Source organism: Papio anubis, chromosome 14 (assembly GCF_008728515.1).
Source record: "Papio anubis isolate 15944 chromosome 14, Panubis1.0, whole genome shotgun sequence".
In the NCBI taxonomy this organism is placed as follows: Eukaryota; Metazoa; Chordata; class Mammalia; order Primates; family Cercopithecidae; genus Papio; species Papio anubis.
In genome coordinates, this window is record NC_044989.1 from 31,460,903 (window position 1) to 31,532,991 (window position 72,089).

The 72,089-nt window shown below is 38.6% G+C and overlaps 1 long non-coding RNA gene across 2 annotated transcripts; it reads right to left on the bottom strand.

Annotated features, from left to right (window-relative positions):
• Positions 1-18,938: 18,938 nt before the first annotated feature.
• On the bottom strand, positions 18,939-43,299 carry LOC103876836. 2 transcript variants are annotated; one of them, XR_636241.4, is made up of 4 exons: positions 43,275-43,299; positions 31,535-31,628; positions 27,892-28,043; positions 18,939-19,668 (listed from the first exon to the last, which is right to left on the bottom strand). It is a non-coding gene; the product is annotated as an uncharacterized LOC103876836 (long non-coding RNA). The 2 variants fall into 2 exon arrangements; XR_001893970.3 differs by lacking the exon at positions 18,939-19,668 and having other exon boundaries at positions 27,565-28,043.
• Positions 43,300-72,089: the final 28,790 nt, after the last annotated feature.

Here is a 72,089-nt window from a genome sequence, read left to right on the forward strand (position 1 = left end):
GGTGTTGTTGACATTGCAAGTTGTCTCCAGTGCTTTACAACCCATTTTGAACTCGAATAAGAAAACCACTCGAGTTTGCTTTTTGTCTAACATCATTTCCATGCTCTAAGATAAATATAAAATAAACAGCAAGTAATAAGTCATTTGCAAAAAAAAAAAATAAAGCAAGAAATGTGCATTAAAATGATATATAACATAACCCATTTACTTAGGAATGTATTCCAATATCAAACACAAATTTCAACACTGCAAAAACCTTAATTATGTTTCCACCATCTCAGCCTCAGCCCAGTTCTGTGCCCTTGCTGGAGAGGTCCTGCAGTCATTTGCAGGAGAAGAGGCACTCTGGTTTTTGAGGTTTTAGTGTTTTTGCATCTATTATTTCTCATCTTTGTGGGCTTATCTACCTTTGATTTTTGAGAGTGCTGACCTTTGAATTGGGATTTTCTGGAGTCTCCTATGTTGAAAAGGAGTGGTGAGAGAGGGCCTCCTTGTCTTGGGCCACTTTTCAAGGGGAATGTTTTCAGGTTTTACCCATTTAGTATGATGTTGGCTGTGGGTTTGTCATTTACAGTTTTTATTATTTAGAGGTATGTTCCTTCAATATCTACTTTAGTAAGAGTTTTTAACATGAAGCGAAGTTGAATTTTACTGAAGCCCTTTTCTGCATCAATTGAGATAATCATGTGGTTTTTGCCTTTAGTTCTGTTTACGTGATAAATAACATTGATTAATTTGCATGTGTTGAACCAACCTTACATCCAGTGATGAAGCTAACTTGATCATGTTGGATAAGCTTCCTGATGGGCTGCTAGATTTTGTTTGCCAGTATTTTATTGAGGATTTTTGCATCAACATTCATTAAGGATATTGGCCTGAAATTTTCTTTTTTTGTTGTTTTTGTTTTTTATTTCTTATTTTAAATTTTGTAGATACATAATAGGTGTATATATTATGGGGCACATGAGATGCTTTGATACAGGCATGGAATGCATAATCACATCACATAAAACAGGGGTAGCCATCATGTCAAACATTTATCCCTTGTGTTACAAACAATCCAATTACACTCTTTTAGTTACTTTAAAATGTACAATTAAATTATTGTTGACTATACTCACCCTGTTGTGCCAGGATGGTCTTTTTTAAAGGTATGTCCCTCCTATACTCATGTTGATGAGGGTTTTTATCATGAAGGGGTGCTGAATTTTATCAAATGTTTTTTCAGGTTCTATTGAAATAATCATGTGGTTTTTGTTCTGGATTCTGTAATGTGAAGTATTATATTTACTGATTTGCATATGTTGAACTAACCTTCTATCTCTGGAACAAATCCTATTTGATCACGGTAGTGACCTTTTTAATATGTTGTTGAATTAAGTTTGCTAGCATTTTGTTGAGGATTTTTGCATCTATGCTCATCGGGGATATTGCCTCTATTTTTTTTTTTTTATTGTATCTTTATCTGGTTTCAGTGTCAGGATAATTCCGGCCTCAAAAATGAGTTTGGAAGTATTTACTTCTTTTCCATTTTTTTGAAGAGTTTGAATAGAACTGGTATTAGTTCTTCTTTAAATGTTTGGTAACATTAAGCAATGAAGTCATCTGTTCCTGAGTTTTTCTTTGATGAGAGATTTTTTTACTATGGCTTAGATCTCATTACCTGTAATTTGTTTTTAGATGGAGTCTCCCTCTGTAGCCCAGGCTGGAGTGCAGTGGCGTGATTTCTGTTCACTGCAAGCTCCGCCTCCCTCCTGGGTTCATGCCATTCTCCTGCCTCAGCCTCCTGAGTAGCTGGGACTACAGGCGCCCGCCACCACACCCGGCTAATTTTTTGTATTTTTAGTAGCGACAGGGTTTCACCGTGTTAGCCAGGATGGTCTCGATCTCCTGATCTCGTTATCCACCTGCCTCAGCCTCCCAAAGTGTTGAGATTACAGGCATGAGCCACCATGCACAGCCTATTAAGGTTTTCTATTTCATCATTATTCAGTCATGGTAGGTTGTATATGTCCAGGAATTTATCCATTTCCTCTAGGTTTTCCAATTTGTTGGTTTGTAGTGGTCCATAATAGTCTCATTAAAGAATAATGACACTTTGCACTTCTGAGGTCTCATTTGTTATGAGGTAGGAGATCAGCAGGGTTTGTTTTCTGAACACTGGTCATGACCCTGCTGATAAAAACAGGTTGTAGCAAAGAAGCCACCCAAAAACAGGTAGGACTAGGTATTACAACATATTTTCATAAGACATTCCCACGAGCAACAGTTTATATCATGGCAACAACCTGGAAGTCAGCTTTTATGGTTCTAGGAACTCCCTGCCCCTTGTCCAGAAAGTTTGTAAATAATCTGCCCCTTAATTAGTATATAATTAGTAGTAGGTGTAAATATAGCTAGCCTTCAATCTGAGTGCTAGTCTGCCTATGGGATATCCCTAACCTGTTTATGAAGCTGCCATTTTTCTATACACTGTTGCTCAAATAAACTTGCTTTGTTTCACCCTTAGCTCACTCTTGAATTCTGTCCTGAGTAAAACCAAGAACCCTCCCAAGCTGAGCCCCAGTCTTGGGGTTTGACTGCATCAGTTATGTTTTCTTTATTATTTCTGATTTTATTCATTTAAGTCTTCTCTCTTCTCTTTTTCCTTAGTCTAGCTAAGGGTTTGTTAATTTTATTTTCTAAAAATACAAATTTTTATTGCATTGATCTGTAATTTTTGTCTCCATTTCATTTATATCTGCTCTGATCTTTATTATCTGTTTCCTTCTACTAATTTGGGGTTTGGTTTATTCTTCGTTTTCTAGTTCATTGAGATGCATCATTAGGTTGTTTATTTGAAGTCTTTCTACTTTTTTGATGTAAGCATTTATTGCTATAAACTTCCCTGTTAGTACTGCTTTTGCTGTATGCCATAGATTTTGATATGTTGTATTTTCATTTTTATTTATTTCAAGAAATTTTTTAATTTTCTTCTTAATTTCTTTATTAATCCATTGCTCATTCAGGATCAGGTTGTTTGATATCCATTTGTTTGTGTCTTTTCAGAGGTTCCTCTTGTTTTTGTTTTCTAGTTTTATTTCATTGTAGTCAGGAAGGTCACTTGATATGATTTCTGTTTTTAAATTCGTTTAGACTTGTTTTGTGGTCTAAGATATGGCCTATTCTGGAGAATGTTCCACGTGCTAATTAAAAGAATGTGCATTCTACAGCAGTTGGATGAAATGTTCTGTAAATATCAGTTAGGTTTACTAGGTTTAGTATGTAGTTTAATGTTTCTTTGTTGATTTTCTGTCTGGATGATCTGTCCATTAGTGACAGTGGGGTGCTAAAGTCTCCTATCATTATTATATTCCACTCTATTTCTCCTTTTATATCTATTAACGTTTACTTTATATACTAGGAACTCTTTTGTTGGGTGCATAGATATTTACAATTGTTACATCCGTTTGCTGTATTGACCGCTTTATCACTGGGTAGTGACTTTTTTGTCTTTTTTTATAGTCTCTGATTTGTAGTCTATTTTATCTACATATAGCTATTTCTTCTCTTTTTTTTTTTCAAGTTGCATAGAATATTTGTTCCACCCTTTTACTTTCAGCCTATGTGTCTTTATAGGTGACTAGGGTTCTTGAAGACAGTATATAATTGGGTCTTGCTTTTTTGTCCATTGAGTCACTCTGTGCCTTTGAATTAGAGAATTAAGGCCATTTATATTAAGTGTTATTATTGGTAAGTAAGGTCTTACTACTGCCATTTTGTTGCCTGTTTTCTGGTTGTTTTGAGACATCTCTCGCCCTCCCTTCTTTTCTTACTATCTTCCTTTGTGGTTAAGTGGGAGTATCTTTTAGTTTTTTCCTTTTTATTTTTGTGAATCTATTATAGGTTTTTGCATTGCAGTTACCAAGAGGCTATTTTTAAAAATCTTATAGAAAGTTATTTTAAAAAGATGACAACTTATCTTAGATCACAAACAAAAGAATAGAAACACAGGCAAAGACAAACACACAAAAAAATTCTATGCTTTAACTGCATACCCACCCAACTCCCATATTTTCACTTTTAGTTGTCTCAATTTATGTATTATAATATTAGCTGTATCTTAACAGGTTGCTGTAGCTATTATTGTTTTTGATAGATTAATATTTTGGGCTTCATACTACAGTTATGAGGAATTGCATACTACAAAAACAATGATAGAGTATTCTGAGTTTGACCATGTACTTAATTTTACTAGTGGGTTTTATATCTAGAAAAGTTTCCTTTCACATGTTAGTATTTTTATTTTCTTTCAGATTGAAGAACTTCCTTTAGTATTTTTTTTTACAAGAAAGGATTAGTGATGCTGAATTTTCTCAGCTTCTGTTTGTCTAGGAAAGAGTTTATCTCTCCTTCATATTTGAATTATAATTTTGCTGGATACAATATTCTCTCATGGCAGTTTCTTTTTTCTTTGAGCACCCTAAAATGTTGTTCCAGTCCCTCCTGGCCTGTATTTTTCTATTTAAAAGCCTGTTGCAAGACAAATTGGAACTCCTCTAGATGTTATTTGCATCTTTTCTTTTGTTGCTTTTAGAATCTTCTCTTTGTCCTTGACATTTGAGAATTTGATTGTTGTATGTTGGGGGTAGCCTTATTTTGGGTTGAATCTGTTTACTGTTCTAAGATCTTCCTATACCTTGATATTTATATTTTTAATTTTGGAAAGTTTTCTATTATTTGTTTAAATAAGCTTTCTTGACCTTGTTCTTGTTCAGATGCCTCTTGAACACTACTAATTCTTAGATTTGGTCTTTTAAGGTAACTTTTTAATATCTTGCAGGCAGTCTTCGCTCCTTTTCATTCTTTTTTCTTTTTTCTCCTATGACTGTGTATTTTCTAATAGCAGGTCTTTGAGCTCATTCACTGTTTCTTTTGCTTAGTTCATTTTGCCATTTAGAGCCTCTAAGGAGTTCTTCAGTTCAGCATATGCATTTCTCAGTTCTCAGCTTTCTGTGTTTTTTTAATTCTTTGTTCAACTTTTCTGATACATTTTTGAACTGCTTTTCTGTGTTATCTTAAAGATCATCAAGTGTCTTTAAAATTGCTATTTTGAACTCTTGTTCAGAGAGCTTACAAATCACCTTCTTGTTCGGGTCAGTCACTGGATTTTTTCTTTGTCCTTTTGGGGAGTTTGTGGTTCCTTGTTTGTTATTGTTTCTTGTGAGTTTTTTATCTACGTCTTTGCATTTTAGGATTAGTTATTAATCCCCAAATTCTCTGACTGACTTGTTTTGGTTTTCATTTAGTATATTTGCTTAGTAAACCTTTACCACTACGTCTCTGCCTCCTTTTCAGCTCTAGATAGTACCATAAGCCCATGTTTGCCACGGCTCTATTAAATAGTTGGAGCATTGCCTGTTCCAAATAGGGGAGGTCCCAAAGGGATTATCTGGCAGTGTGGAAAGGCTGGCCAGGGGTGCATGCTCAGGGACCTGTGAACCATACCTACTACAGCATAATGCCACTAAACAGCCACTCCGATTTGTTGTCTCCTTTGGCCAAGTTGCAAAGCAGAGTCTCCAGGGTTGGGGATGGTAGTCCCACCTGCCGGTTTTGTCTCTGCCTGTCCTCAGAGATATTTCTCTTTGAGGCACTCGTGACGTTTCCTGTGGTTTAAGGCAAATAATAATAATAATAATAATAATAATGTCTCCTGCCAGGGAACCCAAGAAGGTGGAAAAGATAATCGGTTACCTCAATTTCACTTCTTCCAGTGAAGAAAGTGTGAGTTAGGTGGAGATTTTCTGTGTGTTGGTGCTGAGCAGAATGTGGGGAAGGGTGATGCAAATGTAAAAGTCTTATTCTTCTCCTCCCATCTACTCATTTTTCCACTATTCTATGGCCCTGGGAACTGTCTCATCCTCATATTTGAGCTTTAGGTTGTTGCTGGTAAAAATCTCAGTGTTGTATATTTGTTTTTAGTTTTCTATGACAGGGAGCAAAGCCAACTTATTTCTATACCACCATTTCGGAAGAAGACCCTCTATATTTAAACTCCTGAAGACCAAAATCACAGATGAAATATCAAAGACATACAGAGTAACAAAAAATCATTAGAAAGAGAGGAACAGACTTCTTGTCAGAAACTGTGCAAGCAAGATGATGGAGTGACATCTTTAAAGTATGTAAGGAAAATATTGTTACTCATAATTCTATGTGCAGTAATAATATCTTTGAAAAATGAGGGTAAAATAATTTTTCAGTCTTTCAAAAGCTGAGACAATTCATTTCTGGCAGGCTTACATTACAAGAAATAGTAAAGGAAGTTCTTCAGGCATAAAGAATGTTATATAAGACATAAACTTGTGAATATCCTTTACAATATCTCTTAAAAAATCCTCAACAACATATTAACAAATCAAATACAGAGATATATTTAAAAGGTAATAGATTATGAACACGTGGTATTATTCCCAAGCTAGAAAGGTTGGCTCTACATTTGAAAATCTATTAATGTAATTCACACATTAAAAGAGTAAAGAGAAAAGCTAAATAATCATTTCAATGAACACAGAAAAAGTTTGGACAAAATTCAAGATCCATTCCTGGGGGGAATAAACGTTGTTAAAATATCACTTAACTTCCAATTAATCTACAGATTCAATGTAATCTCAATCAAAATCTCAACAGGATTTTCAGTAGAATTATTAAGCTTCTAAGCTTATATGGAAAAGCAAAGCAATTACAATAGCCAAAATAAGTTTGAAAAAAATAATAAAGTTAAAGGACTCACACAAGCTGATTTTAAGACATATTAAAAAGATACCATAATAAAGGCGACATGGTATTAGTGAAAAGATAGAAACATAGACTACTGTAACAAAATATAGCCCAGAAATAGATTCACAAATGTGATCAACTGAGATAGACAAAGGCTTAAAGGTAATTCAATTGAGAAAGGAAAGTCTTCAATAAATAGTGTAGAAAAATTAGATGTCCATATACCAAACACATGAATTTTTACCTATAATTCACATCATACACAAAAATTAATTCAAAGTGGATCATAGAGTTAAATTTAAAACCTGAAACTATAAAACTTCAAGAAGAAAACATAGGAGACAATTTTTTTGACCTTTCTGACCAAGTACTTTTTGACCAAGTCCTTGCATCTGAATCTATAGACAACTCTTGCAACTCAATATTAAAAAGACAAAAACCCCATTAAAATATAGGTGAAATACTCGAACAAGCACTTCAGAAAAGAAGATATAAAAATAGCTCATAATCAAAAAAGTTATCAATATCATTAGTCATCAGATAAGCTAAAATTAAAACCACTACATAATGCCATTACACATTTACTAGAATGTCTGAAAATAAAAAGAATAACACCAAAATTGTTAACAAAAATGTAGACAGTTTTAGAAAGTTAAGTATACACCTACCTTATGATCTGACAATTCAACACCAAGGTAGTCTTTCCCCCAAAAATGAAAAGTCCACAAACATACTCATATAAGGAAGTACGTAGAAACTTTAGTAATAATAACCTAAAACTATCAAACAACCCAAATGTCCACTAAGAGGAGAATAGACTCCAAAAATTGGATTCTATATATTCCAACAACTAAGCCAAACTACTACTTAGACAAAAAGCGACTACTACTGATACTATTGACACATGCAAAATCATGGATTTCTCCCATAGACATTATGCTATGTATGCAAAAAAGTATATATTAAATGCTTCCACATATATAATGTTCCAAAGAAGGTAAAATTAACCTATGGTGAAAAAAGGATCAGAAAAATAGTTATCTGGGCAGGAGGGACACTGCATGGGAAGGGACATGGAAATCTTTCTGGCATGATAAAAACATTCTGTATCTTGATACAGGTTTGAGGTACATAAGTGCACGCATTCATAAAAACTCATCAAATAGTCCTCTTAAGATTTGCATATTTCATTATATATGAAATTTACCTCAAAGAAATTGGCAAATTTTAATATAATTGTTATATTTGCTTTGCCAGAAGTATGGATTAGAGATTATCAAACTACTCTTAGTGTCTTCTTGGTTTGAGCAAATGTATAAATATATTCAAGACAATTCGAATCAGTTTTCTCATTGTTAAAGAAATTACAAATATGGAAAAAGAGGAGATGAAAATGTATTATGCAATGTTGGATTAGAACAGTCAGCATGAACATGAATGATTTTTATATAGATAGATAAATAGGCAAATAAATATAGATATGTGTGTACTTATTTATATATCTGTGTATTTTTTTTGCTTTGTCTCTTGAGGGGGCGTGGGACCAATGACACACCAGAGCTCTGTGCACACACAGTACCTGGATCTTTATTTCTAAATAGCATCTTCCACCAAAAGGAACTAATGCATGTGGAGAAAAGGCTAATTTCAGGACAGGGGCAGAAAAAATATAGATAATGAACACAGAACATCTTCCTGTGGCAGAAGGTAAAGAAGTATTCACAGAATGATGTGAAAAAGATACAAGAGTCTACCGCCGGTTAAATCTGGGGAAATTTGAGCCTCAAAATAAGTAATTGTGATAAGCAATTATAATCCACTGAGTAAAGTAAAATCCATGTGACCATGCTGATATGAACACATATTTCAACAGTCAATAAATGAGGAGAGGAACACTTCCTTACAATAGAATAGCAACTAATATTTATAGAAAGAGAGAATTGGAAAATCATCAATAGTTGCTAAAAGTCCACATGTGAAAGCATTCTAAAGAGCTGAATATTCAAATAGCCTTAAAGAATCTTCCATAATCAATTTATTAATCGTAGGGGAAGATAGTAACTTCACAGCGGAGGAATGTTATGGGCTCAACTGAGTGATTAAAATTAAATTGCCAAATGTTGGGATAAGCAGACTGATATTGCTGCAACATCACTTCTGTGCTAATCCTGCAAAAATAAAAATACCAAAGTAATATGTAATAACAAGAAAACATCAGGCAAACTCAAGTTGAGAGACTATAAAATAACTAACCTGCACTCTTCAAAAATGTCAAGGTGAGAAAAGACAAAGAAAGCCTGAGATATTGTTCCAGTTAAATGACCAGAGAACCAGGACCCAAAAATGTGATGCACAATTCAGGACTGGATTTTGAGCCAGGACAGATGGAGGAAGAAGAGGAATACCTATAAAGTGCCAATCCTCAAGCTTTTTGGCACCAGGAACCTATTTCATGGAAGCAATTTTTTGGCAGTGGGTGACGGTGGGGCTAGATAGATTCTCATAAGGTGCACACAACCTGGATCCCTCGCATGTGCAGTTCACAATAGGGTTCTTGCTCCTATGAGAACCTAATGCTGCAGCTGATCTGACAGGAGGCAGAGCTCAGGTGGTGATGCTCTCTGGCCTGCAGCTCACCTCCTGCTTTGTGGCCCGTACCAGTCCACAGCCTGTGGATTGAGAACCCTTGATATAAAGGACATATTGGAAACAATTGACAAAATTCAAATATTGACTGCTGATTACATCATCATAATCCATAAGTGTTAAATTTCCTTATTTGTATCATACTGATTATGAGAGAGAATGTATTTATTCCTAGGAAATACACACTGAAGCATTAAAGGACAGAGAGGTGTGATGTCTTCATATTTCTCTAAAATGGTTCAGGAAAAATTAATTTTCAAAAATAATATGTCCACATTCATACCCAAAGGCAAGATTATTAATTTATGTCAAAACTGAGTTAATGTGTTTAGTTGTTAACAACTTATTCTTTTCTGAAGATACAAGTGGCATGCCTACGAACATTGCAATTTCGAGAAACAGATACAACTTGTTTTGTGTCAGCTATAACCCTAATTCTGGCATCACACTTGTTTCGCTATTAACACATACCACAATATTTTGAGCCATGTGTCTCAAGCTTTGAAGACGAGCCTCTACTTTAAAAGGTCATCTGGTGGGGATGGTTAATGAGTATTTAAAAAAAAGTTAGAAAAAGTGAATAAGACCTACTGTTTGATAGCACAACAGGGTGACTACAGTCAATAGCAAGTTAACTCTAAAATAACTTAAAAAGAGAGTTTGCAACTCAATGGATAAATGCTTGAGGGGATGGATACCCCATTCTCCATGGTGTGATTATTTCACATTGCATGCCTGTATCAAAACATTTTCTGCACCCCATAAATATATATACCTACTATGTACCCATAAAAATTAAAAATTTTTAAAAAGTTTAAAGCTAAACGGTCATCTACTTGTTATTTTTCTGACAGATGTAAATTTGATTCTTGTTAGTTCAATTTGTGTCGAGCTAAAACTAGAAACTATCTTTTATTTGTAGAAATGAAAGAAAAATGAAAGTTTGTGTTCATCCTGGTTTTTTAAAAAGTTAGAAATGTTCATTACAATTACCTCCCCAAAGTGTTCTAGGGTGGATTTAATGGGATACTCTAAAGTTTTCAACATAATTCTTGAATAATATGAGTTTCTCAATAAACATTAGTTTTTATTATCTTTATATCAGCAGCACCTACCTAGCACCTGAGATAAAATAGATATTGAATGAAAGAGCAAATGTGCAATTCATTGATGTGTATAGGTGTGTGTGTACGTGTGTGTGGCTCACGTATAGAATTCATGCACATATAAAGCATATTCACCTGACTACACACACACAGGTGGCCTTCTTTACCATGGGGTACCTTCCTGCATAAGGGGGCTCCATCTTGAGGCCATGTCTATCCCACCTACCTCATTAGTTTCCTTCCACTACACTGAAATCACTTGCAACTTTATCTCTTTCATCTTTCTTTTCTAGGAAAATCGTATTAATGATAATAAGAATGTATTTTAATACCATAAACATGGCTTTTCAGTTGATCATGGCTCATCAATTAGCTCTGATGCTCCAAAAACTGCCTCCAAACACACACAGAAAGGCACACGCGCGCACACACACACACACACAATTAGAAGTTATGTGCCTTCTTGCATCTGTATTCAAAAGCCTCAGAATTTTATTTACATTAAAAAATCAACTTCAAGATGTGAAACTCATCATTAATTATCAATAGGTAAATGTTGAGCTTTACCTGTATGTCAGGCTCCAGGATCTCATAGTTGCATTAGGCTTCTTTTCTCCAGTTGCTTCCTAAGCATGGTTCCCACTCCCAACTCCCAAGGCTACCCATGGCTGCTAGGGCTTTAGACATTGCATTCCTATTTCAGGAAAAATGAAGGAGGAACATTCAAAAAGAGCACAGCCCCTCTCTAATGACATGTCCCAGGAAATGCAAACACCCCTTTGGCCAGAACCTAGTCACTTGGCTGCATCTAGGTAAGAGGATGGTTGAGGAATATAACCATTACATGGGCTTCCATGTGCCTAATAAGTAGTTAAGAGTTTTATTACTGAGGAAGAAGAAGAGAACAAATATGAGAGAAAACCAGCAGTCATAGCCAGCATACTATAGAGGGAAAAGTACACAGTCTGAGAAAGAATTTTTAAAAAATTGAGGTTAGACATCTGGCTTCTGTTAATACTTGTGCCAGGTCAAGCAAAGCTTAGTTTGTCCCCAAACACCTAACACTGGTACAAAAGAAAAGAAAAGAAAAAAAAAAACACCAAAAAAAAAAAAAAAAAACAGCAATAGGCCAGGTGCAGTGGCTCAAGCCTGTAATCCCAACACTGTGGGAGGCCAAGGCGGGCGGATCACTCAAGGTCAGTAGTTCAAGACTACCCTGGCCAACGCGACAAAACCTTGTCTCTACTGAATACAAAAATTAGTGGGGAGTCGTGGAGGGCACCGCAATTCCAGCTACTTGGCAGGCTGAGGCAGGAGAATCACTGGAATCTGAGAGGCAGAGGTTGCAGTGAGCCGAGATCACACTACTGCACTCCAGCCTGGGTGACAGAGTGAGACCCTGTCTCAGAGAAAAAAAAAAAAAAAAAAACAGCTGTACCATAGGCACAGAGGAATAGTGGAAGAAGAATATAGAACAGTGTTTTTCACACCTTAGCATGTATTCAATCCAGGAATCTTCTTAAACTGTGTAATCCGATTCAGAGAGTCTGGGATGGGGGTTGAAATTCTGCATTTCTAACAAGCTCTCAGGTGATACCCACACTGATAGCCCATGGAACACACGTGCAGTAATATGAATCAAATCTGAGAATCCACCTTTCCCTTTCTTAATAAAACACATCATTGATATTCCCCCTTTTTTCCTTTCATGGCTTTAACTATTAAGTTGCCTCAAGGGTTTAAGACATATGGTGGTTTGTCATTCGCTAACACAAAAATTAGTTTTCCTAGATTATTTCATTTTATTCCTTTTTGGAAAGCTAGTTATAAATGCTATAATATTCAAAAGATTAAAAATGCAGTGAAAAATAACCCCTTCTCTCATCTCTGCTGGCCAACTAACTCCTCAGTTCTATTCCTAAGAGACAAACACTGCCACCAGTTTTGATGTGTCCTTCCAGAAGTGCTCTGTACGTACAGAAGTAAATATGTGTGTGTTACACAAATGGCACTAAATTATATACATTATCTTGAACATCTTTTTATTTAACATTATATCTTGAAAATAATGCCTCTAAAATACATAAAGAATTCTCTCATTTTTTTTTAAAGAAACAGATGTATAATGGCTCACTCTCTGGATGTGTCTAATTTTTTTATGTGTATGAAAATTGTTTCTATCATTTTGCTAACTAACCTTGCATGTGTATTACTTTGCACAAGTGTGAGTGCTTTTGCAGACAAGTTCCTAGAAGAAGAATTGTCGAGCCAAAGGCTATGTGCATGTTTTATTTTGCTAATACTACCAAGTTGCCCTCCTTTGAGGTTTTAATAAGTTACATGCCCCTCAGCACAATATAAGGGTGATTCACTGTGAGGCTAGTGTTTGTGAAGTGTTGACTTGCCCATTAAATAAATTCAGCATGTACTGAAGACACCAGCATGGCAAAGGCATCAAAAAATAGAGGAAAAACGGGTTTTAAAATGTCAAAATTTCAAAAGAATTAAAATAGTCATTTTGGGAAGAGCAAAAACTTTACTTACTTTGTGGTTTAGTGCTGTTTTCCATTTGGATTACATATATGAAGAGACACAATGTTTTCAGTGCTTAAACCACTCAAGGTCTAGTCCAGCCATGTGGGTGGGAGTGATTCCCTTAGTAACTGGGTGACCCTAGTCAGCCACCTAGCAACTGCATTTCAACCTGGCAATAACATCCAGTGTTGAAGCTTGAGCTAGCCAGTTTGGTGTCTGTTGATCATCATGGACCAAATTTTATGCCAGGCCACATCAAAAGCAGTGTGACTCCATTAGTTTCAGCCAATATGTGGTTTCTTCTTCACACATGTGTTAGTCCGTGGACCAACAGTTAGAGCAAGAGCTACTTCCTCTTAAAACGAAAAGAATCCATTCAGTTCACATTCCTCAGAAGAAAGCAACCAAACTGCTGGATGCTTTATGGGCTCTCCAGTTTGAGCACTGTGAACTTGAACCCAAACATCATTAGGAACACGGGTGTTCTTTCTTCGAGGCATATAATCTTTTCTGAGCTTCAGTTCTATTTGAAGCTTCTAATTCACAGTTTGAAAATATGCTTTGACCTCTGAGTAGCCTTTTTAAACAAGTATTTGCAGATTTGAATACACGGTTCTACGTCCTTCAGTTGCCAGGCACCTGCATTCCTAGAAAGACTAGCAGAAAACTAAGTGCCCTTGGAGGCCTTATAAGACATACTTCTCTTTCCTGGGTTTTCCACTTCAGTCAGCTCCTGAAATTCACACCCTCTAAATTATCAGATGCCTCAATTCCACAGAGGGACTGTATACTTACCTCTAGAACCCAACCATGTTCCTCCAATATGTTTTCTAGCACATCACATTTCTCATTTGGAGTGGATAACTGGTTAGCAGTGCTATGTTTCCCACATTTTAAACAGTTGCTAGCTATTCCATTTCCTTTGGTCTGGATCTTAATACTTTAAGAAGAGAATGACTATTTTCCTTAACTGCACTTTATGGGAGAGAAAAAGTGACAAGCAGTTAGCTCAACCTGAATACACACCTTATTGATTATCTTCCTGTAGAAATAACCCATCCACTGGCTCCTGATACATTAGACAGGACTACTATTGTTGCAAGCAATTGACACGCAACACCCACTGCCTTGTATATTCAACTACAGCCTTCCATTTTCCCAAGGAGGAAATTTTAAAATTAAAAAATAAATTATTAGCCCAAATCAATACTTTCGGAAATTTATGTCAAATATCAAATACCTATGTATCATTACTTCATATTATTTTTACTCTATATTTAAAATTATATATAAAATAATATAATAGGAAACTACTGGGATAACTTTTTTATAATGAATACTATGCATTTCTTTAAATCACTTTATCATACTCTTCTGATGCATTCTCATTATCACTAAATCATTCAACACAATTTTCCCAGAGTGTATCATTGTAATTTCTAGATTTTTCAGTATAGCATTTTTTGAATCTGTATATGATACTGTCTCTGGAAGTTTTGTCTCAAGCCATAGGATAGTCATATAACAGGTGTTTTTCCCCATTCACCCTAGAGATGCATATTTCTGATGTCCATACGTAAACCTTTTACTGTATTATTATGACTTCCAAAGTCACATTAATTTGTCTTTTGAAACAATGACAAAATGTATTTTCTCATTGTTAATGATCAACATTCCTAATTAATTTTAGACTGATTGATTGATCAGATCGATTACAGGTAAAGCTCAACATTATCAGTACCCAGAATAGCACTGGATGAAGGTTATTTCAGGCTCATGTGCTCCCTAGACATCATTGTATATTGTTCTTCAGAATTAAACCATTGAGAGGGTCCCCTAAATAGGATAAACTATTTTCTGAGGTACAGCTATAGAGAGGGAAAACAAGTCTGCAGACGTAGAGCTCCCACAACATTGCTAGCACCTTTTGTATTTGTGTCCTCCCCTGCGTTCTCATGCATGAGATGGTGAGATAGGTTTATTTTTCCTATTGATAGATGGACACATATGGCATCTTAAGCAAAAGAAAAAGTGAGGTATGGGCATAATCCAGGGTGGGGAAGTAAACTGCAGGGATCCTGGGATGGGTCACTAAAGTGAAGAAAGAATAGTAAGGACCAGAGTAGCTCCATGAACCTTAAGAACTGCACTCCTGGGCCGGGCGCGGTGGCTCAAGCCTGTAATCCCAGCACTTTGGGAGGCCAAGACGGGCGGATCACGAGGTCCAGGGAGATCAGACCATCCTGGCTAACATGGTGAAACCCGTCTCTACTAAAATTACAAAAACTAGCCAGGTGAGTGTGGCGCCTGTAGTCCCAGCTACTCGGGAGGCTAAGAGACAGGAGAATGGCGTGAACCTGGGGCCCGGGCTTACAGTGAGCCGAGATCCTAGCCACTGCACTCCCAGCCTGGGTGACAAGCCGAGACTCCGCCTCAAAAAAAAAAAAAAGAACTGCACTCTGTCTGCACTGTCGGAGCCTTCCCTCTTTCGTCTGTTTAGCTTCATCCTTTCCTCCTCTAGATAGTTTCTCTATGGAACACATGGTCATGGTAAAATTCTCATTATTTTAGTTCCACGAACTGACAAGTAGTAAACCATCACCCTCTCATTTCCACCATATAAAATTCCAGGAACTATTTCTAGTTTTTATATTCTAAGCCAAACACATGTTATATGCTCTAGTTTTGTCAGCACTAAAAATAATTTAAAAGATAATTATTAAAATTTAGTAAGTGTGGAGCTTCACTCCAAAACAAGATGGAAGCTTCAAAGAATCAGACCTTGTGAGGAATCTTCAAGATACTGAGAAGAGACAGGATTGGAAGGAAGAGGGAAAACCACATACCATCTCACAGGTGAGAACCAAGAAGAGGGCACAACTACACAAGGTGCTAGCAATGTTGTGGGAGCTCTATATCTGGAGGTGGCAGAAGCTGGGATCAGGAGGGGTCACCACATAATAATGAGATTTGTGGGCATACTTCAAAGGAAGCAACCAGACTGGTTGACTAACTATAGATCTCCACCTGCCTTCTGCAGTCCAATCACCTGCAACAGAAAATGTCTTCAGGTGGGATCAGTGTCTGGGTATCTGATCATTTCAGAGGAAAATTAACAGTTTAGCTCAGAAGACCGATAGATGCTGCCTCATGCCTAAGGGCATGTCCCACCCATCCTTGGCTCTCAGAGAAAACAGTACAAAGCATAAAACTTAATAGCAGCTTCACCCCATCTTCTTCAGTGAGATGTACAAAGACCATCATGGAACAGGAAATCTAATCTAAAAAAATTATCCCATAGACAAGAATTTTCAGATTTCTGAAGAGTGAGACATGAAAGACAGATAATAAATGCAATTTATTGTTGAGTCAAATGACTTAGTCAGACAACTAGAAGAAGAAAAAAAGAGCAATCTGGATGCTGGCATGTACAAACGAGATAACAGTGGCAATGACATCATCATGCTGGCCAAGCAGACTTATGGTAATGTGCCTACTAATGATGGAGATGACTGACTTTACCCAATGTGAAGGACTGCCCAAAAATTCATCAAACAGGATCAGAGCAGCCAAGAAAATTGCTAAGACAAGATCTAAGATGGATCAGCTTAGCTTTATCATTACAACTACTGCTCAGACTCAGCCTGCAAGCTGCACTTGCTAGTCCACCTGCAGCACATCACCCTCTACTGCCACCACCTCAACATCTGCAGCAAAATCATGGCCATGGTTCATAATCTCAGTGAGAAGCTTCTCATCTCCAGGATGGACAGCACAGTATCCCCTATCCAGCAGCCAAGGACTTGCTGAACATTGTGTTTGTACAATGAACACAAACAGTGAAGGCATCCCATGTGATCTCCATCAAATGCCAGTAAGAGAAGTACATGAGTCCCATGCAGGCCTTCGCCAAGTTCAGAGCTATGGACAGCATCTAAAGGCTGCCCTAGCCAGCTGCCCCCACCCCTCTGAGTCACTGTTTTTCTTTTCTTTTTTGAGATAGCATCTTGCTCTGTTGCCCAGGCTGAAGTGCAGTGATGACTTCAGTCTCCGCCTCCTGGATGCAGGCGATCCTCCCGCCTTAGCCCCCCCGTAGCTGGGATTATAGGCCCATGCCACCGCAACTAATTTTTATTTTTTGTAGAGATGAGGTTTTGCCATGTTTCTCAGGTTGGTCTCAAACTTTTGGGCTCAAGCGATCTGCCCACCTTGGCCTCCCAAAGTGCTGTGATTACAGGCATGAGCCACCCCACCCAGCCCTAGTCACTGTTTTTCACTCATCAAATACATTTGCTAAGGAGAATACTGATGTGAGATTCTATTGGGAAATAGGCAGATTTTTAACTTGGCCAACTGGTGAATTTTGCAAGGACCTGTTTGCATTTGAGTTGGTCAAAATATGCATCAGTATCTAGCAGCATATTTCCAGCTGTATTTTTTCTAATCTAAAAAAATAAAAGAAACTTCTATGGCCAAAAAATAATAATAATAATAAGGCCTAGCACTCCAAAATAAGGATATTATATCAGAAAGATGAGGAAGGATATTGCACCCGTAAAACAAGAACAGAGATGAAAAAGAATGCGTCTGAAGCCTTAGAAATGAAAACAAAGTATTGAAATCAAAAAATTTAGTTATTCACTACCTGATTGGATATAGTTGAAATGCAAATTAGTGAGTTAGAAGATCAAGCTAAAAAAGCACACAGTATAAAAGGATAAAGACCATGGAGAATACATCCAGAAGTGCCAAACTTAGTCTACAGAAGAAAGTGAGAATAAAGTAGCTAAAGAACAAAAATGCAGATTTTGTCAGAATTAAAGAAAGCTACGTGTTTTTACCTGAAAAAGACACTGAACTGCTGTCCCTTAATTTCAAACCCAGACTCTGCCCTTTGCTTTATGGCACTGGTTCCCTGTTGCTCTCTGCCAATGTGTGAGACTCTGCACTAGTGTGAGACTGGAAGCCTAGAGGAGGAACAAAGGATTTGCTCCTTCCTGTTTATTCCCTGATCCTATCAGTGTCACTACAGCAATGGTTCATCAACTGAGAGCACCAGTTGATTCCAGTTTACTTGTTTCTTCCAATTTGCATTTTTCCCACACTAACAAAATAGTCCTCATTTCCTCATCCCACCCCCAGTCCCCTAGAGCTGCCAACACCAACCAGCCAATACCTCTTCAGAAGTCGGTCCTAGCTCCAAGGGTTTCCTCTTGCAAGACCAGAGACACCAGCTCCAGTCAAGTAGCTATCAATTGTTCAGCAGTCTGAGTCCCACCATCATGGAACTGTATTGCAAATTCTTGAGGTACAAGTACCAGCCAAAAATTGTCCCTCCATCTCAGAGTTTGAGCCGCAAATCTACAAGGACTGCTCATTAATGCCTTGAGGTTTTATGAATCCCAAATCCTTCTCTTTGTATGCTCAGCAAAAGGAGTAGTAGCTTCTTTCTGTCATTGTTGCCTCTGGGATATCTCACTCTCTCTTTTGTCTTTTCTTTACATTAGATTATTTCTGATGAAATAATTGGTATAATTCTTGTGTTTGTATGTACCCTCAATGATACAACTCCCAAAATTTCTGGTATGAACATAGCTGCATAAGTCAAAGTGTTACCCTTTGTCCTCTTGCAAGGAGGCATTGAGAATGAGTAGAATAAAATATCCTGCAAACTCCAATTTCTTTTTCTTTTTGAGATGGAGTTTTGCTCTTGTTGCCCAGGCGGGAGTGCAATGGTGCAATCTCAGCTCACTGCAGCCTCCGCCTCTTGGGTTCAAGCGATTCTCCTGCCTCAACCTCTGGAGTAGCTGGGATTATAGCTGCCCGCTGCCATGCCCAGCTAATTTTTGTATTTTTAGTAGAAACAGGGTTTCACCATGTTCTCCAGGCTAGTCTCAAATGGACCTCAGGTGATCTGCCTGCCTCAGCCTCCCAGATTGCTGGGATTACAGGCGTGACCCACTGCGCCCAGCCTACACTTTTAACACAACTAGGAGATTGATATCGTTTTCAATCTCCAGAATATATATAGGGGCTGCCAAAAGTAGCTGAAATCAGGCATATACTAGTGTGAGAAAGAAGTACAGAAAGTTTAAAAAAAAAAAAAAAAAAAGCCCGCATAGTTCATAATGTGCCAGCAAAAATATACAGTTCCAGAGATACAGGACTCATCAGAAGTGGAAAAGTTATACCTGCTTTTTGCAAAAATGGGGTCAGAAATTAGGATGAACAGGATTGAGATTGGGCTGAAACCACATAAGCAGAAGTAGCAAGAGCCCAGCAGTTGCATATCTCAAAGCATTGGCAAGAATACACTACTTGCAGGTGAGAGGTTCACTCTGCTGTGTAAAACCTGGAACCTTTATTTACAACAATGGCAGCAGGAACTGGAGCAAACATAATAGAGGAAAAAGCACCCAGGACTGAATTTAGTTCAGAGTTGTCATAGTAGGAAGCTATCAGCTGGTGCATGGGTGAGTGCTGGGGGATCCAAAGCAGAACACCAAAAGCATTTGCTGCATGAATTTTACGGGCTTGAGTAACAGGTAGTGCATCAGACTTCAGAAGCATTTCTTTGTCCCCATCTTTTTACAGAAGTAACATCTGGCAATTCTGGATTCTAAAATAAATAAATAAATAAATAATAAATGTTAAAAACAACTTGGTAAAAACTGTGTTGCATCTACGCAAGCCTTAAAAGCCTTTATACTGAAGTACCACCTCTTCTGAAGTGAGCCTTTACTAGATAGAACTAAAACACTCTGATCTGATGCCAGTATTAGGCACACCCACCATATCTGCTCTCAACAATGTACAGCAAACCACACTGATCACAGACATGCTAAATCCTCTTCTCTGGTCACACAAGAAGGTTCTGTCTTGCTACAGGGTAATCTTGTCTCCAAATGAGAGTCTACTCTGAAGGTTTCCCAGCATTATATGTTGGAAGTTGCAGGTACTAATTATAGCTTTCTTCTTCTCCAAGTTCTGAATCGAATAGACAAGCAGATACGAGTCAAATAGGAGGGGAAATATCAGTTATGTTCATAACGAAGTTGAAACAGAGAACAAAGCTTGCACTTGAAATTGAAATGTGCTTCTTTTTCTTTTTTCTTTTTTTTTAGATGGAGTTTCACCCTTGTCTCCCAGGCTGGAGTACAATGGCATGATCTCGACTCACTGCAACCTCTGCCTCCTAGGTTCAAGCGATTCTCCTGCCTCAGCCTCCTGAGTAGCTGAGACTACGGGTGCCCACCGCCATGACCAGCAGATTTTTTTATTTTTAGTAGAGACGGGGTTTCACCATGTTGGCCAGGCTGATCTTGAACTCCTGACCTCAGGTGATCCAGCTGCCTCAGCCTCCCAAAGTGCTGGGACTACAGGCGTGAGCCACTGCACCCAGCCTGAAAAGTGCTTCCTAACTGACCTCCAAAAGTCAAAGTATCTCACTCAGTTCTACGCAGAGGATAGGAAGTTGTGGGGCCTGAGCAGGCACATCATGGTTTCCACCAGCATTTTGCATAGAGGAGACAGCCTAGAAAGAATGCCAAATCTCACCAATCAAAACAGCTGGCTGTACAGGAGAGAAGGCAAAAACACAGACCACTCATGAGCATTTCCTCTTGCCCTGATCTCACCAGCAAGAAAAATTGTCCCACTCATGTTGAGGAAGTGGGAGGAAGTGGTGGGAAGAACTAGAAATATTGCTTCAATGCTGTTTTCTCCCTAAGGGTAGGCAGAACTCCCCTCCACGCTTTAGAAGAATAAACAATAAGCATAAGCTCGTCTACATTTCCTCAGTTCAGCTTCCCCCACTCCACTGGAAAGAATCTACTGGACAGAAAGAAACTAAAAATATAAAGATAAAGGAAACTAATAAGCAATTTTCAACAGGGGACTTGTGGGACTTAAACAAAAATGCTGGCTGTGGGGGGACATCTTAAACAGAAAACAGTCCACCCATCCTCTGACGCTGAGAGAGGAGGATGAAAGCAGATGCACATACAGACAGATAGAAGTACAAAACTGATAAGCTAGGGAAGTTAAAACCTGATCATATCCATTCTCTCCGTGAAGCAGAAGACAAACCATCTTGAAGGAAAGGGAATCATGAGGGGTGAAAGTTTAGAAGAGCCACAACAGTGAATAGTAGTGAAAGTTATTTTTGGAGATCATGAATGTGTTGGACACCAAGCAATGCCATTCCTTCTGGCATAGTTTTGAATACTGGGGACAGAGCAGAGAAGATGAATGGTTTGATTCATCAATGCTTTCCTTCTTTACTTGGCTCTCAACACATCATATTCCCATAGTTTCCTTCTACTGTATTGGCTGTTCTACTCATCCTCCTTTGATGATCCCTTTTCAGTTTCTTGACCTCTAGACTTAAAAATGCCTCAGAACCCACTTGTTGGACATGTTTTTCCCTCTATTTACCTTCAATATTCATGTTGAAACTGAATCCCCATTGTGGTGGAATTAAGAAATGGGATCTTTTGAGAATTGACTAAGTAACAAGGACTCTACCCTCATAAATGGATTAGTGCCTTATAAAAAAAAATAGGTTGGAGGAAAATAGTTGATGCCCTTTTTGCCCTTCCACCATTCTGCTATACGAGGACACACCATTCATCCCTCAGGAAGACACAGTGACAAGGCACCATCTTTGAAGCAGAGAGACTAGGACCCCACCAGACACTGAACCTACAGCCACCTTGATCTTGGACTTCCCAGCCTCCAGGACTTTGAGACATAAATTTCTGTTGCTTATATATTACCTAGACTCAGGTATTTTGGGACAGTAGCATGAACAGACTAAGGCAGTCATATTGATAGTATGTACCTCTCATATAATGTGTTGAAAACAACGCTTTACCTATATTTTATTCTTTCCCTAAGAATCCATAGCCCCAGTAAAATCATGGGGGGAAAACAGACAGATCCAAATTCAGAAACATTCCACAAAATAACTGAATAATACTTCTCAAAACTTACAATGTCATTGAAAACAAAGTAAATCTGAGAAACTGTCACAAAAAAGTAAATACAAACCAGGAGGATCCTGATGAGACGTGACAACTAAATATGGTATAGTATCCTGGGTAGGATCCTGAAACACAACACGGACATTCATTTGAAAATAAGGAAATCTAACTAAAATGTGTGTTTTAGTTAATAATAACCTGTCAATATTGGTTCTTTTTTTGTGTGCACACAAATGTGTGTCCCATGACAATATAAAGGGTTAATAATAGGGAAAACTGGATGTGGGGTATGAGAAATCTTTCTAGACTATCTTCAGAATTTTTCCATACATCTAAAATTAAAAGTTTATATTTGAAAGGATTGTAATACATTATGGTACTGATATTTGAATTTAATGATTTATGATAGGTATTTTTTTGTTTGTTTTGTTTTTGAGACAGGCTGTTTCCCAGGTGGAGTGCAGTGGCACAATCATAGCTCACTTCATCCTCAAACTTCTGCCTTCAAGCAATTCTCCTTCCTCAGGCTCTCAAAGCATTGTGAGTATAGGTGTGAGCTACCATGTTCAACCAATAGATTCTCTTGAACTAGACCCCAGTATTTAATAAAGTAACCACCACGACCCAAATAATAAAAAACTAATCATATTATGACATGTCATGGTTTTGAAAAATAGGCTATTTAAGGAAAAAATTAGAGATAAATCCTTACTTTACCATTACAAATTGATTGAAGAGTTAAATGTAAAAAAGCTCAAGTAGAGAAATAAACTAGACTTTCAGGAAAAATAAAGGATCAAATTCCAACAGTTTCTACCAACAGCCTCTGCCACAACCACAATCCTGTGGGTATGAAGAGTGTGTGGGGGTGGGAAGGAAATAAAAAGTCATCATGAAAAAGAAGAAAAGGGAGGAGAGAACTTAGAAGAAATACAAACAAAAATCATCTCTAGAAGAAAAAAGGAGAATAATAAATACAAAAAAATACCAAACACAGCCTGGAAACAAAACCCTGACTACGGAAAAAGTACTTGAAAGTTTGTAGGTCTAGAAGTAGTAGCCTCAGAGAACCAGCTTCTGTGGAAGAATTTGAGAAGATAAAACCACACAACATAGAAGTTAAACAACCTGTTACTGAATGACCTTTGGGTAAACAATTAAGGCAGAAATCAAAAAATTATTTGAAGCAAATGAAAACAAAGAAACAACATATGAGAATTGGACACAGCCAAAGCAGTGTTAAAAGGAAAGTTTATAGTACTAAACACGTCAAAAACTTAGAAAGATCTCAAATTAATAACCTAACATTATACCTAGAGAAATGAGAAAAACAAGAGCAAACCAACCCCAAAGCTGGCAGAAGAAAAGAAATAACTAAAATCAGAGCCGACCTGAAGGGAATTGAAACCAAAAAATCATACAAAAGATCAATGAAACCAAAAATTAATTCTTTGAAAGAATAAATAATATATTGATCGATCACTAGCTAGAGTGATAAAGAAAAAGAGAAAGAAGATCCAAATAAACACAATCTGAAATGACAAAGAGGACATTACCACTGACCCTACAGAAATTAAAAAAAAAAAAATCCTCAGAGACTATTACAAACATCTCTATGCACACAAACTAAAAAACCTAGAAGAAATGGATAAATTCCTGGAAACATACAATCTTCCAAGGTTGAACCAGGAAGAAACTGAAACCCTGAACAGAAAAAATAATGAGCTCTGAAATTGAATCAGTAACGAAAAGCCTACCAACCAAAAAACTTTGGGCCAGATGAATACACAGCCAATTCCTATCAGATGTATAAAGAAGAGCTGGCACCATTCCAACTGAAACTATTCCAAAAAATTGAGAAGAGACTCTTCCGTAACTCATCCTTTGAGGCCAGCATCATTCTGCTACTGCAACCTGACAGAGACACAACAAAGAAAGGAAACGTCAGGCCAATATCCCAACATAGATGCAAAAATCTGCAACAAAATACTAGCAAACCAATTCCAGCAGCACATCAAAAAGTTAATCCACCAAGATCAAGTAGGCTTTATTCCTGGGATTCAAGGTTGGTTAATATGCAAATCAATAAATGTGATTTATTACATAAACAGAACTAGATGCAGAAAAGGCTTTTAGTAAAATTCAACATCACTTCATGTTGAAACTGAACAAACTAGGCATTGAAGGAACATACTTCAAAATAGTAAGAGCCTTCTATGATAAACCCACAGCCAACATGATATTGAATAGGCAAAAACTGCAAGCATTCCCCCTTGAAAACCAGAATAAGACCAGGATGCCCACTCTCAGAACTATTCAACACAGTACTGGAAGTCCTAGCCAGAGCAATCAGGCAAGAGAAAGAAATAAAAGGCATCTAGATAGGAATGGAGAAGTCAAACTATTCCTATTTGCATGCAATATGATTTTATACCTGGAAAACCTCATAGTCTCTGCTTAAAGGCTTCTTGATCTAATAAACAACTTCATCAAAGTTTCAGAACACAAAATTAATGTACAGAAATCAATAGCATTTCTATATACCAACAACATCCAAGCTGAGAGCCAGATCAAGACGGTGATCCCATTCACAATTGCCACAAAAAGAATAAAATACCTAGGAATACAGCTAACAAGGGAAGTGAAGGATGTCTTCAAGGAGAGCTACAAATCACCACACAGGAAATCAGAGATGACACAAACAAATGGAAAAACATTCCATTTTCATGGATAGGAAGAATCAGTATTGTTAAAATGGCTATACTACCCAAAGTAATTTGTAGATTCAATGCTATTTCTATCAAACTACCAGTGATATTTTTCACAGAATTAGAAAAAAAACTATTAAAAAGAAATAAAAAATGGTAATTCCTTTTACCCATATAGTAGGGTGTTTAAAGTTTTCCCACTGAGGGTCTTTTTATTTTTTAAATTCCTTTTTCCTTGAATGTTTCATTTGTGTTAGTTTCTACTTCTATTTTTTCTAGCTCATTAATCTTTTCTTCTGCAATTCTTTTTGTTTTGTTTGTTTTATTCTGCAGTGCTTTTTTTCATTTCACACTATAAACTGTAGATTTCTTCTACAGAATTTGATAGTTTTAAAAATCTTCCATATCTCTACTTAATTAAAATACAATTATAATTTTTTAAAGTGGTCATAGAGAATGTTGTTGAAATGGAAGTCAGACAAAGGAAAAACAAGAATTAAAACCACCGAGACACCATGTCTTACTCTTCGGACTGGCAAAAGTTCAGGAGCTTGACAATATATCCTGCAGGCAATGATACAGAGGGGAAAAGAGCTTTTATAGATTGCTGGTGGGAATTCAATCTATAATAACCCCGATTGGAAGAGAATATAGCAATATCTGACAAAATTATGCATTTACTTCTTGACTCAGCAACCCCACTTCTAAAGATAAACCTCTAGTGATACAAAAACACATGTGCATGAGTCATACATACATGTTATTGTACATTTGTCCAAACCCATAGAATGAACAACAAGACTGAACCCTAAAGTAAACTTACGAACTTCAGGTGATTATGCTGTGTCAATGTAGGTTCATCAATTGTCAATAATTTTACCACTTTGGTGGAGGATGTTGATAATGGGGGACACTATGCACAGATGGGGGCAGCAGGTGTATGGGAAATCTTAGTACCTTCCTCTTAATTTTGCCGTGAACCTAAAACTACTATAAAAAATTAAGTAAAATGTATGCATATGCATGAAGTTTATTCACTAAAGGATTATTTGTAATTGCAAAACATTGGAAGCTATCTAAATGTTCAAGCATAAAAGATTGATTAAATAAAATATGGTAACATAAACAAAATAGAGTCCCATGCTGCTCTTAAAAAAAAAAAAAAAAGATGGGCCCTTACTGTAGGCATCTATGAGTAATACAGACAGTTCAGCTGGCAGCCACAGTTTGTTCTCATGGTTCATGGCCCCAAAGAAGGGTTCCATTAATCCACCAGTGTGTTGCTTCTGTGTGGTATACCAAATGCCAGGCCATTGGCAACAGCTCAAGTTGGTCAGATTTTAGTCTAGCCACCTGTTAACTAAACCTTGGTGATTCAAGGGCCCATTGAGCAGTAGTTTTGCTTCAGGCAGTAAAATGGGAGATGAAATTTCTCCCAAAGGAATAAAAGGCGCTTTTTCATGTAAAGCCAAGATACCACTGGAATCTAGCCAGCTACATTTTTGAACATACCATTTCCATTTGACAAGTAGAGCTCTTAGATTCCTACTCGTTGAGTCTGAGTTAACACACCCAAAAATGGTTATATCAAGGCAGAGAGTCACAACACAATGCCTCCATAGTCAGGTGTACAGTTTACACAAGAACTCAGTAGCAAGCTAAGAGCTGCCTTTCAGTAAGCCTGCTAGACCTTGGTCCTGGAGGGAGACATTACATTTCTTACACTGAGCAGTAAACGAATCTGTCCTCTGCTACACAAGGAGACACCCTATCTTCCAAGGCTGTTTGATATACAACCATCCTTGAAAAGGTAGTCTGGAACAAAAGGGAAATTAGTCTCTCTTGATCAGATGTGTAGAAACACAAGAGACCAATGAAGAATTGTATCAAATATTAAAATGTCTTTTACCTTTCGTTTTCAGCAATTGACTCTTAGTGATTTAGTTTTCTGTATATTTATCCTGTTTGGGATTCTCCAAGACTCTTGGATCATAGATTGGTATCTTTTTACCCAATCTGGAAATTTTTCTACCAAGATTTCTTCAACTATTTTTTCCTCATTCTCCCTCACTTCTCCTTCTGAAACTTCAATATATATTCAGTAGTGTCCCATAGATCACTTGGACTCTGCTATTTTTCAACCATTTTTTCTCTGTGTACTTCAGTTTGGATGATTTCTATTGACCTGTCTTCAAATTTATAATCCTTTCTTCTATAGCGACCAAACTTCTACTAATCTCATCCAATTTTTTACTTCAGACACTTCATTTTTCAGTTGTAGAATTTTCATTAGAATGTTTTTTACAGTGCCTGTATATCTTCTAAAATTTCCTGACTTTTCACTCTTAACATTTTTCCCATAGATTCTTTTACATATGTTGGTAAAGTACTTCTCTGCTTTTTCAAACATCTGAGTAACTATAGTCAGCTCCTATAAACTGATTTTTCTCTTGACCTTGGATCATATTTTCCTGTTTCTTTAACATCTGAGAGTTCTGTATTACCTATTGCACATGGTGAATAACATGTTGTGGAGACCCTAAATTTGATCCCTCTTCTTCTTGATCACTTTGAACTTGTGAAGACTTGGTTTGCAGGTTGTTTTGTCTGTTTGTTTATGTTTTTGTTTTTGAAATACAGTCTCACTCTGTCACCCAGTCTGGAGCATAGTGGTGAATTACAGCTCACTGCAGATTTGACCTCCCAGGCTCAAGCAATTCTCCCACCTCAGCTTCCTGAGTAGCCGGGACTACAAGTGTACACCACCATATCCAGCTAATTTTTAAATCTTTTGTAAGAAACAAGGTTTCATTATGTTGTCCAGGCTGATCTCAAGCTCCTGGGCTTAAGTGATGCTCCAAAGTGCTGGGATTACAAGCATGAGGGATTGTGCCTGGTCTGTTTGTTTTTAAGAGTAGCTCTATTCTGGTATCACCCTTAGTCCTGGGGAAAATCATTTAGTCTTGTAATATTGTCTTTATTTCTAAGATGTGAAGCCTCAATGGGAAGGCCAAGGTGTTCATCCAATCACTCTCATTTGGCAGGAATTAAAATCCAAATTCCAAATCTACTAAAGTGGGCACCCACCAAAATCTCTATTCAGCTCTTTTAGCTTTCTAGCTGTTGTTGCGAAGTTTCTTGGAGTCTTACCTTGTATGTGTGCATTTCTGCCGCCAGTTGGTGATTTGATTGGAGTTTACATGTCACTCGGACAGATCCATACCCCAGCTATTAATGTCATAGGGAGGAAAGTTGGTCTAATATAAGTTGGACGCTGTCCTGGATCTCACTAGGTTGTTTCACTGCAGACATAAGAACCAGAGATATAAAGGAACTCAGAGTGTGGAAAGGATTTGTGACAAAAACACTTAGATAAAAGAAGATACAAATTAATTAGTTTTAAAGTACTTCTTCCTATATAGCATGAGACAATTAACTCTTCAATAAGAAGAGTTGTTTAATAAGAAAGTATTATTTCCAAGTAATGTCAAGTTCATTTTCTTGCTTCTCAAGTTCTAATTCAGAAGTATTCAGTAATCACAATGTTTGCAAGAGTTCTACATGGCAACTAGAAAGAAATATTAGACAATCACATTTTGTGAATATATAAATGTAGATCTATAATGATAACAATAGATTGGCAACTGATGAGCTTTGAACGACAAATAGTTTTGTTTTTATAAAAATATTCAATGGTTGAATTATATTTTCAAATAATAAAATTAAAAATTTGATTCATTAAAGCTGATTTTAAATGCTGATATCCATTAATTATAATTTAATTTTTATATAGTAAATAATATCTAATATTTTAAAAGAAATAAATGTAATATATAGAGTCTTAAATTTTTTCTTATATAAACTTATACTTTATTATAAAACACATTCATGTTATATTCACTTAAAACATAGTTAAATTTAAAATTTTTTAATCATTAATGTTAATAGAACAAGTAAAAATTTTGATTGTAACAATGTAACCAGTGATTTTGATGAAATGAAGGCAAGACAAATAAATATTGTAAAATTAGCTATAACAGCTAATGAATTGTGCATGTTCTTATTATCTATCCAAATATCATAGGCCTGTCAACAAAATATCCAGACACACTTGATATAATTAAGTTAAATCCAATGATGTTTTCATGAGCTCCAGTCAAATAAAAATCATAGCCTTACACATGTTTTTCAATTTTGTCACATTGGAAGTTTAATCAATTCACATAATTCATACTAGTTATGTTCTATAAAGTCACTGTGAACAATGAATTATTGAATGTTGATTGCTTACCCCAGGAGATATACAGGGTTAGGTTCCCAAAAGCTTTGATCACAACATTTTTGTCAACTGATTAATATTTAACTTTGTTTTGCATTTTTGCCAGCTAATCAATACATAACCTCATTTTACATGTACTTCTGTTGATTCATTAACACTGAACTCATGGTCAACAGTACTATAACCCACGCCTGAATGAAGCTCATCTCACACTTGTATTTCTCCATAAGGCACATCACAACCTTCTTCCACTTAGGAATACTAGACAGCACATTAGCACTACACTTGGGGGCCATTTTTAATAACAAAATCACCACCACCAACAAAAAAAAACAAAAATGTGAAAAACATGGCACTTCAGCTGAGAACACACACATTGGGCAACTCATATTTGTTGCTACTCTGTGCATGTGTATCAGTGACCATGAAAGTACTCCAAGTATTGATTTTGGGGTCAAGAATAAATTTTAGCAAGTAGGCAAATTTGAAAAGACAGAATCCATGAATAATAAAAATCAACTGTATGTTGGTCAAGTTAAAAGAGAATAGATTTGGCCACGCATGGTGGCTCACATCTGTAATCCCAGCATTCCCAGGCTGAGGAGGAGGATCACTTCAATCCAAAAGCTCAGGACCAGTCTGGGCAGCACAGTGAGACCCCATCTCTACAAAGAATAAAAAAAAAAAATAGCCAGGTGTGGTAGTACATGCTTGTAGTCCTAGCTACTCAGGAGTCTGAGGTGGGAGGATCACTTGAGCCTGGGAGGTCAGCCTGCAGTGAGCTGTAACTGTGCCACTACACTCTAGACTGGGCAACAGAGTGAGATCCTCTCAAAAAAATGAAAAAAAAAAAAGAGAAAATAACAGATTTTACTTAATAGTTCATTGGTTTAATTTATACCTTTTAAATATTTAGATATATGTAATTAGGGCATTAATGTGATCCTTACTCAGCCCCACAAATGTTAGAGGCAGGCCTATTCCTTATCTTTCAGGCCAACCCTGGACAGAATTGAGAAGCAGGCAGATGTTTGTGGCTAATGCCCTTAATCCATATATTTTTGGCATGTAATACCTTCTTTTAGCTCCTGTTTTATTATTCATGAGTCTTCATTACCTCCCTGTGCTTGGAGACACACACACACACACACACACACACACACTCTCTTATAAACACTTCATGAGTTTCTTCAGCAACCTTCTCCATCCAGAGTAGAATAAAACTCTAATGCACAATCAGTTTCATCCCTACATCACCCTGTCCAATTTCCTACTTGCCTGTGTCTGATTTCCTCAAGGCCCTGTGATATGCTAGATAAGAAAATGATTATCAATAAGTTTTTTCATGATAGTGGGCTAAACAGCTCTAATAAACTATGCTAATGCACTACTGCTTCCAGGTAAAAATTAATTTTTCTTTTTTTCTGGAAGACCACTGAATAAAATCTCAGTGGGAATTTAAGTGACCTTTCTTAAAGATATTTGAGGGTTATACAGAGCTTTTAAATCATATCTCCAAGTTAGAATCTGTTCCATGGGGCACTTTATGTATTAATGTGATCTTTTTTCATAGTAGTGGGCCAAAAATGCCATTAGGAAGAACAGGAAGACATCACCTTATGTGTTCTGAAGGAGAATGGACAGGCCATTAGTCAGGCAGAACTATAAACATCAAAGGACATAAGCTATGGGGGTGGACACAAACCACAGCTCTGCCGGGCCAAGTTCACTATGTTCTTGGAGAAGCAGAGCTGCAGAATGAGGAAACTGGATCACGGCTAAGGGTAGATGAGGTCTAAGAAAGGAACAGTGCAAGGGAGGACTGGGGGATGAATGAATCTAGAAGCAAAGAGCTTTAAACCCACGTCTTCTAAAAAACCCTCCTACTAATCAATCCCCAGCCTCTGAGAAACCAGTTTTTCCTTGGTCAAAAAGAGAGGCTCACAGACTAAATTTAATTTTCTTAAAAATTAAGACCCAAGGATTGCCAACTTTCTACTTTGCTAATGAATATATTTTTTAAAAAAGCTAATGTTTGCCATTATAATAATTTCATACAAGAAATATTTTTGATATTAAAAAGTAGAAAAATACAATTATAGAATAAAAGTCTTCTCCATTCTAGAAAAAAAAACAGTTGATGACCTGACACTGACAGTTCACTGCATCCCAGTGAAAACATCACTGTGGACAGGCACAGTCCTGGGAGCGAGCATCTGGGACCTCTGTTCCAGAACAAAGGTCAAACTCTGGGCTCAGTGCCCCATAGCCACACTTGACATTCAAGCTGAGCTAGCTTTGTCTTCAGGAGAGGGCTCCATGGCTTCTTCAGAGAAAAGCCTGTGGCCATTTGGGGGCCTCAACTGTGGGCCTCACTGTGCTTTTTCCAAGAGATCTCCTTTCCCTCAACCTGCTTCCTTTGGTGTTTATCAGAATTTGTGATGCCAGAGTGAGTACAGACCTCAAAAGCAACCTGACAAAGAAAGAAAGGGCTTGAAGTCAGGTGGCTCTTACCTGGAAAGTAGCTCATGCTCTCCTCCTGCGATGGTTAATACCGAGTGTCAACTTGATTGGATTGAGGGATACAAAGTATCAATCCTCAGTGTGTCTGTGTGGGTGTCACCAAAAGAGATTAACATTTCAGTCAGTGGGCTAGAGAAGGCAGATCCACACTTAATCTGGTGGGCACAATCTAATCAGCTTCCAGAGAATCTAAAGCAGGCAAAAATATGTGAAAAGGCAAGATGGGCCTAGCCTCCCAGCCTACATCTTTCTCCCATGCTAGATGCTTCCTGCCCTCGAACATCTTCAGTTTTGAGACTCGGACTGGCTCTCCTTGCTCTTCAACTTACCAGACAGCCTATTGTGGGACCTTGTGATAGTGTGAGTTAATACTTAATAAACTCCCCTATAAGAGAACTCTGACTAACACACCACCCATCCTTAAAGACAGATCCTGGCTGAGGGGAAAGTATGTTAAAAGCACAAAAACAGTGATTGTTTCATAATGCAACACTTTCCTTCAGCAAGATTTCTAAATGTAGTCAATAGACTAGTGGGAAGGACAAGTTAGAGAAAACACTGTAGAGGCCACAGCCAAAGGTGTGTTTCCAAACAGCCCTTAGCAAAATATTAAGCCTAGAAGCTCCCTTGTGTTATAGCATTGCCCCAAATGTGCCTTCCATTCTGTGAACCCTTTATAGATGATTTCACTCCACCTGGGCTCCTAGAAAAAAAGATGACTCTGCCACGGTCATGGGTGACATGAGAATCCTATTCAGAATGGGCCTTCAGAGATAGAGGAGCTAGCATCTAGCATGGAGAAATGGCTGACAGGTCTATTTCACCCTTAGCTGAGCTTTCTAAGTTACTTCTTTACCAGTAAACCTTCTCACAGTCATAGCCCCAGTTAGGTTCCCTTTCTGGGAAACACTGTCCTAGAGCCCTTCTCATTTGCTTGGTGCCTACTTGGGAGCTACAGTGGAATGCCCTGGAACTTAAAAGTAAGTTTTGACTAGCAAAACTCTTATGAAATGGATGGTCTCCTGACCTAAAGGGACATGATGATTGCTTGATCAAAGCAGGAAGAATGACCAGCGAATCAAATCAAAGTATAAATAAATTTGAAAAAAAAAAAAAATCTGTTGTATAACCAATTGTATTAAAATGTGTGAGCAAAAAGACTCAAATACCAGGCTTGAGTAGTATTAATTCCACCCAGTCCAAAGGAGTTACAGTGAAGACACTGAACAAGATGGGTAGATGGGTCTAGTCACATTAAGGTAATCTTCCTTCTATCTGGTATCCTTTGCTCTGATTCAAAAATCACCAGGCAAAATGCTGGTGACGGTTTGGCTCTCTCTTCTTTAGGGAGAGAATCCTCTGAATAAAGATACAACTATCTGGGTCCCTATATAGGTATAGTCTCCCCTGAAAACCTATAAATTGGCCTTCTGTATTTCACAGTAATCTCTTGGGAATGTCACTTGGGTGGATTGGACCTAAACAGTATTGTGCTCTCGGGAAACATGGGAAAAACCAAGTTTCTTGTCCTGTAAGACTATAATTTGAGGAACCCACTGAAAAACCACCTAAAGACTCAACCAGCCTAGTTCTGTGCCTTTTTCTAGAAGCATCCTCTGACATCAGCACTCATTACTCACTTGCCATGTGTATATGCTGCCTTGTGTTACTGTGCTGCCCCGCATTACTATTTCACCCTTAATTTTCCAACTAAAGCACAATCTAGTTCTTTTGTTTTTATTTCAATAGTTTTTGGAGTACAAGTGGTTTTGGGTTACATGGATAAATTAATTGTATAATGGTGATGTCTGAGATTTTAGTGTAACCATCACCCAAGTAGTATACATTGTATCCAATATGTAGGTTTTTATCCCTCATCCTGCTTCCACCCTCCCCCTTCTGAGTCTCAAAAGTCTATTATGTCATTCTGTATGCCTTTGTGTACCCATAGTTTCTCTCTCATAAGTGAGAACATATGGTATTTCATTTTCCATTCCTGAGTTACTTCACTTAGAATAATGGCCTCCAGCTCTACCCAAGTTGCTGCAAAATACATTATTTCATTCTTTTTTATGGCTGAGTAATTAATATTCTGTGATGTATACATACCATGTTTTCTTTATCCACTCATTGGTCAATGGGCACATAGGTTGGTTCCATATATTTGCAATTGTGAATTGTGCTCCAATAAATGTATGCATGCAGGCTCTTTTATATATAATGACTTATTTTCCTGTGGGTAGATACCCAGTAATGGGTTTGCTGGATCAAATGTAGATCTACTTTTAATTCTTTAAGAAATCTCTATACTCTTTTCCATGGAGATTGTACCAATTTACATTCTCACCAGCAGTGTCTAAGTGTTCCCTTTTTACCATAACTATGCCAACGTCTACTGTTTTTTGACTTTTTAATGATGGCCATTCTTGCAGGAGTAAGATAGTATCTCCTTGTAGTTTTGATTTGCATTTACCTGATGATTAGTGATGTTGAGCATTTTTTCATATGTTTATTGGCAATTTGTATATATTCTTCGAAGAAATGTCTATCCATGTCATTTGTCCACTTTTTGATGGGATTTTTTTTTCTTGCTGATTTGTTTGAGTTCCTTGTAGATTCTGGATATTGGTCCTTTGTCAGACGCACAGTTTGCAAATATTTTCTTCTACTCTGTGGGTTGTCTGTTTACTGTGATGATTATTTCTTTTGCTGTACAGAGGCTTTTAGTTTAATTAGGTTCCATTTTTTTATTTTTGCTTTAGTTGTATTTGTTTTGGGGGTCTTAGTCATGAATTCTTTGCCTAGGCCAACGTTCAGTAGAGGTTTTCCTAGGTTTTCTTCTAGAATTGTTATGGTTTCAGGTCTTAGACTTAAGATCTGAAGTTCTCTGAATCATCTTGAGTTTATTTTTGTATAAGGTGAGAAATAGTGATCCAGTTTCATTATTCTACATGTGGCTATCCAGTTTTCCCAGCACCGTTTATTAAATAGGGTGTCCTTTCCTCAATTTATATTTCTGTATGCTTGGTCAAAGATAAGTTGGTTGTAAGTATTTGGCTTTATTTCTGGGTTCTCTATTATTTTTCACTGGTCTATGTGTCTACTTTTATACCATGTTGTTTTGGTAACTATACCGTAGTAGTATAATTTGAAGTTTGGTAATGTGATGCCTCCAGATCTGTTCTTTTTGCTTAGAATATCTTTGGCTATTTGGGCTCTTTCCAGGTTTAATATGAATTTTAGAATTGTTTTTCTAATTTTATGAAAAATTATGTTGGTATTTTGATAGGAATTGCATTGAATCTGTAGACTGCTTTAGCTAATATGGTCATTTTCATGACATTGATTCTTCCAATCCATAATGTGGGATGTGTTTCCACTTGCTTTTGCCATCCATTATTTTTTCAGCAGTGTTCTGTAGTTCTCCTTATAGAGATCTTTCATCTCCTTGACTAAGTGTATTCCTAGGGTTTTTTTTTTTCAGCTGTTGTAAAAAAAAAATGGAGTTCTTGATTTGATCCTCAGCTTGGCTGTTATTGGTATACAGCGGTGATACTGCTTTGTGTACATTGATTTCATAACCTGAGACTTTACTAAATTCATTTATCAAATCTAGGAATCTTTTGAACAAGGCTTTGGGGTTTTCTAGGTATATAATCATATCATCAGCAAAGAGCAATAGTTTGACTTCTTCTTTTCCATTTTGGATGCCCTTTATTTCCTTCTCTTGCCTGATTGTCCTTGCTAATATTTCCAATACTATGTTGAATAGAAATGATGACAGTGGGCATTCTTGTCTTATTCCAGTTATAAGCATGGGGGAATGCTTTCAACTTTTCCCCATTCAGTATGATGTTGGCTGTGGGTTTGTCATATATGGTTTTTACTATTTTGAGGTAAGCCCTTCTATGCCTAGTTTGTTGAGGGTTTTTATCATGAAAGAATGCTGGATTTTATCAATGCTTTTTCTGCATCTGTTGAGATGATCATATGGTTTTTATTTTTTAATTCTCTTTAAGTGATGTATCATATTTATTGACTCATGTATGTTAAAACATCCCTGCATCCCTGGGATGAAACCCACTTGATCATGGTGTATTATCTTTTTTATGTGCTATTGGATTTAATTAGTTAGTATTTTGTTGAGGATTTTTGCATCTATGTTTATTAGGGATATTTGTCTATAGTTTTCTTTTTTTGTTAAGTACTTTCCTTGTTTTGGCATTAGGGTGAAATTGTCTTCATAGAATGATTTAGAGATGATTCATTCTTTCTCAATTTTTTGGAATAGTTTCAGTAGGATTCATGCCAACTCTTCTCTGGATGTCTAGTAGAATTCAGTTGTGAATCCATTTCATCCTGGGTTGTTGTTGTTGCTGCCGCTGCTGCTGTTGTTGTCAGCAATTTTTCTTTTATTACTAGTTCAATCTCACTGCCCATTATTGGTTTGTTCATGCTTTCTACTTCTTCCTAATTTAATGTAGGAGGATTGTATGTTTCCAGGAGTTTATTTCCTCTGGTTTTCTAGCTTGTGTGCATAGAAGTGTTCATAGTAGTCTTAAATGATTGTTTGTATATCTGTAGTTTTTGGTTGCAATGTCTCCAGTTTCACTTCTAATTGAGCTTATTTGAATCTTCTCCCTTCTTGGTTAATGTAGCTAATGATGTATCAATTCTGTTTATCTTTTCAAAGAACCAACTTTTTGTTTCATTGATCTTTTGTATTTTTTGTTTCAAATTCATTTAGTTCTGTTCTGATCTCTGTTATTTCTTTTCTTCTGCCAGCTTTGGTTTTAGTTTGTTCTAGTTTCTCTAGTTCCTTGAGATGTGACATTATGTTGTCAGTTTGTGATCTTTCAGGCTTTCCAATGTAGGCATTTAACACTATAAACTTTCCTTTTAGCACTGTTTTTGCTGTATCTCAGAGGTTTTGATAACTTGTGTTGCTAATATCATTCATTTCAAATAATTTTTTAAATTTCCATCTTGGTTTCATTGTTAACCCCAAAATTATTCAGAAGCAGGTTGTTTAATTTTTATGTATTTATATACTTTTGAGTGTTTCTTTTGGAGTTGATATCTAGTTTTATTCCACTGTGGTCTGAGAAAATACTTAATATTATTCTGATTTTTTTAATTTAATGAGACTTGTTTTGTGGCCTATCACATGGTCAATCTTGGAGAACATTCCATGTGGTGAAGAGAAGAATGTATATTCTTCAGTTTTTGGGTAGAATGTTCTGTAAATATCTGTTAGGCCCATTTGTTCTAGAGTGTAGTTTAATTCCATTGTTTCTTTGTTGCCTTTCTGTCCTGATGATCTGTCTAATGCTGTCAGTGGAGTGTTGAAGTCCCCCACTATTATTGTATTGCTGTTATCTCATTTCTTAGGTCTAGCAATAATTGTTTTATTAATCTGGGAGCTCCAATGTTAGGTGTATATAAATTTAGGATAGTAATGTCTTCTTGTGGGATCGATCCTTTAAGCATTATATAATTATCTTGTCTTTTTTTTAACTTTTGTTCCTTTAAAGTCTGTTTTATCTGATGTAAGACTAGCTACTCATGCTCACTTTTGGTTTCCATTTGCATGAAATATCTTTTCCCACCCATTTACCTTAAGTTTATATGAATTCTTACAAGTTAGGTGAGTCTCTTGAAGGCAGCAGATATTAGGTTTGTGATTTTTTTAATCCATGCAGCCAATCAGTATTTTTTAAGTGGAGTATTTAGGCCATTTACAATCAATGTTAATATTGAGATGTGAGATCCCGTTCCAGTCATCAACAGAGATCCTGTTAACATCATCATGTTAGGTGCTACCTACTTTGTTTTATTCATTATGTTATTATTTTATAGCTCCTGTGAGTTTTATGCTTTCAAGAGATTTTATTCTGGTGCATACTGACCTTTTGTTTCAATATTTGAAACTTCTTTTAGCATTTCTTGTAAGGCTTCTCTGATAGTGACAAATTTACTCAGTATTTGTTTGTCTGAAAATGACTTTATTTCTCCTTCATTTATGAAACTTAGTTTTGCTGGATACAAAATTCTTGACTGACATTTGCTCTGTTTAAGAAAGCTAAAGATAGATTAAAATCCCTTCTGGCTTGTAAGTTTTTACTGAGAAGTAGGAACTTAGGTTTTGCTTCATTGGTTATCTGATGCTTTAGTCTCACTGCTCTTAGAATTCTTTCCTTCATGTTGACTTTAGTTAGCTTGGTGACTATATGGTGATGTCCTTTTCACAGTGAATCTCCCAGGAGTTCTTTGAGCTGCTTACATTTTCATATCTAAATCTCTAGCAAAGCCAGTGAGGTTTCCTCATTTATTTCCTCAAATAAGTTTTCCAAACCATTTGCTTTTTCTTCGTTCTCAGAAATACCAATTTTTCTTAGGTTTGGTCATTTTACATAATCCCATATTTTTTGGAGAATTTGTTTATTTCTTTTGATTCTTTTGAGAAATCAAAAGAATTTTGATTTCTCATTTTGAGAAAAAATGTCTTCTTTTGAGAAGTGTCTGTTCATATGCTTTGCCCACTTTTTGACAGAGTCATTTTTTTCTTGTAAATCTCTTTAAGTTCTGTAAATCTGTAGATTCTGGATATTAGCCCTTTGTCAGATGGGTAGATTGCAAAAATTTTCTCCCATTCTGTAGGTTGCCTGTTCACTCTGATGGTAGTTTCTTTTGCTGTGCAGAAGCTCTTTAGTTTAATTAGATCCCATTTGCCTATTTTGGCTTTTGTTACCATTGCTTTTGGTGTTTCAGTCATGAAGACTTTGCCCATGCCTATGTCATGAATGGTATTGCCTAGGTTTTCTTCTCGGGTTCTTAGGGTGTTAGGTCTTACATTTACGTCTTTAATCCATCTTGAGTTAATTTTTGTATATGGTGTGAGGAAGGGTTCCAGCTTCAGCTTTCTACATATGGCCAGCCAGTTTTACCAGCACCATTTATTAAATAGGGAATCCTCTCCCCATTTCTTTTTGTCAGGTTTGTCAAAGATCAGATGGTTGTAGATATGTGGTGCTATTTCTGAGGCCTCTGTTCTGTTCCACGAGTCTATATATCTGTTTTGGTACCAGTACCATGCTGTTTTGGTTACTGTAGCCGTGTAGTATAGTTTGAAGTAGGTAGTGTGATGCCTCCAACTTTGTTCTTTTTGCTTAGGATTGTCTTGGCAATGCAGGGTCTTTTTTGGTTCCATATGAACTTTAAGGTAGTTTTTTCCAATTCTGTGAAGAAAGTCATTGGTAGCTTGATGGGGATAGCATTGAATCTATAAATTACCTTGGGCAGTATAGCCTTTTTCATGATATTGATTCTTCCCATCCATGAGCATGGAATGTTCTTCCATTTGTTTGTGTCCTCTTCTATTTCATGGAGCAGTGGGTTGTAGTTCTCCTTGAAGAGGTCCTTCACATTCCTTGTAAGTTGGATTCCTAGGTATTTTATTATCTTTGTGGTAATTGTGAATGCCAGTTCACTCATGATTTGGCTCTGTTTGTCTGTTATTGGTGTGTAGGAATGCTTGTGATTTTTTTCACATTGATTTTGTATCCTGAGATTTTGCTGAAGTTGCTTATCAGCTTAAGGAGATTTTGGGTTGAGAAGATGGGGTTTTCTAAATATACAATCATGTTCTTTCTCTTGTCTGATTGCCCTAGCCAGAACTTCCAACACTATGTTGAATAGGAGTGGTGAGAGAGGGCATCCTTGTCTTGTGCTGGTTTTCAAAGGGAATGTTTCCAGTTTTGCCCATTCAGTATGATATTGGCTATGGGTTTGTCATTAATAGCTCTTATTATTTCGAGATATGTTCCATCAATACCTAGTTTATTGAGAGTTTTTAGCATGAAGGCTGTTGAATTTTGTCAAAGGTCTTTTCTGCATCTATTGAGATAATCATGTGGTTCTTGTTGTTGGTCCTGTTTATGTAATGGATTACATTTATTGATTTGCATATGTTGAACCAGCCTTGCATTACAGGGATGAAGCCAACTTGATCATGGTAGATAAGATTTTTGATGGGCTGTTGGATTCGGTTTGCCAGTATTTTACTGAGGATTTTTGCATCGAAGTTCATCAGGGATATTAGTCTAAAATTCTCTTTTTTTGTTGTGTCTCTACCAGGCTTTGGTATCAGGATGATGCTAGCCTCATAAAATGAGTTAGGGAGGATTCCCTCTTTTTCTATTGATTGGAGTAGTTTCAGAAGGAATGGTACCAGCTCCTCTTTGTACTTCTGGTAGAATTCAGCTGTGAATCCATCTGGTCCTGAACTTTTTTTGGTTGGTAGGCTATTATCTATTGCCTCAATTTCAGAACCTGTTATTGGGCTTTTCAGAGATTCAACTTCTTCCTAGTTTAGTCTTGGGAGGGTGTATGTGTCCAGGAATTTATCGATTTCTTCTAGATTTTCTAGTTTACTTGTGTAGAGGTGTTTATAGTATCATCTGATGGTAGTTTGTATTTCTGTGGGATCAGTGGTGATAGCTCCTTTATCATTTTTTATTGTGTCTCTTTGATTCTTCTGTTTTCTTCTTTATTAGTCTTGCTAGTGGTCTATTTTGTTGATCTTTTCAAAAAACCAGCTCCTGGATTCATTGATTTTTGGAACGGTTTTTTGTGTCTCTATCTCCTTCAGTTCTGCTCTGATATTATTTCTTGACTTCTGCTAGCTTTTGAATTTCTTTGCTCTTGCTTCTCTAGTTCTTTTAATTGTGAGGTTAGGGTGTTGATTTTAGATCTTTCCTGCTTTCTCTTGTGGGCATTTAGTGCTATAAATTTCCCTCTACACACTGCTTTAAATGTGTCCCAGAGGTACTGGTACATTGTGTCTTTGTTCTCATTGGTTTCAAAGAATATCTTTATTTCTGCCTTCATTTCTTTATTCACCCAGTAGTCACTCAGGAGCAGGTTGTTCAGTTTCCACGTAGTTGTGCAGTTTTGAGTGGGTTTCTTAATCCTGAGTTCTAATTTGATTGCACTATGGTCTGAGAGACAGTTTGTTGTGATTTCTGTTCTTTCACATTTGCTGAGGAGTGTTTTACTACCAATTATGTGGTCAGTTTTAGAATAAGTGTGATGTGGTGCTGAGAAGAATGTATATTCTGTTGATTTGGGATGTAGAGTTCTGTAGATGCCTATTAGGTCTACTTGGTCGAGAGCTGAGTTCCAGTCCTGAATATCCTTGTTAATTTTCTGTCTCATTGATCTGTCTAATATTGATAGTGGGGAGTTAAAATCTCCCATTATAATTGTGTAGGAGTCTAAGTCTCTTTGTAGGTCTCTAAGGACTTGCTTTATGAATCTGGGTGCTCCTGTATTGGGCGCATATATATTTAGGATAGTTAGCTCTTCTTGGTGAATTGATCCTTTTACCATTATGTAGTGGCCTTCTTTGTCTCTTTTGATCTTTGTTGGTTTAAAGTCTGTTTTATCAGAGACTAGGATTACAACCCCTGGGTTTTTTTTGTTTTTTTTTTTTTGGTTTTTTGTTTTTGTTTTTCCCCGCTTTCCATTTGCTTGGTAGATCTTCCTGCATCCCTTTGTTTTGAGCCTATGTGCATCTTTGCATGTGAGATGGGTCTCCTGAATACAGCACACCAATGGGTCTTGACTATCCAATTTGCCAGTCTGTGTCTTTTAATTGGGGCATTTGCCCATTTACATTTAAGGTTAATATTGTTATGTTTGAACTTGAACCTGTTATTATGATGCTAGCTGGTTATTTTGTCCGATAACTGATGCAGTTTCTTCATAGCATCGATGGTCTTTACCATTTGGCATGTTTTTGCAGTGGCTGGTACTGGTTGTTCTTTTCCATGTTTAGTGCTTCATTCAGGAGCTCTTGTAAAGCAGGCCTGGTGGTGACAAAATCTCTAAGCATTTGCTTGTCTGTAAAGGATTTTTTTTCTCCTTCACTTATGAAGCTTAGTTTGGCTGGATATGAAATTCTGGGTTGAAAATTCTTTTCTTTAAGAATGTTGAATATTGGCCCCCACTCTCTTCTGGCCTGTAGAGTTTCTGCCAAGAGATATGCTATTAGTCTGATGGGCTTCCCTTTGTGGGTAACCTGACCTTTCTGTCTGGCTGCCCTTAACATTTTTTCCTTCATTTCAACATTGGTGAATCTGAAAATTATGTGTCTTGGAGTTGCTCTTCTCAAGAGTATCTTTGTGGTGTTCTCTGTATTTCCTAAAATTGAATGTTGGCCTGCCTTGCTAGGTTGGGGAAGTTCTCCTGGATAATATCCTGAAGAGTGTTTTTTAACTTGGTTCCATTCTCCCTGTCACTTTCCAGTACACCAATCAAGTGTATATTTGGTCTTTTCACATAGTCCCATATTTCTTGGAGACTTTGTTTATTTCTTTTTACTCTTTTTTCTCTAATCTTGTATTCTCGCTTTATTTCATTAATGTTATCTTCAATCACTGATATCCTTTCTTCCACTTGATCAAATCAACTATTGAAGTTTGTGCATGCATCACAAAGTTCTTGTGCTGTGGTTTTCAGCTCCATCAGGTTATTTAAGGTCTTCTCTACACGGTTTATTCTAGTTAGCCATTCATCCAACCTTTTTTCAATGTTTTTAGCTTCCTTGCAATGGGTTAGAACATACTCCTTCAGCTCGGAGAAGTTTGTTATTACCTACTTTCTGAAGCCTACTCTGTCAACTCTTCAAACTCATTCTTCGTCCAGTTTTGTTCCTTTGCTGACAAGGAGCGTGATCCTTTGGAAGAGAAGAAGCATTCTGTTTTTTGGAATTTTCAGCTTTTCTGCTCAGTTTCTCCCCATCTTTGTGGTTTTATCTACCTTTGGTCTTTGATGTTGGTGACCTACAGATGGGGTTTTGATGTGGATGTCCTTTTTGTTGATGTTGATGCTATTCCTTTCTGTTTGTTAGTTTTCCTTCTGTCAGATCCCTCAGCTGCAGTCTGTTGGAGTTTGCTGGAGGTCCACTCCAGACCCTGTTTGCTCAGGTATCACCAGTGAAGGCTGCAAAACAGCAAATATTGCTGCCTGATCCTTCCTCTGGAAGCTTCATCCCAGAGAGGCACCTGACTGTTTGAGGTGTCTGTTGGCCCCTACTGGGAGGTGTTTCCCAGTCAGGCTACATGGGGATCAGGGACCCACTTGAGGAAGCAGTCTGTTTGTTCCTGGAGCTCGAATGCTATGCTGAGAGAACCACTGCTCTCTTCAGAGCTGTCAGACAGGGACATTTAAGTCTGCAGAAGCTGTCTGCTGCCTTTTGTTCTACTATGCCCTGCCCCCAGAGGTGGAATCTAGAGAGGCAGTAGGCCTTGCTAAGCTGTGGTGGGCTCCACCCAGTTCATGCTTCCCAGCCTTTTTGTTTACACTTAAGCTACTTAAGCCTCAGCAATTGTGGATGCCCCACCCCCCTCATCAAGCTGCAGAGTCACAGGTCGATCTGAGACTGCTGCACTAGCAGTGAGCAAGGCTCTGTGGGTGTGGGAACTGCCAAGTCAGGCATTGGAGGGCATCTCCTGGTCTGCCGGTTGCTAAGACTGTGGGAAAAGTGCAGTATTTGGTCAGGAGTGTACCATTTCACCAGGTACAGTCTGTCACGGCTTCTCTTGGCTAGGAAAGGAAATTCCCTCACCCCTTGCACTTCCCAGGTGAGGCAATACCCCTTCCTGCTTCATCTTGCCCTCTGTGGGCTGCATCCACTATCCAACCAGTCCCAGTGAGATGAACCAGGTACCTCAGTTGGAAATGCAGAAATCATCCATCTTCTGTGTCAATCTCACTAGGAGCTGCAGACCAGAGCTGTTCCTATTTGGCCATCTTGGAAGCGACCTGTCAAAATGATATCTAAACTCCCATGTTTATTGCAGCATTATTCACAATAGCCAAGATATGAAATCAACCTAAGTATTAATCAACAGATGAATGGATAAAGAAAATGTGATATATACACACAAAAGAATGCTATTTAGCCAGAAAAGAAGGAAATTCTGGCATTTATGACAACATGAATGAACATGGAGGACATTATGTTAAGTGAAATAAATCAGCACAGAGAGACAAATACTGCATTGTCTCACTCATATGTGGAATCTAAAAAAAGTTGATCTCACAGAAGTAGAGAGTAGAATTGTGGGCTGGGGTTGTTGGAGGGGAGGGTGGGTTGGAGAGATGTTAGTCAAAGGATACATAATTACAGTTAGATAAGAGGAGTAAGTTCAATAGACCTATTATACAGTATGGTGACTATAGTTAATAACAATATATTGTATTCTCAAAAACACAAAAAAGGTGAGTGTTTTCACCACAAAAATGATAGCTATGTGAAGTAGTACATTTATTAATTAGATAAATTTAACCATTCCACAATGTATATATACTTCAAAGCATCAAGTTGTACATAATGAATATATACAATTTTATCTGTCAGTTAAAAAAATAAAAACTTACAAAAAAATTTTAATTAAAAAAATAGAGTATCAACTATTTAAATACCAAAGTCTCTGTTTCCCTCAAATCTAGGGTTTCGGGGAAAGATAGAGAGTGATTTAGTTCTATGAATGGAGCTTTATACTTTCTCCTTAGCCCCAAGTTTCTATCAAGTATCTCAGTCAGTTTCTGTAGTCAGAGACACAGGTAACTGAGGATAAATGACTCTCGGACCTGGACATAATAGACAACTGATCTCAGTTGAACCTCCCTAATGGGGTGGGGGCAGGGGACGGAGTGGGTCCAAGTGGTGAAAGGTCATCTAAAATGCTTCACTGCTTAAGTGACTTTGTCCAGGACAGTTTGACCTCCAGTGAGAGAGACCTCAAAGCCTCAAGGCAGGATGAAGCTGAGGAAGAAGTCCTTAGGTACACAGTGACACCCAGTAATCTGCACCCTGGACAATTGCCTTGCTGGCTGCTTTCCAACTTTGTGGTTAAGGGCTTCAGATCATAGCCAATGATGGAACAATCCTATCACTTTAACCAGGAAGCCAATTCCCTCTCCACAAATCTGAAAGACAAACCAACACACTCAGGCAGCAAGACATTTTAGTCATCAGACATCTTTAGTTTCAAAATGGATTTTTTTTATTTGTGAAAGCTTCAAACATATAGAAGAGTGGAGAAAATTGCATCACGAACCCTCATATACCCATCATTTTAAATTTAAAATTGCTAATATTTTGCCATATTAACTCCTTTCAGTTTTCTTCTGCTGAAGCATTTTAGAGTAAATAACAGATCTTACATGTTATCTTACAATATCATACCCCTATGCATTTTATTATGCATCATGAAAAGGAAGTTTTGTGCTATTTATTTATTGCTAATAAAATGTATTTATTGCTAATAAAATTCATAATCTCCTAAAATCACTTAATATCTAATCTATACTCAAATTTTCCCAAAATGAGCTCTGTAATGTGTTTATTCAAACTAGCGTCCAATGAAGTACCATACATTATATTTGATTAATGTACCTCTTAAGTCTCTTTTAATTAAGAACAGACAATCCCTCCTTTTATTATCTTGCTGCAGAAACAATTAAATTGCCTTGTAGAACAGACACATTTGGGATTTGTCAATTTCTTTATGGCTTTATTTCATTTTCTCCCTATATCCTCTGCATTTTCTGTGAGCTGAAGTTAGATCTAAAGGTGTAATTAGATTCTGGGTAGACATCCTAGGCATGAGTACCTCATAGGTGATGCTGTATAAGTCACCATACATCACATCTAGAGATGGCACATGCCATCTGTGTTTGCCACCATTAAGGATGTTGATTTGATGATTGAGGTAAGATGCTGATTATCAGATTCCTCCACTATAAAGTTACATTTTTCCCCTTGGGATCAGCTCTAGGTCTGAGTGGGACTATTTTGTGACAATCCAGTTCTCTGCCTCTTTCTGTTTTTTAGCAGTCTTCAGTAAGGAAGAGATTTCCCTTAAAAACTGGGACTATGGTTGTCCTGATAGACAGTCCCTACTGGAAAGACAGACTCTATGTTTGATTCTTTTTCTTTAGCTACCAATATCTAGAGTAAGAAGTTGCTCTAGCAGTGACCCCCAATGTTAGTAAGCAAGGTTTTGCTTTGTTTTGCATTTTTCTCAGTAAAGTTAGAGACAGGTCGATTTTTACATGTTTAATGTGTTTCCATCATTTATAGTCATTTTTCTTTTTGATCCTCAATTGTCCCAACTTTGGCTACTGGAAGCCTTTCCAGACTGGCTCCTGTGTCCTTTTAACACGACCTCATTAGTCTTTGAGTGCTTACTTGCTTTCTGCAAAACATGTCATTCCAGGTTTACCTTATTCATTCTCTGCCCTAGATTTTCAATCAGCCATCTCCTCAAAGTGTCCTGCAGCTGAGGTTGCCAGTCATTTCAGATACATAATTCATCTTGTCAAAAGATGACACAAATTTATCATACTGATAAATACAGTACAATGCAGTAAACATATTTTCTCTTTTTTATGATTTTCATAATAACATTTTCTTTTCTCTAGCTTACTTTATTGTAAGGATACACTATGTAATACATATAACAGGAAAAATATTTGTTAATTGACTTTTGATGTTATTGGTAAGGCTTCTGGTCAACACTAGATACTAGGAGTTAAGTTTTGGGAGAGTGAAAAGTTATACACAGACTTTCAACTATGTAGGGGTTGGTGCCCCTAACTCCCATGTTGTTCAAGACCTAACTGTAATAGCAAATCAAAGCCAGTGGGGGGTGTGTGTGTGTGTTATGTGTGTGCATGTATTAGCAGTCCTTGCTTTGCACAGTAGCATGGGACCCTAAAAGTGACTGTGCATGCTGAAATCCTGTAATTTTAATTATCAATGGAGAAATCACAATTGTTCTGTGACCTTTAAAATTTTTTTGTGAAGGCATTAAAAACTCTCTTACTGTTGGTTATGAATGTATAGGCAAATGGTGAGGGAAAATAGTAAAACTAATATTTATTTAGTACACTGTAATTTAAAACTGTAGTAATACTGAGAATTGTTTTATTTCCTTGAAAAAAAAAACATCAAGCATAGTTGGAATAGTGCTTGTCTTCTTCATGTCATATAACTTAGGATATAGAGTGAGATTCTATTTAATGCATTGTTGAAGGTAATGAAGTGGCCTCATTGACTAAGGTGATATCTAAGGTTCATTGTTTCATGCCAAGAAAATCAAGGATGTGAACACAAAAGGAACGAGGTTAGAATCAGAAGTTTAATAGGCAAAAGAGAAAAGATCTATAAAGCAGAGAGGGGTCTCAAAAAATGGGTTGCTGGATCTGTGGCAAAATGCAGGGGGTTTTATAGATGCCTGGTGAGGAGGTGGTGTCTGATTTACACTGGGCACAAAAGATTGGTTGGACTAGATGTGCCATTTGCATGAGGTGTAAAAAACTGGTTAAGGCTAGGTGTGATATTTGCATAGGGCACGAAAAGCTGGCTGCCCCTACCCTAATCTTATTATGCAGTTGAATCCTCTGCCTGCTGGTGTCATGTTGCCTGTTTCTTAATTGTGTATGTGGTAACAAACAAAGGGAAGATGGAGCATCCATGTTAGATGTCTGGCCCCCAGGTAGCCCTTTTCTATTGACACAGCTTCCAGCATTGCTTATCTATGTTTGCAGCTCAATTTTTCAGACTGCTCTTTGTTAAAAAAGAAATGATTTGGGAGGAAGCTTTTTGTTTAAAAGGAAGCCCTGCTGAGGACTCTTTTACCTTCACTATCTGCCTGAATAATTCCTTTATATCTCCTCTATCATATTTCCCCTCTCAGGAGTGGTAACTCTAACTGCTGTTAGGGGGTGTTGGATGACGACTCTTTCTGGCTACTTCCTGCTGAAAAGAGGTGTTGTGTGGGGAAAAACAGCTAGGGCTCCTGCTGGGGTCAATCTGAGCATCCTCAGAAGACAGGTGTGCCCATTCATGGTTCCATCTGCAGCACCATTTGGAGTTTAATAACTTCTAGGCTAGAAGAGATAAATTTTACAAGAATATTTAGAAAATAGGGCTCGAATATGAGTATTAAGATTACCATTATTAGTGGGGGTAGTTCATAGGCCATAACCATGACAGTAGGGTTTGACAGCTGTTAGCCGTTCTGATTGGTTGTAATACCAATTTGCCTCCACCAGATGTCGCTGTACTTTACCAGAAGCGTTAATATAAAAGCAATGTTTTTCTTAGGATAAGTGACATTAGATTGGGTGACTAGAGTAACTTTAGTGTTAAATTTGGCTAAATCTTTCCTGTAATTATTATGTAATAATTTATTATAAACATGATAATTAGGCAGAATAGTACAGCAATTAAAATTTTGCAACCAGAATTCCACATCACAAGTGCCACAGTGTATAGTCCTACTGCAAATAGTAGAGTATAGCAATTCCCACAAGAGTGGGATAATACATAATTTCTATCTAAAATTTTACTAAGTATAGAATTTCCCTTGGGGGGTTTATGAAGTTACAAAGGTAATCCCATGGATAATCAAAATCTTCCTGCAATTATGCACCAAAAAGAAGTTCTAATATCTGACAGTGAATTTTGAGAGGAAAAGTAGAAATGACTGAAAGTATCTGATAAGTTAGGGGTGAGACTTAGTAGGATGAGTAACCCTTACTCATTTACTTATCTTTTCTGATTTTTCAACTTAAGATCTCCTATTTTTTTTTTTTGCATTGATATCTGGGACATTCCTCTAGGCTGTCAGCAGTTGCTCCCTCAGCCTTCCAGACTTTGACTTGAATGTGATGTATCCAGGAGTCAATTTCTGTAACTTTTACCGCCAAGGGGGTTGAAAGATGAAAAGTGTAGCGCTGTTCCCAGCTTGGACTTAGGGAAAGAGAGAGAGAAGGGAGAGCTTTCGCCAATACCAAATCTCCTGGGTTAAATAAAGGTGGCCTTATTTCTTGGGGTTGGGCTTCTGCTGGTTTTGTTAATTCCTGTTGAACGTGAGCCAGAGAGGTTACATGCTTAACCAATTCAGAGGTTTCCTGGTCTAGTAAAAAATCACTGGTAAGGAAAGTCCATCCATACAGCATCTCAAAAGGGCTTAGACCTAACTTTGAAGGGGTATTTCCTACCCACAATAAAGCCATGGGAAGATGAGTGACCCAAGGAAGGTGAGTTTATTGGGACAGTTTTCTGAGGTGTCTTTTGATAATATCATTGGTCTTCTCTACCTTTTCTGAGGACTGAGGTCTCCAAGCACAATGGAGATGATACTGTATGCCTAGTGCCTTTGAGACCCCCTGTGTGATGGCTGCCCTAAATGAGGGGTCATTGCCACTTTGGAGGTATTTAGGCAGACCAAAGTGGGGAGTTATTTCATTAACTAACACTTTTATTACCTTAGACGCCTTTTCTGTATAGCACAGAAATGCTTCTACCCAGTTAGTGAAAGTATCTATCCATACCAGGAGGTACTGAATGTCCTTCATCTTTGGCATGTGGGTGAAGCCTATCTTCCAGTCTTCTCCTGGATATCTTCCCATCCTTTGGGTTTAAGGAGGAAGGAGCTGCCTATTGAGGTGATTATTTTTAAGACAGACTTCACAAGCATTAACAACATGCTTGACCATTCTTAATAAGTTCTACCCTATAAACAATCTCTGGGCACACTGATAAGTTTTATCCTTTCCCAAGTGAAAAGCTTCGTAAAGGGTCTTAAGGACTTTCCACTGACTGGAGGCTGGCAAGTGGAGTTTGCCATCCTCTGACTGTAGCTACCCTGAGGGCTGGAAAGTGTATCCTCAAGAAATGGCCCATTCTGTTTCTGGAGGGGAGTACTGGGGCTTAATTTCTCTTATGGAGCCTTCCCAGATTAGACAGGTTTTGAGTGTGTTAAGACCCCGAGGCTTTCTTGCTGCTGACTTGGCTGCCTGATCAGCTAACTTTTTTCCTTCAGCTATTTCATCTGTCCTCCCTGATGTCCCTTACAATGCATCACTGCTGCCTCTTGTGGAAGGAAAACTGAGGATAATAACCTGTTAATTTCCTGAAGGTATTTTATAGAGGGCCCATTAGCTGTAAGGAAGTGCCTTTCCTTCCAGACGGCAGCATGTGCATGAAGGACTAAGAAAGTATACTTGGAGTCAGTGCAAATGTTAGTTACCTTTCCCTTGCTTAATTTGAGTGCTCTTGTAAGAGCTATCAGTTCAGCTAGTTGAATGCTTGTGCCTGGAGAGAGGGGTACACTTTCAATAACATCATTCAGAGTGACTACTGCATATCCTGCCTAACAGACTCCTTGCTCCACACAGGAACTTCCATCTGTAAAGAGGGTCCAGTCTGGATTTTCTAGGGGAGTTTTAATTTGGTGGCTTCTGGTATGAGTAAGGCCACCATGGCAACCGCTCAGAGGCAAGCTGGCCATTCTTTAGCCACCAAATCAAGTTTCTTACTCAGGTAGCCCACTGGCTGTTGAGCTGGTCTTTGGGCTTGAATTAAAACTTCCAGAGTCATTCCCTTCCTTTCTGATACATAAAGATTGAAGGCCCTCCCTACGGAAAGGCTGAGGGCTGATGCCTTAAGAAAGGCTTGTTTTAGCTGATAAAAGGCCTTTTGAGATTCAGGTTCCCAAGTTAGGAAATGAGTTTTAGCCACTTGAGTCTGTTTTATGAAGTGATATAAGGGGTAAGCTAGCTCACTGTACATAGGTATCCATAGTCTGCAAAGTCCTATATACCCAAACATCCTTTTAGTTGCTTGAAGGTGTTAGGGAGGGGGAAGAAGGAAATGGGCTTAATCCTTTCTTCCCCTAATGCTCTGGTCCCTTCAGACAACACTAAACCCAGGCACTTTACTGAGGTTTGGCAAAGCTGGGTCTTGGATTTTGAAACCTTATGTCTTCTGCCAGCTAAGAAATTAAGAAGAGCTTCTGTACCTTCCTGAGAAGCTTCCTAAGTTGGGACACAGAACAGAAGGTGATCTACATATTGCAAGATTCTGACCTGAGGATGGGAAAACTCAGAGAGGTCCTTTGATGGTGCCTGTTCAAACAAGTGAGGACTGTGTTGAAATCCCAGAGGCAGCACCATCCATGTTAACTGGGCGGTTTGGCCAGAGAGATCTTCAAAGTAAAACAGGTATTGAGAGTCAGGATGTAATAGTACACAGAACAAGGTAACTTTTAGACCTAGGACTGTGAACTATTTAGTTCCCTCAGGTAGTTGATTCAGCAAGATATAGGGATTAGGGGCCACTGGATGAATTGGGACTATGGTCTCATTAATGAGGCAAAGGTACTGAACTAGTCTCTATTCCCCATTGGGTTTTTGTACTCCTAATACTGGGGTATTGCAGGGGCTGTTACAGGGTTTGAATAGGCCCTGCATTTTCAAGTTATTAATAATGGCTTCTAGCCCTTTCCTAGCCTCTGGCTTTAGGGGATATTTTCTCTGGTTAGGAAAAGAAGTGGGATCCTTAAGAAGGATCTGGACTAGCCTAGCATAGCAGTTATAGTTCAACCTATTCTTCCTTGAGTTGCCCACACTTCTGGATTAATACTAGCTTCCACCAGGGAGAAACAAAGAGTTTGTCCCAGGGCTATAAGGATGCCAACCCCATGCGAGCTAAAATGTCTCAACCTAATAAAGGAATGAGACTTTCAGGCATAATTAAGAAGTCATGTGTAAATAGTAGGCCCCCCCAACTACAACTGAGGGGTTGAGGAAAATATTGGGTTAGAACCTTTCCTGAGATGCCCATCACAGTCATGCTATGGGAAGAGGGGAGGCCTGGATTAGAGAGGGAAAGAGAGAGGCTGACTTCAGTGTCCAGAAGGAGGTCCACTCTTCTTCCTTCAATCTCCAGAATCACCTGGGGCTTCTGTGCAATAATGGCAGTTTGAGCTGCTCGAGCTGGGGTTTTGAGCCCTGGAACCTATCAGTCCTTTTGGACCATCTTTGAGACTGGCTCTGAACCCAGTGACTTCCATCTCCAAGACAGTCTAATCTCCAGTGGTCCCTGCCACACGTTGGACAGGGTTGAAGTGGCTTCTTCTTGCTCCCTGGGCACTCCTTCTTAAAGTGCCCTGACTTGTCACATTGGTAGCAACTAGCAGATGCACCTCAGGGATCCTGGACCTTGCAAGCCTGCAAAGCAGCTACTCAAGTCTTTGTCCTTCTTTCATGTTTCCTCTCTTTCTCCTGGGCCTCCTCCTGGTTCCTATTATAAAAGACTGAGGTGGCCACCCTCAGGAGGTTTTCCAAAGTGCTATCTATTCCTAAAGCCTGCTTCTGCAGTTTCCTTCTAATATTGGGAGATGCCTGTGTAATAAACTTGTACTTTAGTATTATCTGTCCCTCAACTGAATCGGGGGATAAGGGTGTGTTTTTATTAGCACCTCTCTCAGCCTGTCCATAAAGGCCAAGTGATTCTCATCTGGCTTCTGGTCTATCATGGACAGTTTAGATTAATTAAGAGATTTGGCCCTAGTTCCTTGTAGGCCCTCCAATATGCACATCAAAAAGGGTTTTCTCTCCTATTCATCTGTGGAGTCATTGGGGTTCCAATCAGGGTTGTCAAGAGTTACTGCCTCTCTTGCTATTGGGAATGGTGATTCCCCATTTCTTCATTTTTCCCTATTTTCTCTTTTCCTTTTGGTCCCACTATAAGAGACATATTGCTCATCTCTGAATTTATCTGCTGCCTGCAGAGCTGCCTGGTTATTAGCTGTGGTTAGGGTTTGGCTTAGGAGCAGCATAACATCCCACCAAAATTAACCTGAGTTAAATTTTGGAAAGCTTCTATATACCTATTGGGGTCATCAGAAAATCTGCATAAGCCTCCCTTTATTTGCCTAAGGTCCTGCAATGAGAAGGGAACTTGAACCCTAGTGGCATCACCTCCCTTGGGCATTTCTTGTAGGGGTAAGAGTGAAGCTGGAGGAATGGACCGTTTTGGAGATGGCGGAGCCGGAGGAGCTGATGGTGTGATTGGAAGGGGCTCCAAATAAGGAGGACAGGAAGGTCTGGGACATCCAATAGCTGCCTCAGATAATTCCCCTAGAAGTTGCTTCTCTAGATTTGAGGAATCATTCCTTTTGGGCCTGCATGATATGACTGCTAAGAGTTGAGTCAATATGACTGCTAAGAGCTGAGTCAACTGCACAATGCCTTCAAAGGTCTATTAAGAAGGACACGTCCTTGAGCAAAAGCAAAGTTTCAGGGTCAAAATAGTCTCACTGCTTCAGAATGTACTCCAGAAGGGTGCAGACTGAATATAGCTAGAAACATACAGGAGACAAGGCGTCCCTCATTCCCCTCCTTCCTTTAGAATGGTCCAGGGTGGAAGGGAAGACAGCAGGGATGTCCCCCCAGCTGTTTTTCCTCCTTGGTTCTCTGAGCCCTGGCAACCGTTAAAAGTGCCACCCGTGGACGCAAGTGTGACCCTCAGCCACAGATCCGGAGGAACTAAGAGATGGAGTTAGTCGCGCTTACCCATGCACCTCTAGTCCCTCCGTTGGTGATTTCCCTTTGACTTCCTACACGTGTGTGATCTGCATGGCTCCCCAATAGATGGATCTCAGGAAAGACTACATAACAATTGGATTTGGGCAAGGCCCCTTAATGGAGGGAGTGTACTGGGTTGAGCTCTACATTCTGCTATCATGGCCTGGACTGGAGTATTTATTCTTATTCATCGGTTCTGGTTAACTTCCACACATAAAAATTCTCTTACTATTGAAGTACCATTTTAATTGGAGGCAGAAGAGGTGACTTAAAAGAACGTGGGGACTCCATGGTGGTTTTCCTGCTGATGAGACAGTATTGGGGCTCAAATTTGGTTTTGGAGGACATTTTTCTCCTTGTTGTTGAGTTTTCCCATTCACAGATGTGGCATAAAGCCTGGTCTCTAACAGAGGGGTACAAAAAGGGAGGAGAATTGGGAAATTAGAGTGTTTTAGCAAAGGGATGACAATGTGCCTCATGGAGAGGACTGCTATTCCACTAGGTGGCGCTGTAGGCCTTGAAATATCATGTGCTTGCTGGAAAAAGGAGAGAGAGACGTTCATGGGTGGAGGGGAGGAAACCGTCTGCTCCTAGAAAATTACAAAAGGAGCAATCCTTTGAGCTACATGCCCAGTTACTACAGTTATTTCCTGATCTTGCCTAACAGGATTATTTCCCTGAACTGTAGAAATTCCCACAGCATTGCATACAGAGAGTGGATAGGAGACATGGCAGTTGTGACAAGAAAGAAGGAAAATTGTCATAGGAAAAGTGTAGAGATCCTGTTGCCAATTCCCATAGAGCTATCAGAGGCTGGGGTTAGTCTAGAAGCTTTTGGGTAACACAAGGGTGTGGTCCTGGCCAGAAACAATCAGTTGCTTCTGGACCTCTTCCAGCCCCATGCAACAGCTTGGCTCTCCATGAAAGGAAACTGGTTCAAAACAGGGTCGATATTCCCAGCACCCTCAGGGCACTGGGTGATTCACAAGTTCTCCCCAGCAAGCCTGTCCCCTGAGTCTTGGAAAGCTGGCAGCCATCCTAACCATTTTTTAAATGGCTGATGGGGGCACAGTGTTTGGTTTGGTTTTTAAACGGAGGACAGAAGGCCTCAAAATGAATGTAAAGAGTTAGGGTCCACTTCTATACTCACTCTTCTGATGAATCTACCTTGGATCACAGATGGGTTCCCACAATTAAGCAGCCTCATTGTCTGGGGTGATACCCAAGGTTCACTGTCTCATGCCAAGGACATCAAAGATGTGGACACACAGGGAGTGAGGTTAAGAGCAGAAGTTTAATAGGCAAAAGAAAGAGAAAAGCTCTATGAAGCAGAGAGGAGTCCCAAAAAATAGGTCACCAGATCTGTGGCTAAATGCAGGAGGTTTTAAAGATGTGTGGTGAGGAGGCAGTGTCTTATTTACATAGGGCACGAAAAATGGGTTGGATTAGGTGTGCCATTTGCATAAGGTGTGAAAAACTGGTTAGGGCTAGGTGTGCCATTTGCATAGGGCACAAAAAGCTGGCTGCCCCCACCCTAATCTTTGATTATGTAGATGGGTCTTCTGCCTGGCCAGCACCATGTTGCCTGTTTTTTTACTGTACATGTGGTAACAAAAAAAGGGAAGATGGAACCTCCATGTTGAATATGTCTGGCCTTCAGGTAGTCCCTTTCTATTGGCACATATTCCAGCATACACCCGTGCAAACTTCCAGCTTGCTTATCTATGTTTGCAGCTCAATTTTTCAGGCTGATCTTTGTTAGAAAAGAAATGGTTTTGGGGGATGTTTTTTGTTAAAAAGAGAAGCCCTGCTGAAGACTCTTTTAACTTCACTATCTGCCTAAATAATTTATTCCTATCTCCTGTATCAGTAAGACTCATATCTAGAGTCTTGCAAACAATGGCAGTGTCAACATCTCCACAATCATTTCTTCTACAATTCCATTTACGTTCAATTTAAATTCAATTTCCAGTGTTATCACCTCTTCTTTCTTTTCTGGACTTTCATGTTTGTTGGCCAATTCCATCTTTCAATTTTCCATTTTTTAAAATACCACATGGATATATCACTGAGAGTCAAGGAGGCGATACAACTATAGAGAGCTTTGCTGTCTGTGTCTGAACTATAAAACAGGAGCTCAGGGAACAATTATAAGCTTACTTTGAAAAAAGTGATGTGATTGGTCACTGATCATGATGTGCATCTGTTATTTAGGTAGTTATTTGTGAACTGAATTGCTAGCAGCAAAGTTTATACTTTATGCAATTACAGGTAATATACCATGTAACAGACATTTAGCTAGTAGAAATTCATGCATATTGGAACCATGCAAAGTGAGGAGTGCCTGCATATTATAATTGTACTGCTTCTATATTCCTGATAAAAAGATGAGGAAGATAAAAACTCCAAAATGGACGCCATGCTGTATTGATATTCACCCTCTCTGGTGACGCTTGGTTGTTTCAGAGAACACTTTGAAGCAGTATTCTTGGGACCAAGTAACCAGGAGTTCAGGCCAAGGAGGAGGTTTTCAAATGCTGCATGGCCAGTACAAACTCAAGGTTCATGTGATTAATGTGTAAATCTTCCCTCATAGACACTCATAATTGTCATCAAAGGTCACTTTTGGAGACTCATCATGACTAAGGACTTACCTCTCTCCATCATAGCTCTCTTGCATATTATGAAAGGCAGATAACCTGAGAGACACAGGGAGAGAGGTTTACCTTTGTATATTTGATTACTATTAAGTCCTGGAACCAGACTTGAGATGCCCCAATGCCTTCTTCCACAGTGCCAACATGCACAACCATGACAGTCAAATATCTTTAGATTCTGCAGGTCAAATTAGTCCTCTCAACCACATTCTCCAGGTTGCCAACAAAGGCACCATTAAGCCACTGGAAGTCTGGTAACATAGTGACACAAGGGAACCCAGTTTTTAATATAACATGTTCCATTCATCATTGAATGGATCGGTTGTGACTTCTGGTTTTCATTGATGTCTTATTAAAACATCTTTTTCCCTTCACTTATCTGATATTTTAAGGGGTTGCTTTTGGAAAGTCTAATTTGTATTATTCTAGGGTTAAAATGTCCCACTGGTAAAATCATCTTTAGTTTAATTATGAAGATTAACAGGAAAGTATTCCTAATCCCTAATGTTTGCTTCTGAGCCAACTTTTCATAAACACATCTATATCTCATATCAATAAATTAATAAGGCAATCCCATCCATCCACTTATCATTACCATCACTAAATCTACCTTCACTCACCACTTACAGGGATAACTATGGATCCCTCTTTCATTATCCCAAAGCTAGTGGAAAGCCCACCGGAATAATATGACTGTCCTCTGAGCAGAGGGCTCCCTCACAGAGCACAGTGGGGTCTGAGACAAGCGCTAGGCTCTTTCAGATATTACTACGAAAAGAAAGCACAAGCAGGTTCCAACCACTTTAAAGGTATTTTGTGTGTGTGTGTGTGTGTGCGCGCGTGCATTTTTTTGTTGTTGTTGTTGTTGTTTCAGCTAACTATGTGGAAATCTCTTGATCCTGCCCTTCAAACCTAGATTGACAATTTCACATGATTTAGAGCAATAGATTATATATAGGAAAGGGTGGTATGTAACATAACTAGACGGTCCCAGATTAAACCCTCCAATGTGGACATCCCCCGAGAAGAAGCATGTATGAGACTGACTGAAATGGAACCCATCTCGTTTCAACACATGCCCAACCTGGCCTCATGCTTCACACCCACAGACAAGAATCTGAAAGCCCTGAGATAATTTGACCTGGTATTTGGGAGACTTTCTGTCTGTATAAGTAAGAGAGGCAATGTAAGAAAGACTGAACAGCAGAAAGATGGAGAAATAGAAAGTCTCAGCCTCCACTCCTCCCCACAGAAAGTTCAACTAGCAACTATCCAGACAAGACAGCTTTTTAAAAACTCCAACACTTGGAAACAAGACTGAGACAACCATGGTGTCTGCAGAACTGAATGAAAACCACATTTGAAGAGAAAGAAGAATAGTTTCACTTCAACTGTACTGCCCCTCACCCTCACCCAAGTCAGCACAATGCCAGATGGAGAGGATTCCCTGGATCCACGGCTTATACAGGAGTAAAAAAGAACCAGAGGCAATCATTCAGTTTCTCTATAGCATTCTGAGATACTTCCAGGAGTCCCACTCTGTCTCACTTCATGGAAAACACTGGGGGTAACAGCAAGACTACACTTCCTAGGGTCCGCAGAAATAAAGAAAGAGACATAGATCACAGTGACCAGTGTATAGATCTTAATGTTACTTCTATGTTTCTGCCAACTGTGGTGCTCAATTGAAGACACCAGCCAACTTCATAGCTCACCCACAAAGCTGAGCTGGTCATTTTCAGAAGCATGGTGGGAAGTTCAACCTAGCTTGAGTTCATAGATGACTAGTCTCAATGCTCAATTTCCAAACCCACCCCAAAAACTCTGCCCAGACAGTGAGATGCTCATCTTCATCCATTTCAAAGAAATATAGGAGTTAGATCTGTTTGACTCAGTAAGTCAAGCAATAGCTCCATTCAGTCAAAAAGCTCACCCAACAAGCCTTTCAGGCAGGAAGACTCACCTCTGTGCATTTTGGAGAAGCATAGAGAATAGACCTGCTTGACCTGAGAGGTCAAATAGCAAGTCAACTCAGCCAAAAATCCACCCCACAGCTCCAACCTAACAGGGAGGCAATCCACAACTGTGCACTTATAAGGAGCATAGACTCTGGTTCAACTTATCTCTAGCAGCAATAACACATAACCTCAGAGCCCTGCCTGCAGCACTGTCCAAATACAGATCCCAAATAGTGGAATCACCCAGCCAGGGAATACATCCTATAGCTGGCCTGACCAGAGGCCATCATAGTACCCAGCCAGCAGCTCCACTTGATTTCAGAACCCAGCCAGTGATCTTCCAGACAGCAAAGCCTAGGCAGGAGCCCCATCCAACATCAGAGCAAAAGCAGTGACCCAGCAAACTAAAGAACTCACAAACAGCTTTGACTTCCAGGGGTCATTACCAGCTAGTCCTCCCAGAATCACAGGCTAGACTAAACAGTGAAAGCCCATCCCTGCCAAAGAACACCTGTAAAGGCTAAAAAGGGGGCTGTCTCCTCAAATAAGCAGAGGACATAAGGATTAAAAATAATCAGGGAATCATGACACTTTCATGATCAAACTAATAAGGCTCTAATAATAGACCCTAAAGAAATGGAGATCTATGAAATCACTGACAAAAAATTCAGAACAATTTTCTCAAAGAATTTAGTGAACTACAAGAATATACCGACAGAAAATTAAATGAAATTTGGAAAACAATACACAAAGTGAGATAAAGAAATAGAAACAATATAAAAGACAAAATAGAAATTCTAGAAATGAAAATACAATGACTGAACTAAAAACTTCAATAGAAAAGAGACAACAGCAGACTCAATCAAGCAGAAGAAAGAAGCAGTGAGCTCAAAGACAGAGACAGAACATTTGACATTATCCAGGCAGAGGAACAAAAAAGGTAAAAGAATGAAGAAAGTACAGGAATTATGAAACACCACTGAGAGATCCAGTATTCATGTAACAGGAATTGCAAAAGACAAACAAAGAAAAAAGGGGCCAGAAAGCATATTAAGGAAATAATTGCTGAAATTTTCCCTAATCTGGGGATAGATGCCAACATCCAGGTACACCAAGTGCAGAGGTCTCCAATCAAATTCAAATCAAAGAGGAGTTCACCAAGACACACAATAATCAAATTATCAGAAACCAAAGGTAAAGAATAAATTGTGAGAGCAGCAAGAGATAAGAAATATATCACATCTAAAGAAGTGCTAATACAACTATCAGCAGTTTCCTCAGCAGAAATCCTACAGATCAAGAGACAGTGGGATGATATATTCAAACTGCTGAGGGAAAATGCTGCCAAACAAGAATAACTGACAGAGCAAAGCTTTTTTTTTATCCAAATGAGGAAGAAATAAAACCTTACCAAGCAAAAGCTAAGAGAGTTTACCACCATTAGACCTGCCTTGCAGAAATTGCTAAGGGGAGTTCTTTAAGCTGAAACAAAAGACCTCTAAACTGATAACATAAAACACACAAAAGCACAAAATTCAATAGTATAAGTAAAACAGAGCCATATTTAAAATACTCTAGGATTGTAATAATGGTGATAAAAACAATTTTATTCCTAGTATATGGGCTAAAAGACAAAACAATAATAACTATAGCTAAAATAAATTGTCAAGGAAACACATTACAAAATGATGTTATGTTTGATATCAAAAACATAAATTGGGGGATAAAACTGTAGATTTGTTGTATACAATTACAGTTAAGCTATGATCAGCTTGAAACAGATTATAAGATGTTCTATGTAAGCTTCATAGTAACAAACAGAAACATTTAGAAGCACAAAACAAACATACAAAAGATTGAAAGCATAAAACTACAGAAAATCATCAAACCACAAAGGAAGACAGCAAAAGAGGAAGAATAAAATAAAGTATCTACAAAACAACCAGAAAACAATTAACAAAATTGCAGTAGTAAGTCCTTACCTATCAATAATTACCTTGGATGTAAATGAATTAAATTCTCCCACAAAAAGATATTGAGTGACTGAATGAATATAAAGAAAAAAGCACCAGACCCAATTATATGCTGCCTATAAGAAACTTATCTCACTTTTAAAGATAGACTGAAACTGAAGGAATGAAAAAAGACAGTCCATGCAAATGAAAACCAAAAGACAGCAGGGGTAGCTCTACTTACATCTGACAAATAGGTTTTAAGTCAAAAGCTGTAAAAAGACAATAAGAAGGCCATTATATAATGACAAAAGGGTCAGTACATCAAGAGGATACGAAAATTGTAAATACATCTGTACCTATCATCAGAGCTCTTAAATATATAACACAAATATTAAAGGATCTGAAGGGAGAGATAGATTGCAATACAGTATTTGGGGACTTCAATACCCTACTTTCAACAACGACTAGATTATTCAGACAAAAAATTAATAAGGAGGCTAGGCACAGTGGCTCACGCCTGTAATCCCAACACTTTGGGAGGCCAAGGCTTATGGATCATCTGAGGTCAGGAGTGGTCAGGAGTTCGAGATCAGCCTGACCAACATGGTGAAAATTCACCTCTGCTAAAAATACAAAATTATCCAGGCATGGCGGTGCATGCCTGTAATCTCAGCTACTTGACAGGTTGAGGTAGGAGAATTGCTTGAACCCACGAGGCAGAGGTTGCAGTGAGCTGGGATCATGCCATTGCACTCCAGCCTGGGCAACAAGAGTGAAACTCCCTCCCAAAAAAAAAAAATTAGTAAGGAAACATCAGACTTGAACTGCACTTTGGACCACATGGGCCTAACAGATATATACAGAATATTACATTCAATGGTCACAGAACACACATTATTCTCAAGTGCACATTCTCTAAGATATAGCACATTCTCTAAGATATGTTACAGCACAAAACATGCCTTAGAAAATTTAAGAAGATTGAAAAAATATCAAGTATATTTTCCAAACACAATAAGTGAAACTAGAAATCAACAACAGGAGTAATTTTAGAAAATTAACAAATACATGGAAATTAAACAACATACTCCTGAATAGCCCATGGATCAATGAAGAAATTAAAATGAAAATCTAAAAATATCTGAGACAAATGAAAATAAAAATACAACATACCAAAACTTATGGAATGCAACAAAAGCTGGTCTAATAGAAGAGTTTATAGCAATAAATACCTACATCTAAAAGAAGAAAAATATATAAAAAAAAAAACTTTACTCCTCAAGGAACTAGAAAAATAAAAACAAACTAACCACAAAGTTAGCAGAAGAAAGAAAATGATGCAGATTTGAGCAGAAATACATAAGATAGGAACACAGGAAAAAATCAACAAACTGAGAGTCGGATTTTGAAAAGATAAACAAAATCAACAAATCTATAACTAGACTATGAAAAACACAGAAAAGACTCAAATATATAAAATCAGAAATGAAAAAGGAGACATTACAACTGATATCACAGAAATGCAAAGAATCATAAGAGACTATGTAAATAATTTTATGCCAACAAATTGGACAATCTACAGAAAGGGATAAATTCCTAGACACATGCAAACTACCAAGACTGAATCATGAAGAAACAGAAAATGCAACAAGCCCAGTGAATACAAATATTGAATCACTAATAAAAAGTCTCCCATGAAAGAAAACCCAAGGACTTGATGGTTTCACTGCTGAATTCTGCTAGACATTTCAAGACTTAATACCAATTCTTCTCAAACTCTTACAAAAACATCAAAAAAGAAGAAATACCTCAAATCTCTTTTTATGAAGCCAGCATTACCTTGATACCAAAGCCAGACAAGGATACTACAAGAATAGAAAATTATAGGCCAATATCCCTGATGAACACAGATGCAAAAATTCCCAATAAAATACTAGCAAAAAGAATTCAATGACACACTAAAAGGATCATCTACCATGATTAAGTGGAATTTACCTCTGGGATGCAAGGATGGTTCAACATATGCAAATCAATAAATGTGATACATCACATTAACAGAATGAAGGACAAAAACCATATGATCATATCATTCGATACAGAAAAAGCATTTGACAAATTTTGACATCCTTTCATGATAAACTGTCATCCACAGCAGGTGTAGAAGGAACAGACTTCAACACATTAAAGGCCATATATGGCAAACCCACAGCAAACATTATACTCAATAGTGAAAACTTGAACGTCTTTCCTCTAAGATCTGGAGCAAGGATGCTGATATGGTTTGGATCTCTGTCTTCACCCAAATCTCATGTTGAATTGTAATCCCCAATATTGGAGGTGGGACCTGATAGGAGATGATTGGATCATGGAGGCAAATTTCTCATGCATGGTTTAGCTCTATTGCCTTGGTTCTGTTCTCATGATAGAGAGTAAGTTTTTGTCATATCTGATTGCTTAAAAGTGTGTAGCACCTCTTTCATCTCTCTTGCTCCTGCTCCAGCCACGTGATGTGCCAGCACCCCCTTTGCCTTCTGCCATGACTGTAAGTATCCTAAGGCCTCCCCAGAAGCTGACCAGATGCTAGCATCTTGTTTCTTGTATAACCTACAAAACTGTGAGCCAATTAAACCTCTTTTCTATATTATGTACCCAATCTCAAGTATTTCTTTATAGCAATGCAAGAACAGGCTGATACGAGATGCCCATTCTCACCACTTCTATTTAATATAGTATTGAAAGTCCTTGCCAGAGCGATGAGGCAAAAGAAAGAAGGAAAAAGCATCCATATAGGAAAGGAGGATGTGAAATTGTCACTGTTTGCTAAGTAAGAGTGGCAGGTCTCTTCTCCCTTAGTTCTTCTTCCTTTATTGTGTCCCTTCCAGCAATCAGCTGTTTGGTCCACACGCTTCTTTTATATATATATATATACTTTATGTTCTAGGGTACATGTGCACAACATGCAGGTTCATTACATATGTATACATGTGCCATGTTGGTGTGCTGCACCCATTAACTCATCATTTACATTAGGTATATCTCCTAATGCTATCCCTCCCCTCTTCCCCCACCCCACAACAGGACCCAGTAGTGGGATGGCTGGGTCAAATGGTATTTCTAGTTCTAGACCCTTGAGGAATTGCCACACTGTTTTCCAAAATGGTTGAACTAGTTTACAGTCCCACCAACAGTGTAAAAGTGTTCCAATTTCTCCACATCCTCTCCAGCACCTGTTGTTTCCTGACTTTTTAATGATCGCCATTCTAACTGGTGTGAGATGGTATCTCATTGTGGTTTTGATTTGCATTTCTCTGAAGGTGAGTGATGATGAGCATTTTTTCATGTCTCTGTTGGCTGTATGAATGTCTCCTTTTGAGAAGTGTCTGTTCATATCCTTTGCCCACTTTTTGATGGGGTTGTTTTTTTCTTGTAAATTTGTTTGAGTTCTTTGTAGGTTTTGGATATTAGCCCTTTGTCAGATGAGTAGATTGCAAAAATTTTCTCCCATTCTGTAAGTTGCCTGTTCACTCTGATGATAGTTTCTTTTGCTGTGCAGAAGCTCTTTAGTTTAATTAGATCCCATTTGTCAATTTTGGCTTTTGTTGCCATTGCTTTTGGTGTTTTAGACATGAAGTCCTTGCCCATGCCTATGTCCTGAATAGTATTACCTAGGTTTTCTTCTAGGGTTTTTATGGTTTTAGGTCTAACATTTAAGTCTCTAATCCATCTTGAATTAATTTTTGTATTAGGAGTAAGGAAGGGATCCAGTTTCAGCTTTCTACTTATGGCTAGCCAGTTTTACCAGCACCATTTATTAAATAGGAAATCCTTTCCCCATTTCTTGTTTTTGTTAGGTTTGTCAAAGATCAGATGGTTGTAGATGTATGGTATTATTTCTGAGGGCTCTGTTCTGTTCCATTGGTCTATATCTCTGTTTTGGTACCAGTACCATGTTGTTTTGGTTACTGTAGCCTTGTAGTATAGTTCGAAGTCAGGTAGCGGGATGCCTCCGGCTTTGTTCTTTTGGCTTAGGATTGTCTTGGCAATGTGGACTCTTTTGGTTCCATATGAACTTTAAAGTAGTTTTTTCCAATTCTGTGAAGAAAGTCATTGGTAGCTTAATGGGGATGGCATTGAATCTATAAATTACCTTGGCCAGTATGGCCATTTTCATGACATTGATTCTTCCTATCCACGAACATGGAATGTTCTTCCATTTGTTTGTGTTCTCTTTTATTTCATTGAGCAGTGGTTTGCGGTTCTCCTTGAAGAGGTCCTTCATATCCCTTGTAAGTTGGATTCCTAGGTATTTTATTCTCTTTGAAGCAGTTGTGAATGAGAGTTCATTCATGATTTGGCTCTCTGTTTGTCTGTTACTGGTGTATAAGACTGCCTGTGATTTTTGCACATTGATTTTGTATCATGAGACTTTGCTGAAGTTGCTTATCAGCTTGAGGAGATTTTTTGCTGAGACGATGGGGTTTTCTAAATATACAATCATGTCATCTGCAAACAGGGACAATTTGACTTCTTCTTTTCCTAATTTAATACCCTTTATTTCTTTCTCTTGCCTGATTGCCCTGGCCAGAACTTCTAACACTATGTTGAATAGGAGTGGTGAGAGAGGGCATCCTTGTCTTGTGCCAGTTTTTAAGGGGAATGCTTCCAGTTTTTTCCCATTCAGTATGATATTGGCTGTGGGTTTGTCATAAATAGCTCTTATTATTTTGAGATATGTTCCATCAGTACCGAATTTATTGAGAGTTTTTAGCATGAAGGGCTGTTGAATTTTGTCAAAGGCCTTTTCTCCGTCTATTGAGATAATCGTGTGGTTTTTGTCTGTGGTTCTGTTTATATGCTGAATTATGTTTATTGATTTGTGTATGTTGAACCAGCCTTGCATCCCAGGGATGAAGCCCACTTGATCATGGTGGATAAGCTTTTTGATGTGCTGCTGGATTCAGTTTGCTAGTATTTTATTGAGGATTTTTGCATCGACGTTCATATCAGGGATATTGGCCTAAAATTCTCTTTTTTTGTTGTGTCTCTGCCAGGCTTTGGAATCAGGATGATGTTGGCCTCATAAAATGAATTAGGGAGGATTCCCTCTTTTTCTATTGATTGGAATAGTTTCAGAAGGAATGGTACCAGCTCCTCCTTGTACCTCTGGTAGAATTCAGCTGTGAATCCGTCTGGTCCTGGACTTTTTTTGGTTGGTAGGCTATTAATTATTGCCTCAATTTCAGAGCCTGCTATGCAGGGATTCAACTTCTTCCTGGTTTAGTCTTGGGAGAGTGTATGTGTCCAGGAATTTATCCATTTCTTCTAGGTTTGTTAGTTTATTTGCGTAGAGGTGTTTATAGTATTCTCTGATGGTAGTTTGTATTTCTGATGGGTCAGTGGTGATATCCCCTTTATCATTTTTTATTGTGTCTCTTTGATTTTTCTCTTTTCTTCTTTATTAGTCTTGCTAGCGGTCTATCAATTTTGTTGATCTTTTCAAAAAACCACCTCCTGGATTCATTGATTTTTTGAAGGGTTTTTTGTGTCTCTAACTCCTTCAGTTCTGCTCTGATCTTAGTTATTTCTTGCCTTCTGCTAGCTTTTGAATGTGTTTGCTCTTGCTTCTCTAGTTCTTTTAATTGTGAAGTTAGAGTGTCAATTTTAGATCTTTCCTGCTTTCTCTTGTGGGCATTTAGTGCTATAAATTTCCCTCTACACACTGCTTTAAATGTGTCCCAGAGATTCTGGTATGTTGTGTCTTTGTTCTCATTGGTTTCAAAGAACATCTTTATTTCTGCCTTCATTTTGTTATGTACCCAGTAGTCATTCAGGAGCAGGTTGTTTAGTTTCCATGTAGTTGAGCGCTTTTGATTGAATTTCTTAGTCCTAAGTTCTAGTTTGATTGCACTGTGGTCTGAGAGACAGTTTGTTATAATTTCTGTTCTTGTACATTTGCTGAGGAGTGCTTTACTTCCAACTATGTGATCAATTTTGGAATAAGTGCGATGTGGTGCCGAGAAGAATGTATATTCTGTTGATTTGGGCTGGAGAGTTCTGTAATGTCTATCAGGTCTGCTTGGTGCAGAGTTGAGTTCAATTCCTGGATATCCTTGGTAACTTTCTGTCTCGTTGATCTGTCTAATGTTGACAGTGCAGTGTTAAAGTCTCCCATTATTATTGTGTGGGAGTCTAAGTCTCTTTGTAAGTCTCTAAGGACTTGCTTTATGAATCTGGGTGCTCCTGTATTGGGTGCATATATATTTAGGATAGTTAGCTCTTCTTGTTTAATTGATCCCTTTACCATTATGTAATGGCCTTCTTTGTCTCTTTTGATCTTTGTTGGTTTAAAGTCTGTTTTATCAGAGACTAGGATTGCAACCCCTGCCTTTTTTTGTTTTCCATTTGCTTGGTAGATCTTCCTCCATCCCTTTATTTTGATCCTATGTGTGTCTCTGCACATGAGATGGGTCTCCTGAATACAGCAAACTAACGCAGCTCCTCACCAGCAATGGAACAAAGCTGGACAGAGAATGACTTTGACGAGTTGAGAGAAGAAGGCTTCAGTTGGTCAAACTTCTCAGAGCTAAAGGAGGAACTACGAACCCAGCGCAAAGAAACTAAAAACCTTGAACAAAGATTTGATGAATGGATAACTAAAATAACCAATGCAGAGAAGTCCATAAACGACCTGATAAAGATGAAAACAATGACACAAGAACTGGTTGTGACATGTGCACAAGCTTCAGTAACTGACTCGATCAACTGGAAGAAAGAGTATCAGAGATTGAAGATCAAATGAATGAAATGAAGCAAGAAGAGAAGTTCAGAGAAAAAAAGAGTAAAAAGAAATGAACAAAGCCTCCAAGAAATATGGGATTATGTGAAAAGACCAAATCTACGTCTGATTGGTGTGCCTGAAAGTGACAGGGAGAATGGAACCAAGTTGGAAAACACTCTGCAGGATATTATCCAGGAGAACTTCCCCAACCTAGCAGGGCAGGCCAACATTCAAATTCAGGAAATACAGAGAATGCCATAAAGATACTCCTTGAGAAGAGCAACTCCAAGACACACAATTGTCAGATTCACCAAAGTTGAAATGAAGGAAAAAATCTTAAGGGCAGCCAGAGAGAAAGGTCACGTTACCCGCAAAGGGAAGCCCATCAGACTAACAGCAGGTCTCTCAGCAGAAACTCTACAAGCCAGAAGAGAGTGGGGGCCAATAGTCAACATTCTTAAAGAAAAGAATTTCAACCCAGAATTTCATATCCAGCCAAACTAAGTTTCATAAGTGAAGGAGAAATAAAATCCTTTACAGACAAGCAAATACTTAGAGATTTTGTCACCACCAGGCCTGCTTTACAAGAGCTCCTGAAGGAAGCACTAAACATGGAAAGGAACAACCGGTACCAGCCATTGCAAAAACATGCCAAAATGTAAAGACCATCTATGCTAGGAAGAAACTGCATCAACTAATGAGCAGAATAACCAGCTAACATCATAATGACAGGATCAAGTTCACACATAACAGTATTAATCTTAAATGTAAATGGGCTAAATGGTCCAATTAAAAGACACAGACTGGCAAATTAGATAAAGAGTCAGTCCACATGCTTCTTTGTACCTTGGTTACAAAATTACTGCACGTAAAACTACTTTACATGAGTTCAGTGTTCAGGGCCCAGCCTCATATGGTATTTTCCCTTCCCAGGTCACTCTCTAGTCCAAAGCCAAAAAAAGCACTTTCATTAGTTCTCTCAGTCACTTGGAAGGTCAAGCTTTGTCTGTCTGGGTCCTAGTGAGTCTCTTTGAAAGTCACTAGAATCTAAACTAAATTTCACTGCTTTTCACTCTAAGAATTAGCAATTCTCCAACTACTTAGCCTCTAGCTTTGGTTGCCCCAAACTTCTACTTCTCTGAAAAAACACTTCTAGTGCCATTTCTTCTCATCCTAGCCCACTCCCAAACTTCTCCTAAAGTTTTTCACAGCCTATAGCAACATTCTCTCTGAGGACTCCATTCAGGTTTCTGATGTCTTCATGGGAGGCAGAGCTGAGGAAGATCCCCCCTGTTCCCTCCACCATGGGGCTTCATTCTATTGTCTTTAAGTCCTCCTCAACCAACCAGTTTCACAACCAGTGTGGGTCCTGAAGGCTGCTTCAGGTACAGAAATGCAGTTATCCTTCAGCCCCAATGTAAACCAAGTCCCAGCCCCTGAAGTCAACAGAGGATAAGAGTTGCTCTTCCAGACTTACAGATAGATCTTGACCAAGAAAGAAACAGGATTTCTTTATTCCCAAGCACCAAGATATGTGATCGAAAATGACCAGGAGGTAAAAAGGTTCTCCCACAAGCACAGCCTGAGAAAGGAGAGAAGTTGAGAGCCCAAGTAACCATAAGATTCTTCAGTAAGAAGACTCAGAAATTAGGTAGTTGAAGATCATGGAAGTGTTTTATTATGCTGGGCCCCATGTTAGGAGATTCATTGTGTGTTCCTTAATGGCTGAAGTACTGTGCTAGGCACTGAGAGAAGACAAGGTGAGAAAAACAAAATTCCCTTCCCTTAAGGAAAGCCTTATCCTGCAGCTAAGACCAAAATGGAAGTCAATACAAAACAAGGAAGCATTTAAGGAGTATAAGAGATGCCAAGCACTGTATCTGACTGGGAGAGCAGCTATCACCATGTGAGGGTAAAAAAAAATGCTCACAAAGTAGGCAGAAATTGAACTATGGCTTTAGAGAAGGAATGAGAATTAATTACAGCGAAAATCAGGGAGAGTATCCCTGGCAGAAGAGAGTTCACAAGAGAAAGTATAGAAAGAAGAAAGGTCAGCATGTATTCCCAAAACACTACAGTTGTGGGGTAGGGGTGATGAGGGAGAGGTATGTGCAGGTTCATGCTCCCTCTGATGTCCTAGGCTGCTGGGCATCAGGTTAAAGAACACGGCCTACTCAATAGTGAGCTACCTGCTGCCAATTGAGTTGTTTGTCACATGTGGTTCACCTTACCACATTCCCTACCCCCGCCTGGCAATCTTCCCATTTTGCTTTATGAATGAGTAAAGATATGTTTTCACAGGCAACTATTAAAACTATTTCAATAGAAACTTTTTTTAAAAACTCATCTAAGAGATTTGACTCTTATAAACATTTGCTTTAATGTAGTTTTCCTATTCTCATGTATTGGGAAATGGTAAACACAAGGTGGATAGCATAAAAGCCTAAGTTCTTGGCAGAGAGACATGAGCTTGAGTTTGGTCTGTGAAGCTATCCAAGAAGTGCATAACAGGTCCAAAGTACAAGCCTCTGCAGGTGCCCTTCCACCAGGATGAGCTCTTGGCTTGGAAGAAAGAGCACCAGAACAAGACCTAGGGGTCCTAGGATCCCATCCCGGACCCACCAGAACTCTCTGTGTAGCTTTCTACAAGTCACTTTGTGCCTCTGTGCCTCCATTTCCTTCTCCCCAAAATGAAGTCTCAATGATATCAAAGGCAATATATTTAGGTAGAAAGGTGAAGAGCTTTAATGTCAAACAAAAAGCATTCAAATAAATCTTTAGCTCTGACCCTTGCGAAGGCATGATTTGGGACAAGTTACTTAGCGTCTGATATCCTCACTTTCCTCCCATGTAAAAGAAAAAAAAGTTACCTGCCTGAGGTTGCTACAAGAAATAAATGAGATATTGCATATAAAAATGCCCAACAGAGTATCTAGAAAGTAGTTAGTGCCTGCTGCCTCCTTCCCTAGCCTTTGAAATAGTCCTTTGAGTTATAACATTCTATGTTTGCATCAAAGTAATGTTTCCACATTAGCACAGAGTCTGAGATCATAGCAGGGGTAGAAACCATGAGACACAAATCCAAGCAAACATTTTCATCAGAGGGCCAACAGACGATTCAGTTAACCAGTCAAATCTTCTGATTTAGGATTCACTTTCTTCTGTACCAGTGTTTCCTAAACATGCTTGTTAAAAACATTCTATGGCTCAAGCCTGTAATCCCAGCACTTTGGGAGGCCGAGACGGGCGGATCACGAGGTCAGGAGATCGAGACCATCCTGGCTAACAGGGTGAAACCCCGTCTCTATTAAGAAATACAAAAAACTAGCCGGGTGAGGTGGCGGGCGCCTGTAGTCCCAGCTACTCGGGAGGCTGAGGCCGGAGAATGGCGTGAACCCGGGAGGCGGAGCTTGCAGTGAGCTGAGATCCGGCCACTGCACTCCAGCCTGGGCGACAGAGCGAGACTCCGTCTCAAAAAAAAAAAAAAAAAAAAAAAAAAAACATTCTAGGGCCATCATCTGGATATTCCAAAGCAGCAAGTCTTGAGAGAGACCTGGGAATCTGAATATTTAACTGGCACTAGGGAGAATGTTTCAAAGGGGCAAACCTGAGAAACAGCATTTGATATGGTTCCTCTTGAACTCTCAGCCTCCTACTTCCCTGCTGTCTGGCCTACTGTGGCTGTTGGCTTCACTGCCTGCCACTGGCACCTATGTGCTTCCTAGAATTTGTCCCGTTTCTACATCAGCTCTGCCACTTGCTAGCCATCTCAGTGCATTTGGGAATTGATATTGCAGCATCTGCATTATGAAAAGCTTGGCTACTCCTCCTTCCCTCTGTAGAGATTTTTTAACTGTTTATGCCTTTGTTAAGCCTGAGCCCAGGAAGAGGTTGAGCATGTCAGTTTTCCCCTTTGTAGCAATTTGGGTTGAAGATAGATTTGGAAAGGAAATTGGAATTAAAGGCTAAAGAGAGCAGTCAGCTCTCAAATGTCCACATTTTCCATTAGTGGCATTAGCAGGAACTTCCAGCATCTGTCAGGGTCTTTCAAAGCTTCTTCAGCTCATGGTGCTGCTAAAGAGCTGACCTATCCAATTGCTGCACTTTGGGAAATGTTCATATATGCCTGTCACGCCCATGAAAATGCAGAGCTCAGGCTAGCGACTGTCACAAAGTAAGATGTACCCCAAATTTAGCCTGCCCAGTGTTCTTCCTAAGTGCCCTCCAGGAAGACAGCACACAGCATTGCTGCAGCCTTTTGCATGGCTCACAGAACAGACAGGTACCTAAGGAGCTTCCCACCCTTCTCCACTCATGAAGGAACCTCTCTTTTCCTGAGCCCCCCACCATCCCCTTTCCACCTGACCTCACTCTCAAATTCTTTCTACCCGAGACTCTGATTCTAACCTTGTTCCCAATCAGTAGGACTTCAAGAAGTCTTGCCCTAGCACATAAGGACACATGATGCACCACTGAGCCAATGTGGCCAGCATCCTGTCCAGTTTTTCCCAGTTATGGTCCAGCTCCTCTGAGATCAGGTGTTGGCTCTGTTCCTGTCTTCAGGGATTAGTCTTGGGTTTGGCCTTATACCTGAGGATAAGAGTACAGTTTGTTAGACCCATCACCTCAGCCATCTCCCAGGTCGCTGTATTCCTCTGCCTGTCTACCCATATATTCCACCTTCCTCTCATCAGGTCTTCCTGCCCTAGACATGGAGCTCCACCTTCCTGGGCTTCTTCCCACACCTGCAGCTGGCTCCAATTCCAGCACTGGCTTCTAGTCTCCAGATCTCTGATCAGAGGCTGACAGACAGTTTTGAGTCCCAGATACATAAGGAGGTATAATAAAATCCCCAGGAGAGGATATCTCCGCTTGTACTCATGAGGATGTGTGTGCCCCTCTGTGAAGTATGTCAGAAACCCACATTTCAGAAGGAATATTTTGATCCAGCTTGTGTTGCTTCTACAGGCCTGTGTGCTAAAAAGGAAAGGCCGCATTAGTTCATCAATTCAGGCTCACCGAGAAGGAGACATCAAGCTGAGATTCGAGGCCGGGCAAGGTGGCTCACGCCTGTAATCCCAGCACTTTGGGACGCTGAGGTGGGTGGATCACCTGAGGTCAGGAGTCTAAAACCAGCCTGGTCAACATGGTGAAACCCTGTCTCAACTAAAAATACAAAAATTAGCCAGGCATGGTGGCACGTGCCTGTAATCACAGCTACTCAGGAAGCTGGAGCAGGAGAATCACTGGAATCCGGGAGGTGGAGCTTGCAGTGAGCAGAGATTGCATCACTGCACTCTAGCTGGATGACAGAGTGAGACTCCGACTCAAAAAAAAATGGGATTAGAAATGAAATGAAAGACAGTTGTTAGGAGAAGATGCAGAAAAAGTGAAGAGAGCCTCAGACAATGATGCAGTACTGACACCATGGAAGGAGAGAGGACAAGAAGGACGGTTGGCTAGGAAGAGTTTCAGACTGCAGACCAGTTCCAAGAAAGGCTCAGCCAAGTCAGTGGGGAACCCTTGAACCAAAGATGAGAGGAGAGAGCATCTCACCAGAATGGTCCTGCCTTAGTAAAATAAAAATGAAACAAAAGGGAACTGGGCAAGTATCTTAGAAAAAGGTTTGGAGACTCATTCATTTCATAGCCAGTATTTAGAGAAGGGAACATCAAGGACTAGAGAAGGTGGTGGTTGTCCAAGAGAAGAAGAAAGCAGCCTGGACTCAGACCTGAGTCTCAGGAAGAA